This window comes from Apteryx mantelli, chromosome 12 (genome assembly GCF_036417845.1).
Source record: "Apteryx mantelli isolate bAptMan1 chromosome 12, bAptMan1.hap1, whole genome shotgun sequence".
NCBI classification, from domain to species: domain Eukaryota; kingdom Metazoa; phylum Chordata; class Aves; order Apterygiformes; family Apterygidae; genus Apteryx; species Apteryx mantelli.
The window spans coordinates 11620846-11691191 of record NC_089989.1 but is presented as its reverse complement, the minus strand read 5'-3'; the positions used below and the strand labels follow the sequence as shown (position 1 = coordinate 11691191).

Sequence of the window (70346 nt, the reverse complement as noted above, 5' to 3'; positions counted from 1 at the left end):
TTTCACTGCTGACTGTCTTCCACATCTTTGTAATGATGCATCAGACTGGGATGTTTCCCTCTTCTGTGCATGGCTCCGGGTTGGCTTATAAATCTTTATCCCCGTGTGTGTGTGTGTGTGTGTGTTTGATAGCCCTGTCTCTCAATAAAAGGGCAGGCACTCAGAGGAGACTTTTTTTTTCCTCCAGGGTCTTGGCTATTTTTCCCTCAGACACCAGTGCTAGGTTTGCTTTAATTTGAACATCCCTCCAGTGCAGAAGCAATGAATCCTTCATTTTCACAAATGCAAATGCTGGCTACCCATTGCCTCCCTAAGCGATATTCGGCAAGTGTTTCCCCCTCCGCGTTCCTGCCGCCTCCTTGCAATTCTAGTTCAAAAGCACCTCTCAGACTGTAACATCTGTTATCTTTAGCTTTACAGCTCTGAAACATGCGTTGGCTTAATCACATGTTTAGCACTGCTGACTGTGGTACGTGTCCAAATATTAAGTAACTTACTGAGCTGGGGCCTAGCTTTGACTGATGGGATTAGGACTATCAGACTGTTTCTTTCCATTTGGGTCACTGAGAACATTTGGATAGACAATTAAAAGAGAAGCTGCCCTCTGTAACCTGCTGGGGGGAGAAAGAGTAACCACGAAAGCATTGGTTGATGATCTGGCTGAAAAAAGATAAAGTACAAGTCCATTGGAAATGTTTTGCTGGGCCTAAAGATAGTTTAAACAATTTGCAGGGGACCAAAATTGATCCCACGTGGTTGACCACCACTGCCAGAAAATGGAGGGAGCAAGAGAAACTGGAGGAAAGGCTGCAGACTGGGATATACATGTCTGTTGGGAAGACAGTTTCGTTAGTTCAACTGCGTGCAGGCCTGCTCCAACGGTCAAGAGGCTGTTTGTGTAGTGGCTCCTCCCAGGTGGGCCAGTCACAAAAACCCAGCAAAGTTGCCTTGCTGGGCAAGACCCAGCTGTGATTGCCATGTCCTCCCTCCTGGCTGGAGAGCAGCAAGCCTTGTGTAGCTGTGTGGTGTCCAAGCTGTTATTTCATGCTCTGTGCAGGGCAGGCTGCCTGTGGAAAAGCCTTGGGCAAGTATAACCAGAGAGGTCTGATGACATGCTTTCTCTTGGACACCGAGGTCCTGGCTCGGGTCTCAGGTCCTGGCAGGCGGTATCCTGGGGCTGGTGGCAGCAGAGGCTGAAGGCGTGAAGAAGTGCAGGTGTCTCCTGGAGCAGTGCTGCTGGCATCCCGCTGCAGGGCCAGAAGGACCGCTCCAGGGACCACGCTGGCTCTGAGGATGTGGCAGGAGCCTCTGTTTTGTGCTGGTGGTGTGAGCCAGTGCTGGCAGGGCTCTTGGACTCCCTGTGAGGAGGCTCTCCTTTGGGGGATGCTCTGTTGTTGCCTCTGGCTCTTTTCTCCTCGTGATGGTCCATGTGGACTCTCACATCCCTGCTAATACTTGGGGAGAGGCTAGGGTCACGGCTGTACTCTGGGGCACATGCTGGCTCTTTGGGCAGTGCAGCCAGCATGTTGTTTACTCCATACTGCTCCTTCATTCTCTACCTGACTTGTCTTCCCACTGCGGCTCTTTCTCCATGGTACTCTGAGGTTCTCCATCCCCTTGGGACTCACCAGCATCAAGTTCTCTGTTCCTCCTGCAGCTTTTGTCTGGACATTCCCCTTTGTTGAGGAAAGATCTGCCTACTTTCCTCTTTTTCTAGGTTCTAGACCATGCCCACAATCTCCTTTGCTCCTGCACTTGATGTATGGCGTCCTTGGGCCAACGTTTCGGCTTGGGTTTCCAAGCTGCTCCAGGCCAGCCCTGGCTGGAGCGGCCCTGCGCTCGCAGCTTGGCACCGCTCCACTGGTCAGCCTCTCCAGACACGCGAGCCGCTGTCTGTGTCCTAAACCTGGCTCAAACCTGCTTTTTCTGACTGGATCATGTGGGATGAGCAGTATCCTGCTGGGACAGAGGACTGTTTTTGGCACTTTAGCCAGCTCCTGGAAAGCGCTCTTCACCTTCAGTGGTCAACACACCTGCGTGGCACCTCTAGCACTGCTGACTGCGTCCGATCTCTTCCTGACCGTGTTTCCTGTGCACAGTTCACCTGGTGAACAGCCACTCGTCCTCACTCCCCATCTGCATCCAGGGCCAAGAGCCCAAGGGGGCTCCAGGCTGTGTCTGGGTGCCATGACGTGACACCACTTTCCGCTGCTCCACGCTACCCAGCTGGCCACGTCTCCTGCCCTTCGAGAGCCACCACACGTCTGCGCATGCACAGAGGGAAACAAAAGTCTTCACGGTGCCTCTTCATGCCGTAAACACCATGAAATGATTGGCCCAGCTACACAAGGGAGCTGCCTGCGTGTTTTGGCCTGCCCAGGTCGTCTTGAAAGGAAATGCTTGTGCTTGAGTCAGGATCTCATTTGGGAATCAAATGAGCTCCAGAGCTCGGTTTCAGACTCCTCTTGCTCAGGAGTTGGCACGTCGGGCCTGTCCTTCCCCGGCAGGAAAGGGGATGGGCAGCCCAAAGGCGCAAAAAATACCATGGCTGTAACCACCCCCCTCCTCGAAGCTGAGTTTGGGCATCTCCTGTTAGATCACTTTAAATCCAGCCCTGTTGGGCCTTTGTGTCCGATTTAAACAGCATGACCGAATACTTGCCAACGGGGAAGCCTTGTTTGATTGTGGAGGATATAAGATGATTCGAACACAAGAGCTGATAGTTTCAAGTAACTGAAACTTAACCTCGCTGTATAAAGCTTTATTGTCTTGCCACAGAAATCCTCTGTCCGGGAGAGCACAGCTGTGAGGAAAATAAATGCTGCTCTTCTTTTTTCTTTCTTTCTTTCTCATTTTGCTGTTTGTTTGTTTTAGACTCAAGGCCCTCGCGTGGGTTTGGTAAGGGCGAGCGGTGCCCCGCAAGCAGCCGCAGTGGCACGGGGCTCTTGCAGCACTGCGCAGGGAGCTGCTGCTCCCGGGAGGTCGGCGTGTGCAGGACAAGCTCTGCTCCTGGTTAATCCAGGGAATTAAATCCCAAGCAAAGCCATTGACGTTCATGGATTTAGTTGAGTCCAGGCCAAATCCCAGCCCCATTGAAGTTAAATGAGAGTTTTGTCTGTTGAGTTCAGAGGGATCAGGACTGGGTCCTGCTACCAAAGGACCTGAGGGGAGAATTAGCTTTGTGCAAGTGATCCCCTGGATCCCATAAGGCCCCTGGGCTGGCACCCGGGTGTTCAGCACATCTGCCTTGCTAACCTCAGTGGGACCAGCTGCCCTGCCCAAAGCGGGGGAGCACGTGGTCAGGGTCCAGTTTCACGGGGGGTTCAACGTCCGTAGACTGCTTACGGCAGCAGAGGGTGTCCCGCTGTGCGTCCTGCGCCTCCCTGGTGCGGGTGCCTGGCTGGCAGCAAACCCTTGAGCGTGCACCAGCACGGCCTCTCGGCTAGCCGCACCAGCACAAACCAGTGCATGGACAGGCGTGGGACTTTTATCAGGGGCATGAACTCAGCTCAGTTTAAGCCATCTGTGAAAACTCATCCTTCAGGTGCCTTTCTGAATTGGGGCCTTCTTTTGTAAGACCTTTTCTTGAGTTCAAGAGCAAGCAAAATTTCTATTTACATCCATGCAGTGATTAAGATGAGGAGAGAAGTGTTTTGGGAGGTTGGAAGGTGCTGTGGGACCCTGCATTGCCTTTTCTTTTAGTGGTATCAGGAAATGGAAAATCAAGCAAAAATCTTTGTTAAGCTCCTTGCTTTGGAAGTTCAAGCACCTGCAATCAACTCTCTTCCCCTGTCAGCAGAGGACTTTTGGGCCGGGTGTCTGTGCTGGCCTAGATTTGAGTTGTGATTGAGTGATCTCCACCCACTGCTCTAAATTGGGAATTTCTCGTGTGTCAGTTCCAGCCCTCACCAACATGCCGAATATCTTCAAATCCAGGTACCTCGAGCAGTAAGTGCTACTAATTCTTCAACTGTCTTGTTGAAACCATCTCTCAATATAGCAACAGCTCATTACTGCGTGTAACCAGCATGAACACCAGGTTCTGCCAGTATCTATTTTGGACGCTGAGACAAACAGCTCCAGGACAGCTTTATATTTGGGGTGCAAAACCACTGCCACCAATGGCGTTCCACCAGGCTGACGTTCGCCTGCGGCAGCTTTGGTGTAAAATGGGGAAAAGCGCTTGGAGACAAGTTTACCTTACTAGGCGCGTTTTAAATGGGGTAAAAAAAAATATTCAAAAACCCAAAAGTAAACAAAACCCAAAGTCCAACCCAGTGTAACTGGCAGCAGACTCTGGCCTCCACATTTTACATGGTGATGTGATAGCCTTTTAAAACAGATAAGTTTTTGAAATACTGTTTTTAAATTCCTTTTTCTTCATTGGCTTTGGTGTAGAGCAGATCTGCCAGCCATGCCGTCAGCCTGTGAGGAAGAATGTTTGATGATGCTCCAGCCGTGCGTTAAAGGTAAATCTGAAGCTTTTTTTTTTCACTTAAGGCAGGACCCTCACATGTGGGTTGAGGAGCAGGGCTCCAGCATCCCTAGCATCAGAAAATGCCGCCAGGGCCACGCTCGGTGACTCATTTGAGTTGCTGTTTCAGGGTAGCCCTGTTGTCCCCGGTGCACCGGGCGCCTGAGCCAGCTGCAGAAACATCCATCTCTTTTGGCATTTTGTGGTCATCTCCTGCCTTCCCAGGGCCTGAGGACTGCAGGGACCTGGCCCAAATGCCGTGTTGTCTGAGTGATGCAACTGTGTTCCTCTTCAGGCAGTTTCGACTGGGTTTTTGAGTGGAGTGAGGGTGGTGTTTTTTGTTTTTTGCTTTATTTTATTTTTGAAAAAACTTCTGATCTGGTTAAATTCCTCACCCACACAAGTCAGTGGGATTTATAGGCAGGATCTTTGTCCAGCCAGTTTCAGGCACACTCAGAAATCCCCGCAGGGATTTTTTTCTGGCAGGGCTGGGATATTCTTTTCCCGCTTGTAGTTATCCTGCCATTAAAAAAATTCTTTTTGCTAAGTTGTGTTTATTTATTTGGCCAAACACACAGCAGCCCAAGCATGTATGTGTGTATGTGCTCAAATGTCTTCCAAAAGCCACTCCTACCACCCCTGCAAAATAGTTTGAGGATGATACAAGAATGATAAATATCTGGCCAAGGGGAATGTTTTGGAGTGAATGAGCACAGAGGAGTTGTGAATGGAAATGGCGCGCTCAAGTCCTGTAGCTCTACAGCGACGGTGATTTCACTCAGTGCAAGAGAGAAATAGTGAAGGTGACACCCTTGCCTCTCAGGGGAGAGGCAGAGGTCCTCAGTGCCCAGCTCAGGAAAGCCTCTCCCTCAAGAAAGAGGCTTCAATTTATGCTCCATCCAAGCAAGTGCTTTTATGCCGCCCTGGATCGAGATCTGGATTTGTGCTTAATGGTTCATGCTGAAATCAGTGCTTATCTTACTGTTGGCTTCCAAAGGGGAAGCAGTGAATTGTACTCCACTGCGAGAATAAACTGTATTGTTCATCAGCGCATTCGACTTGATCATAGAATATTTGTCTAAGACATTGTAAGAAATTCCACTGCTTAGGGACTGAAATAGCGTCACTTTATCTTTAATGCCACAGAAAGCCTGGGAGGGCATGTGCATACTAAAAGTTGATTCACATGCTAGTAAAGCCCTGCTGGTGGTAAGTACATTTTTAGACAGATGTGATTTTTTTTCTTTGTTCTTGGGATCTAGTAAAGTTTTATTCTTTTTTGCTATTTTTCAGGCATTTTCTGTACAAGCTACTCAAACTTCTCCAAGGCAATTTCCTGGCCAATACTAACAAGTAGGTACTTATTAAAAGGGTTAGAAGAATGAAGGCTGAAATTAAGGGCAGGAATAATCAAATTGTGCATTTTTGGAATTTGATTCTAAACCAAAATCTTTCTGGGGAAATTTCTTTTCAAAACATTATGATGGATGTGTGTTGACTCTTCTGACTCCAACTCCAGCTACAAATCATGTACAGTTTGGGCAAGAACCACGTATCGCTAGATGGGTGTTGAATTTTGGTCAGCAGAGGTTTCCCGGCAGGTGAGAGAATTGCCTTTCAGCCTGAAGCTGGCTTCCTGGGCAGGCAAATCTGACTGTCCCTGCTCCGTGTTCTCCTTGCTGCCTTCCTCGCCCTGCTCTGGTAATGCTCCCGAGGGCTCCCCGGGCTGCTTGCTCCTGCCTAATGATTTTCCACAGGGACTTGGGGTTTCCTCTTTGACGTGTGCCCAGCTCTGCTGAAAGCCTTTCTGACAGTGAGATGTATTAGGCCATAGGATGATCTCCTGCGGGGGATCAGTGTTTCCGTGTAACTCCTCCATTGCTAAATGTGTCTAAAATGAGGCTGGACACTGGCTAATGTGCAAGACAGAAAATTGCCTAGATAGAGATGAGGCTCACGTGACTCTTCCCTTCTCGCCAGTCTCTGGAGATGCCTTATCTCCCAGTGTTGCTGTTAGTGGTACACTCATTTCACAGTTCAATGGTGGAAGCAGGAAGGGACTCCAGGTCCCTGAGTCTAGGGCTCACTTTCTTCTCCTCTCTAAGTGAGACCTATTCCATTTTGCACTGTCAGCCAGTGCCTTGTGCTGGGGCAGAGGCTGGCACTCCTCCTACAGACACATGACACCCAGCCCCACAAGTTTCTGATCTTGGCTGCGAGTGCTTTGCATCCCCCAAGTTAATGCAGTGATCTGTCATTCCTATATTGCCCTGTATATTTTCTCTGATTTATGAGCCTCTTTCTTATTTTCTTAATGCTTGGTTTTTTACTTAAACATATCGCAGTAATAAGAAATAATTTTGAGAGAAGATCCAGTCCTTTTCATTGTCTGCCCTCAGCACAGGGACAGCAATTGTTAGAAAACCCCAAATATTTTCCAGGTGACATGCTCCTCAACGGCTGTTGTTGTGGGCTCTGGGGAAGTGCAGGAGATCTTGTACAGCAGGCAGCTGTAAACTTTGCTGTGCTGCAAGTACCATGAATCTGCCACTTGCTCTCCTTTCCTAGGGCAGTAGAAATTGAGTCTCTGAGCTTTACAGAAGGATTTATGATCCAGCATTTCAGCAGTGACCAGTGATGCCCAGTCAAAGACGTTTGGGCTATGTTGCACTGATGGCCCAAGCCTGCCACCAAATGTACTGCGTATCGGATACCCTAGCTTGTCTCTGGTCCACCTAAAGCTGCGAGGACCAAGTGGCCCCTGCACCTTGCTTCTCTCCAAGCCCTGATCCTTTCTTCAGCACATTTGCAGCTCCTCTCAGGATTGCTGGTATCCCAGGACCCCACCACTCCTTGACCTGAATTTCTAGCACTCTGTGCTTCCATTCTTCTCTCTGCTACCCATAAGTACAGGCAAACTTCAGACAAAGGGACAAGGCAGCCCCAGGCCATTTCTGAAGGAGGTTTCACTTGGCAGAAGGTAGCACAATAGGCAGGGGGTTGTGGTGACAGTGGCAAGATCCCATGTAGGAGTGGGGAAAGACAGCTGATGTGGCTCAGGCTGCCTGAGGAAGATCTCAGTCACTGACTTAAATCCACAAGGACCAGGTTAGTTCTACTCTAGGACAAGTATGATTTCTCTGAAGGACTCCCTGAGATCTTGCCTTCTCAAATCAGGGTTCATCAGTATGTGCCAGGCTCAGATCACAAGATGCTCTAAATCATGTGTCATTTCTGCAAAGCCTTAATCTGCCATCTCAAGCCAGAGGTGCCTGATGAAACTCCTGGTATCTTCCTCGGAGATCGAGAGCAGGGATCTCATGTCTGTTTGCATCTCCCCAGCCAGAGGTAGCTCAGACTGCCAGTGTGACATTGCTCTTCACCCGAACACCTGATGCACAAGCAGACGCACGGAAACTAGGCCAAAATATAGGGTTTAGTTTTATCCACCTTGTCTCTTGAGAAATCTCTTTTTCATTATTTGTTTGGTGACCTGTGTCTGAGCCTAGCTGGGGAAGAGCTGTTTTACAGCACATGGATGGAAAGGAGAGGCTGAATCAGAGAGGTTTGGCAGCAGCCAGGCCGAAGGTGGGGTTTGAGCACCATATAGGCTGCAGGAGCTGCAAAGCCGCAGGCAGGCCACAGGAACCTCCCCAGCTGCTCCCAAGCCCGGCGCGAGCACCCCGCACTTTTCCTCAAGGCAACCTTGCGTCGGCTTCCCTGGTGTCAGGATTTCTTTGCCTATGCTTTGATCCCAGGATGACTTTTTTCTTGTGGGGATCATTGCGTGGAGACAGTCGGACATGGGAATCTGTTCTTTGCACTGAAGGGGTTAAAAGTCTGCTCCCTTCTCAACTCCTTCTAGGCTGACCCTGGAAAATACCTCTCACAGTAGAAACTAAATGCAGGACAGAAACTAGGGCTCCTAGGATACAATAATACAAATAACACAAGTTGTTCCACAAGTGGCGGAAACCAGCAAAGCCCAGTTTCCTGCAGGTTTGTGTCTCCTGGTGAAAGGTACGTGTGGATTCTCTGTCTGATGAAAGCTGAACTCACGCTGCAGCTTTCCCATGGGGCAGCAGTAGGATTTATTCCTTATCCACCACCTAACTCCACAAAATTTAAATTCCATTCCTGTAATAACTTGGACCCCCTGTGCAATATGGATGAAACTGGCCAACTAACTCAAAAGAGGAGGAGTGGGGGAGGAGGGAGGTGCAGAAAGTATAGTTGTGTAAACCTTGTTTTCCTTAGAAAATAAGGTTTTAAAATGAAGGGTGCAGGCAGAGCAACCTCTTGGGAAATTTAACAAGGTTTCCGTTGATTTCTACTCTAAACCAGTGTTTTCCGTAGCCTCAGTTTCACACATCCTCTTTATGACATTGATTGTTTTGACAGCGATTCAAAAGATAGAGGCGCTATGTGTCACTTAAATGTGAAATATGACAAAGCTTTGCGTTGGGGTAGTGTCGGCATCTCAGGTACTTTGGGTCCATCTTTACTCACAGATAAGTATAGGTGAAGTTTTGTTTAGCAGTCTGGGTTTTGGCCTTCAGATTAGAGAAATGTGTCCAATTTCCTGTTTCAGCCTGGACTTGAACATTTTGGTTGTTGATCACCCCGGCAGTTCTTACCTTAGGTATTTTGTGATTGACAGATGCTAACAGGGCCCCACCACCTTGCTCTGTACCGCAGATGGAGTAACCCTGTCAGCTCTATGCAGCACGGGGAAGATGCAACTGTCTGATAACCTGTTTCTGGTGGTCAATTAAAAAAACAGTACCTGGGATTTTTAAGAGTGTAAAGGTGCCCAAATGCCTTTGTTTCCCAAGAAGATCTCAACCACTGGTCTGAAAGATAAGAATGTGATTGTTCATCCTGAGTAATTCCCTATTTTGTCCTTCCCACTGGGAAACTGCTAATCTTCTTACTGCCAAAATGGGAACAGAACCAAAAAGCTGGTTTGGGCTGTTCCCTGCCTCTCACTGGTGGAGGATTATTCTGCATTTTAACACACTTTTTTTCTGAAGGGAACATATCATGCTTGCCTTCTAGAAGAGAAGACGAAGACTGGAAATGACCTGGGGGAAGGAGAGAGCAGTATCCCACTCACCAGTGGCTGCCGGGTCAGAGTCAGTCTGGGGTAAGGGAGCAGTTCTATCCTGCGGCTACCGTGTTTTAGGGAAATGTGCTATCAAGCTGCTCAGCAGATGCAGCAGAGACTGATACATGCTGGAGCTCCAAGGGAGTGAGACCTCCCACAACAAGAGGGTGTTAGCCATATGCCTCTTCTTGACAGCAGTGCCAGCCCATGACACTGTTCAAGGGACAGAGGAGTGAGGGGGACGAGGCTGGTTTTTAATCCCAGTAGAGGCATGCTTGTTCCTTGTAAGGATGTGGTGGTGGCTCTTTTGCAATGTGCTAGTGGAGAGGAGAAGGCAATTGCTGTGTCATCTTCATGAGGGTGGAAGTGGGGTCACTGCTGTCCCCTCACTGAGAGCACTTAGCAATGGTGAGATGCCTTGGCAGAAATTGCTTTCTTATGAGTGAGCGGGAGAAAATGGGGCAGCATCGCTACTGTTTACACTAGTTTGGACTTAAGGAGTGAGAGTAAATCTGGTCCCCAGCTATCTCTGCTGGTCCTGCTGGATGTTGAGGTTGCTTTGCTTTAGTGGGATGCTACATCTGAGCTGTGTGATTTGCCGGAGGCCTGGAGGAGGATGACACAGTCTGAGATGACTAGTTATTGGGAACACAATAGATGTTACTGAGGTGCTTTGGAAGATTAATGGGAGGGGAGGAGAGGGTCTTAAGGTAAACAGAACGAAGCTGGCAGATGACTGCGCCATCTACACGCAACCTTGTCTAAGCCTATTTATATAAATCATGTGAAACCCAAATTAGAATTTCATCCATCTGCTCTGCTGTAAATTGCTCTTCCACTGGCAAAGCAAGCCAAGAAAGCACTCTTAACTCCGTAAGATCTGCCTCAAGCATGAGGAAGACTCATACAAGTCACAGAGCTTGTGGGAGGGCTGAAGTGCTGCACGTTGCCGTGGGCTTTGGCGGAGATTGGTTTCCAAGGGAAGAGCTCTAGGGAGGGTATGTGAGGCAGGGAGCTGCCCTCAAGGCCGTGGCATTGCATGACATCCCGGGACATAGGTGAGAGGAGAAGGGGGCTCTGAAGCCATGGCTCAGCAATTTTGTATATCCCGCTTTCAATCTCCTATAACTGGCCTGGCCTCACAGAGGGGGTGTGAAATGGGCAACTCTTCTGGCTCACAGTTGGATGAATGTTTTTGTAAGATTTTAGGTGTGTGCTGCTAATAGCTGTCCACTTTGCTCTGCCTTTACACAAGATCAGGTGTTGTTTGTCTTTTGGCAGACAGAATAAAAGCGCAAAGCCAGCATGAACTCAACAGTTTGTGCTCAGGCTAAGACACATGAGCTCCGCAGATCCATGTCAAATCTGTGTGTCTGACTGATCTTTGCAATGGCAGAACCACAGCCCAGGCCTCTTGTGTTGCAGTGCATGGACAACAAAGACGTTTGCTTTTTAATGACCCAGGGATCATTTTGGACCAGGATGGTGGCTGACTTATAAAAGCAAGAGCAGGCACACTTTGCTAACCACACTAGCCTGCCTGATTCAGCTATCACCTCTCCCTGAAGATGCTCACCAAAGACTGCGGGATGTGCTTTCACCAAATCCACAGCACAGATCCTCCAGTAGGCAGTAATATCTTCACATAAAAGGCAGGAACAGATGTGGATGTTTAACAAGAAGCCTTGGAGGTTTCTCACTATGTGCAGGAGGACAAGGGCCCACCTCTGCCTCTTGTATGACATGACCAAGTAACGTCTGTGGGTGGCAGGTGAAAAAGCTGGGCAAAACCATCTTTGGCTGGCTGCCAGTCCCAAAGCCAACACCCACACACCAGGGTGAGCTTGTATCTATTTAGCACAGTAAAGAAGGCAGGGAAATGCTCTGTCTTGTGCCTTCCAGTCTTTCTGTGTTTCCTACTTGTTACACCTGCCTGCCTCTAGATTTTTTAGCCTTTCCTTCTCAGGGAGACTGTAACACAGTGATTTACTCTGGAGATGGGCAGTGCTGTGCTTGGGATAGCTCCTCTGGCCCCAGGTGGGTTACACCAAAGGCAAACGTGGCCTAAGCTCTTTGGCTGCCTTCACGCGTGGTCACTAAATTTGCCAGGCATCTGGGAACATACTTATCGTATGAACATCCTACTGATTTCCAGGTTCATGAGTCAAGATTCTTATAAAAACTTAGGCAACTTGTGGCCTAAAATATATCTGTGTGCCCAGGAGACCAGCGATTCTGTGAGGAGGAAGCCAAGTGATTCAGTGAATCGTCTCCTGCCCTGGGAATCAGCACGGGGCTGACCCAATTGCTGAAACAGTGATTTCTAGGAAACACTTCTGTCTTCACACTCGGATGGTCTCTGATTAAGACAGTGACTCACTAAGGCAACTTTTGACCCCTCTAACCAGGAGTGTGGAGTTCTGGTCTGGGCTGTCTTGGAGTTTAGTGCTTTTCCTGACATTAAAAACAAAAACCTTCGGTTTTTTTTCCCCTGCCTTAAACTGAGAATTTCAGTGAACAGTTTGGGGGTAAACAAGCAAAGATGACACTGTGGAGGAACAGTTGGTCAAGTTTGCAAGAGATGGATCCAGATCTAAATATGGAACAGCCTCTCTGGTACACAGCAGAAGGAAGGCAGCATATGTGTCTGAGCAGTTGGATTGCTGCATGCTCTGTTACATTTCCTTAACATCAAGTGTGTCTCTTCCCTTTTTCTTTCCTTTTCAACAAAACAGAAGGAGAGGCTCATGAAAAGTGTTTGCAGGCAGAAATAGGGCAGAGATTACAATGAGGTCATGAAAACCAGCCTCGGTGTGACCCTCTGGCTCAGCTGGCAGGGGAAGGTAGATGCATCTGGGAGAGATGCTGCCCTGTAGGGCCGAGGCAGGGACACAGTGCCCACCTCTGGCAGAGCTCCTTGCAGCTGGTGCAGGAAGCTGGTGCTGCACAGAGCGCAGGGTGAATCTCTCTGGTTCCTTCTCGCTGCAGCACCCAGTGGTGCCCACACAGAGATCTCAGCCTGGCGGAAACACCTTTTCCTGGGGGTGACCTCCGTAACCCCCTCCAGACAGACTGGAGCACTGCCAGGTTTTGGCACCAATGGAGGAGCTGCACTGGGCTATGCATCCTGCAAAGTCAGAGACCTGGGAGAGGGAGGACGTCCCTGGTAACTGTCTGGAGACCCTGCGCACCACCTGCCTTTTGGTTGAACCTCCAAATGCCCCAGGTAAAATGCCTTTTCCAGATGCTCTGAATTGGGCCCTCAAAATGTGTGGTTACTCTCAAGTCCCAGGCCATTTGTTTGTACAGAAAAGCTGTTTGCCTCTAGTGCTTCCTTCTGAGAGGTATATATTCACACCCAGCTAGTTGCTTCAAACAAGTTCTCCGACCCCTTGGTCTTCTGACAAGTCTGCAAAGCAATTGGGGTTTCCTTGGAACATGTTCACCGTTGGAAAGAACTGAACAAGAATTTAATTCTGCCTCTCATTTCTGTGACTGACTACTGAGGAGCCAGAGCCTGGACAGGGCTGTGCTGTGTCAGAAATAACACCCTATCGGTCATGCGTTGCAGTCTCATCGTGTTGTTTCTGCTCTCAGTGAGCCCTGGAGGGAAATCCACAACCCCTTTGACTGCGAGGGTAAAGCTTTCTAGACAGAGGATGCTCTTGTTGGGCTTTTAGGCTCTGAGCGAGAGGCAGGGAACTGGGGAGAGAAAGCCAAGGGAAGGATATTGCACAGCCCTGGATGCAGTGAGGCAGAGCAGGCAGCTGCGGCAGGCTGCCCTCAGGCACACATGTGCATTCACCTGGTCTTGACCTCTTCTGCAGTAGGACTGGCCAGATGTCCTGGGCAAGTCGGGCCGCCTCTCAGGAGGAGATGGAGCAGGAGCAGACAGGTCTCTTCCTTGGGCTGAGGGACATTTTGTCCCACAGGGGAACTTGCAAACTCCTCTTTGTGAAAACAATGATTTTGGTGTGAATTTGGGATTTTTTCTTGTCTAATGTTAGCACTCAACAGCAATGGCTTGTAGCCCCAGGGAGGGAGTTGTTTGACTTTTAGGCTGTTCTCTTCTGTTGAATTCATCTTGCTGGCATGTCTGTAGCAGTGGCAGGACATTAAGAGCTCCTGGATTTGGGAAACAGAGGTTTTACCTTGGACTGGAGTCCCCAGGTGCTAAACCGCTCTAGAGTGGCTTCTTGTTCCATGCTCAATAAGTTTGGAGGTGGTGAGGGGTGGTGAACTGGTGTATTACTTTCAGCAAGTGTTTGGAGATCAGCTACCTGCAAGCACTTCATGGGCTGCTCTGGCAGAGAGTAGAGCAGAAGCCACTCTTCAAAGGCACAGGCTGGTACTTGGGTCTGGGGCAGGATCCTCCAAGTATGGTGTGCCCAGCAGGGAGGGCTGGCAGGCTGCGCTGGTGCCCGGTGGTGATGCCAGTCCAAGCTTGCAGGGTTGTATATAGAGTTTGGAGTTCACTCACTCCAGCAGACTCAGCCAGGAAGGCTGACAAGCGCCTTCCTCCATCCACATCCTCCCTTGCACCACTGCTCTCCCAGCACAGCCCCAGCACCCCGGCCCGTGCTCACAGCTGTCGGTTTTGTGAACACACGGGACTTTGTGGGTGATCACACAAAAGTGCACCATGGGACCGTCCAGGAGGCTGGGGCTCTTATTGTGGGCTGCTATGGGCTTTGCACACTGCCTTTTGCTGGTTTTCCTCACATGTAAAAAGAAGGGGTTGGGATAGGACGGGGAGGGAGATGACACTTCCCTGCACTTGCAAAGAGCTCACAGACCTAGCAGCAAAAGCGATTCTGCAGCGCTGGAGCTATCAGTGCTCCTGGCAGGGCTGACAGAGAGGGAGGGTGCTCTGCACAGGCTGTGTGAAGGGAGGAGCTGGCAGGCTGGGGCTGGTGCGTTCGTAACGTCTGTTTTTATTCTAGAGCCCTTTGGATGTAGGCGAGATGAGTTTGCTGCATCTCTAGGAGCTGCTAGGAGTTGATGCCGCAGTGCAACACTCCTCTTGCGCGTGCTGACGTCTGCAGTGCTCAGCAAGAGAGACAACTCCAAACCTCGCTGGCTGTGTCCCTCTGAGCCCCACATCATTCCTGTGCCACAGACATGGGTCAGTGATGGCCCAGGGTTTAGTGCCTGGTTGTATGTGTTTCCCTTTATAGAGATTAGACTTTCTCATCTTCAGCTGTTAGTGTTCCCATAACTCTGTGTGGGTTTGCTTGGATCCAGGCTCCCAGTCAACAGCGAGACCCAGAGAGGTGGGTGCCCAGCGCCAAAGCTAACAAAACGCGTTGCCTTATACTTAGCTCTCCAATGCACTAATGGATTGGGGCAATCCTAAAATCAGAACAGAGCCCATTTCATTCCAGCTCACACCTCCAGCCTGCTGCCTCTGCCAGAAGTCATCAGGGTGCAGAGAGCAAGCCTGGAAATATGTAAACAGTGGTTTCATCTATATTTAGAAGGAATGGCTGCAGAGCTGTCTTCAGTTCATTCTTTGCTTTAAGTGCATCTAGCACTCTCCTTTCCTGTTAGCTTCAGCTCTTCTGATGGGCGCTATGTCAGGGATCCATAGGTGATTTTTAGGGAGAGGAAAGGATGAGCAGAGGACTAGCCTACCCGAACGCTCTCATTTGGTTTGCTGTCATTGCTGCAGCCATCATAAAGGAGACATGGAAGTCAGGACTAGACTGAGAATCAAGTTAATTTCTAGGACCTCTCTCTACATGTGTGGCCTCCTCGCGCCTTGACATAACAGGACAGTGCCCCACAGAGTTTTGTGCAGGCTGGTGGATAGTACGCTGGTCTGCAATGCAGGAGGTTTAGGGTTTTCCACTGCCCCATCCCTTTCCTTCTCTTTTGCATCCACCCAGCATCTTGTTCACTAGAAGGCTTTCAAGGCATGAGTCTCTTAAGCCACCCAGTTATGGGGTTAGTTAGTCTTCCCTGTTCCCGTGAAAGAAAACAATACTGGTTTGATTGTGAAGCCACACATTGGAGCCTCATGTCCCTGCAGTCTCAGGATGGCCATTTAAACAAATGCTTTCTCATAGCTGTCCAGCAAGATGGTCTGACCTGGCTGAGCAGGGAAGACTTTAACAAAGAAATACTGGGTAGTTAACTTCTCTGACCAATGCCAGCAAAGGAAAGACCATGCGAATGAAGGATGGGGAAGAACAGGTGGTATGGCAGGTCCTGAAGAAGACAGGAGGTGGAGGGTGAAACACATGAGAAAAGGCAAAGGGGTTGCTGCTGTTCAGCATCCTCCCCTGCAAGCTGAGACCCAGATCACCAGGAGTCTGGATGACCTCACCCCATCTCAGCGTTAATGCAAGGAACAGCTCTATCGATCGGACATCTGCACGGCTCTTAGTAAAACTCCCAGTGTCTCTCTTCCCTCAGTCCCCGAGATCGCGTGTAAAATCTGGCCTGGACTCTTCTGTAGCTGTTTCAGCTTCAGTTGATCCAAGGTCCTACTTGGGAGTTGGGGAAGGCTCTCTCTAGCCTGCTGCAGGCATCGCAGCGCTCTCGCGGAGCAGCCTAGCTCCAGGCATAGATTTGCAGCTGGATCTGTGCATTATGCAGAAAGTGGCCCCCACTAAAAAGTCAGCTCTTGCCAGCAAATAACGTATGTTTTTTCACTTGGTTTAATTGTCTCAGTCTCTCTGATCTGCGTTTTAGATCAGAGACTCCAGAATCCTTTAGCACAGGGGAAATAGCTACAGAGACAAAAAAAAGGAAAGAGAAAAAAGGGAAAGTAACTCTGTACAGCATGTTACAGCAATGCTTGGTGCCTGGGGATAACACTTAAAAGTTTGCTTTCAGGTGCCTTTTCTATCCTATGAAGACCTGTGTGAAAATTACTGAGAAATGAAGTGCCCAGCTTGCTTCTGGAGGAGTAATATGCTGTCGCTAGAACCTCAGGCAGACCATTACTTGAATGAAGAGACTGAGCACAGTGCCTGAGCTGCTACATTTACGTCCTTGGAAAACAGGCAGAAACTGATCCTGGTTTGGTTATCCAGTTCGGAGCTAGTTCTTAACGCTGACCATGTGAGTAAAAACAGATTATATAGGAGTTTAAGAGCTTTAATCATATGCAGTGGAGATGGTGAAGTGTTTAGATGTAAAGAAATGTTTCAAGTGCCCTTTGCAAGCCTGGCCTGGCCATGCCTCAGAGTCTCTTTCACTCCCAAACTGTGAGTTCTGAGATAATTTTATTTCCAGGGATAGAAACAGAGGATTATAAAAACAGAATCTTCTGAGATGTGAAACCACTGTTTGTTTCATGGTCTTGCTTAATTCATTTTTATGAACAGGCCTTTAATTCAATTTGACTCAGTCTCATTTCTCCCTCTGCTCCCCCTGTGCAATTCAAGCCCATTTGTGTCTAAGTTACTGGCAACTAGTATATCAAGTTCTAGCCAAACATGTATTAAAATAAAGCTACAATCTGCTGAAAAACAGGTTTTAAGATGGAAACAAATAATTAGAAACATACAAATTAGTGTATGTCTGACAACAGGTTCAGCTCTGCAGAAATTCAAACAAAGCCATAATCGCAGGATGCAAATGATTAAAAACAGAGGCAGTAGCTGAGTGTTAATTTTAGTAGGTCAACAGGAAAAGATTTTGGAAAGGAACAAACTTGGGAAGTTTTTGCTAGGGCTGGACACCCTGAACTGTGAGTTCTAGTAGTAATACTTTGGGGGACTTCTGTAACACAGGGCTTTCCAAAAACTGGGCCCTAAAATCTGCTTATTCAAGCTTTTGTCTGAAATTGTGTGGACTGCTACCTTCCTACCAATCGGAACTGAAAGCTGAGATTCCCACAGGTGCCCTGGCTGGGTGCAAGGGCATTCTGGAAAAATGCAAGCTTTGTCGGAGAGCCGCGGGAGGACTGACACCTCCCAGCTCTCCCTTCCTGCTTCCCAAAGCTCTCTCCCCTTGCAGGGCATGCAGCAGGGCACACGGCAGGGCAGGAAAGCTGCAGAGTACTGTATTTCCCTCCCCAGGGGCTCTTTGGCACCGAACCCGTCTACCACCGGCTACTCTAAACCGTTCTCAGCTCCCGCATCCCTGCCTGCAGAATTTGGGAACGGGAGGGCTGATAAAGCACAGACCTGGCCTTGCCTCCAGATCCATCCCTACCTATCTGGTATCTCCCTGCTGGAGCACCAATCACTTCCGTGGGGAAGATCTGGAAGCATTTTCTCTGTTTTTCTCCCTTTGGTGTTGCATGTTTTTATGCATATAGGCTCAAACGGTCTGGCGTGACCTGGGACTGGGCTGCCTCCCTGGGGCTGTGCAGGGGAGAGCCTGGGGGGCATTACGGCCTCCAGCCTGCACCCTTTGGCCGAATGGTGGAGAGCAGGTCCCTGGGGTTGTTTTCTAACAGCAATTGGGAACAAATTGGTTAAATATTCTTTTTCTAAAACACACAGGCACTTCACTGCTGAAATTGCAGAGTGCCCATTTCTCTTTGTGTGTGTGTGTGTGTGTGTGTGTGTGTGTGTGTGTGTGTGAGCAAGCAAGGCATAATAGCAGCATAGATTGTTCTTATGCACCCATTGTTATGGAAATTGCCTTAGAGACGGTTGCTCTGTCATACATTTTTAGAAGAGCAAGTGAGCTGCACAGCAGGAGAATAGCTATGAGGGGAAGAAAACCACCCTGCAACGCTCCCAACACTGCAGCTTCCTCTAACGTCAAGGTGGAGCGTTACCAAGTCTTTTGGTAGAGATGGGATGTAGGGGTGTTTCTTAGCCTGTTAAGGAAGAGAAAAAGAGTCTCTGGAGGAAAATCCCTTTCTGCGTCAGTCTCCAAGGAAACTCTTTGGGCTGCATGGCTCAGCTTTTGCTGCGCACCCAGAGTTTGGGCAGAGGCTCACGTGTCCCCGACTTGTGCCTGAATCACAGGGGAGTCTTTCTATCTGCCAGGGGTGTTTCACTAGTGCAACTGGTCCTACGGTGGGCAAACTGTGTATTTTTCCTACCTCTAGATAATCACTTTTTCTCAAAGATATTCACAGTTGTGCACTAGAAATGATGTCCTCCAGTGAGCTTGAGAGAAACTAGCCCTATCCATGTTTTAAATGCATATTCTTCTCCATTGAGTCTGAAGGGAGAAGGCTTTTAATGCTCCAAAACCTCCCAAAAAACACAGCAAGCCTGGAAGCTATGGTAGTTACGGTCAAGGTTGAACAGCAGGTGCTGCCAGGTTTCCTGCCACCAGCCTGGTTGCAGAGCCCTAACCAGAGAGGAGTTACGCAGACTTGCCAGGCAGCCCAGGAAGGCAGGCTGTCTCCATAAGCTGCCTAGCGGCAGGGCAGTCGGCCTGGGCTGCAGGAGATGAGGAGAACAAGCAAATCACTACCATGGAGGGCAGGAGCTCTGGGGGGTCCTGGAATAGCTCAGCAATGCCATGGAGTACAAGGGGTCTGATGTGAGGACTTGCAGACAGTGGTTCAGACTGCTTTATGAGAGAGGGGGTGGAAACTGTAGGAACTTGGGCAAGTTTCCGATGGAAACTTCTGCAGTGCTCCAGTTTTCAAAATGCCATGGGTTCTGACAAAGATTCTTCAAAAGGGGCATGTTTCCATGAAACATTTCCACTTCCTTGAATTGGTATTTTCCAAAGAGGAGAAAAAAATGTTCTACTGGAAAACTTCAGCTAGCTGTGACCATTGTGTTACAGACACCCTTTCCCTCCCCTGTAACCATCTTGGTGGTCTTGTTCTGGACTGGCTGCTGTCAAGAAAGAGCATGCAAAGAAAAGTTCCTCTTGGTCTTTTGACCACACCAGCATGTTCCTGCTTTGAAAAGGACCTTTCATCTGAAGGGGGGGAGTTTGGATCAGTGAGGAGTATTAGTACGAGGTGGTGAGGGTGGGAGGTGGCCCACCGCACAGGCAGTTTCACTGTTCTCTTCTCATTTGGGTTGAAATGTGCAGAGCTTCTGTGTCAGTTTTGACTGAAAAATTCAACTATTCTTGATGCAGTTACAAACACAGGGAAGGTTTGCATATCTCTGGCTTTGCCTGTACTCGCCGCTAGCTGCAGCTGCATTGCTGCCTACCTTGAAGCAGGGACAAACCTACATCCCTGTGCCCAGAAGCTCAAAGGGAAGGAGCTGCCTGTAAAAGGGAAAAGCACTGATCTTGTGACCTTTGTTTGCGTAACTCCTGCCCACGGTTCCTTGTGTGACATTTGAGGAATGATGGTAAGTGCTAGGGTATATGGTCATAGGTGTGTTGAGCAAAGTAGATGAACTTTACTCTTGCTGGTAGAGTACCAGACTGAGCTATGGCCTGTCCTTTCTCTTTGTAGAAGTCCAGGTTGGCTTGCATGGTGGTGTCCCATCAGGAACCTTTGCCAGCAGCTCTCTAAGGACAAGAAATTTGCCTCCAGCTCTTTTCTAACCAGATGGTGAGTTTGGTCATGGTTTGGCTATTCTGGGGACAGTTTTGCTGCCCATGGTAGTAATTAAGCCAGAGAAGGATGGAGCATCTGGCTCTTTGGGTTTGTGTGTGTGTAATGTCACTGCCAGAGCCATGGAATGGGGTGAGAGGGACCCCCTTAACGTGTGCTCTGAAGGGGATATCAAATGGGCATTGATAAGTCAGAAGATCACAGAAGGCTGGTACTCTTTTGTCTTTTGCAAGGAGACTTTTTAATACTTGAAGGCTCTTCAGACTTTTAGGGCTGAGTGGTGTTTCATAAAATACTGTGGTGTCATGCTCTAAGGAGGAATCTGAAGCCACTGAATATCTCGTCTTTGCTCTAGCAAATTTTCCAGTTTTGCAGCCAACACAACTGAAAGGATATTTCTCCCTGGACCCGAGAGACTTTTTATCCAAAAGGGTCCCACTAACTCCAAACCCTCAAACCTCAAGGGTCAGAAGCATGAGATTAGCACAACCCACCCCCCACTGAGTTTCTTTTGAAATATGTTTTTCAGGGAGGTGGAGAAGGGTAATTCTTTGTATTTTACATTCTGAGCCTTTTAAGCTCCCTTTACTTCCTTTTACTACCTTATCCACTGCAGTTGCAATGGTTAGAAGCCCCCCCTTTATTTTGTTTGGTTTGATTTAAATGTGAAAGTGGAGCTTTGTGGGCAGCTGACTCAAGCCTTGCCACAGGGCCACAAGAACTGACAACCCCAGGCTATGCTCAGCTATAAAAGTCAGACACCTTAGCTCTGTATCTGGCTGCTTTAGAGACAGATAGCAGGGAAGCACACGTTAATATTTATCCTGGGCTAAAAAAACTAGCAGAATGGAGAAAAATATACAAAGTAGGCCATGAAAACAGAGTTTATAAACATCTGAGATCTGTTCCTAATTAATAGCAGTTCCCATCCCAGAAATCATGCCATTCAGCAAAAGTTAATCATCTTTGCTCATACATACAATACACTTCAAGAGAGAATGAGTCACTCATTGAAATGTCTAATGTTATGAAATCCAGTGTGACTGATGTAATAGATCCAGCTAAGCTCTCCAAACTGGCCAGGAGCACCAACTGCAAAACTCAGCCCACAAATAAGTTCGCCTCATTGAGTTTTGCTTGTTTGTACCAGGGCTGGATTTGGCCTTTAGTTACTAAATCAAACTCCCGAAAGAATTGGGTGGGCCTGTGAATGGGGAAGGTGCAGCAGAGAGGGACAAACGGCCGGCTGGAGGGGTTGGCACGGGTGCACAAGGTGGGCGTCTGGTAGCCCGGTGCTCCTCAGCTCCTGGAATGGAGTACGCCGTCGTGAGCAGCGGGCAGAGGGGTAGATTGGGCCCAGGACTGAGCCGCGTCGCGGTAAGAGCATTGGGAGGCACTTCCTCCCGTGTCTCCGGGCTCGGAGCGTGTCACGGACGCGGGCTCCGTTCTGCCGGCTGCAGGGAATGTGCTCAGGAAAGGGAAGACGCAGCGCAGAGGTGGTGGCCCCAGCCCGGCCCCGGTTGCTCCGGGGCTGAGGAGGGAGGGAAGGGCCCTGAGGCACTTGGCAGGCGTGGGGCAGCCCCACGCAGCCCCGCTGCTGCCGGGAGCTCCGGCACTGGCTGCGAAGCTCTGAAGAATCCCCCAGGATGATTATTTTTATCAGTGATGTGCACTGTCCCAGCACGCCACGCGCTCTGTGCAGTGATTTCAAAGGCTGCAAGTGTCGTGTGATGGCAGATTTGCCGGGGCAGCGTCTGCCCCCAGCGCCTGGAGCACAAATCCCAGGCAGCAGTTCCTGCCGGCACGTCTCAGCCTCCCATCAGCCTCGGAAAAAGCAGAAACTGCCCCGCTCTTTCCTCGGTGCACCTGTAGTCCAGAGCCGACAGAACAACTCCATACAGAGGCCCTAATCCGGTAAATATTTTGCATGTAGATAATTTTTCTTGCCTAAGTAGATCTGTCAGAGTGCATGGGACTATCATTTTAATCACATCAATCTACATATTTAAACATTCACAGACCCAGGGATTTATTTTTCATTTCTTCGTTCAAAGAAGAATGTAGGTTGAATTCAGAGTTAAGATTATGCCTTGATATCAGCTGTTCCCTCTTAAATTAAATATTATTACCTGCAAACATTTTCTTCTAGCACTGGGAGCCGTTTGCTTGGTGTACTTTGTTTAAATGTCACCATATGAATTACTGAAAGTAATTTAAATATTTAAAGACATATACCACAAGTCTAATTTTATTTTGAAATACTGAGCCAGACTTACAGCTGATGCGACAGATAACAGCTCAGCCTGGCATCTATAGTTCCTGTCCCAGTTCTTTAAATTAATAATTTGCATTTCCAACGCCTTTCACCAAACAAGTCTGGGCTCTGAGATCACTTCAGTCAGATTTTCTTCTCTCTGTGAGGCCTCGCAGCCTCTCTAGGATGAGTATGAGTCTAAAGAAATGCAGCTGACACGGTCTAAGCCCTGTAGCATGTTACTTTCTGTAAAACACATGGCAGAGGAGTAACCTGCAGGGTTAGTTTTGGGGCAGAAGTTTCCCATTACTGCCAACTAATGGAGTTCTGCCTTTAAAGCTGCAACACTGCGAGGTGATTACAGTCAGGGTAATTCCTCGCTGGAGCCCAAAATCAAAATAAGATCCCCTTGCCCCAGCAGTAGCAGATTTCACACGTTGCTGGCCAGGAAAAATCAGCAAGTCAAAATCCCTGAGCTAAAGTTACCCCTGGAGTGTAGGGCTGTGGGAATTCCCCTCTAATTTGGGGTTTTATCCCTCTCATGGGACGGAGAAGCAGCCGGCCAGCCTTGTTTTGAGAAGGACGTGGTGTGACAGGACACCCAGCCATGGGCACAGTGAGGCCCCACAAAACTCACAACATGAGGTTGGGTACCTGGGCGGTTACGGTCCAGCAACAAACCGAGAAGGTCGTTGGTTTCCCCCTTGGGTGTGCTGCAGGCCTCTCATGGGCTCCTTGCATCAAGGCCTGGCTCCTCTCCCGTTCTTTCCTCTGCGTTTTCCATCCATTTGGGAAATGGCCCTTTTGCCCCAGAGGGCCCTGGGTTATGCAGGAGCTCCAGCCCTGCCCATGTGGTCTAAACACGCACAGGTCATGGAGCGAAAGCCCAGTAGGAGCACGTAGGGCAAACCCTGGAAGAGGCAACGTCTGAACACGTTAGAGCCCCTAGCAGGAGAGGTACAGGCACATTCATGTCTCCCATTTCCCATGCAGAGATGATTCCTCTCCTGACACAACCTTTTTACCTCTTGCTGCCTTTATGAGTAGCTTTAAAAACGTATCATTTTTGGTAGGCTGGCTGTGTTGTTAAAGGACTGTTCCTCTTCCTCCTCCTCCTTTTCCTACTCAGATGAAAAGCTACAGGTAACGTGGAGTAAGTGAAAGCCTTTCGGTATTGAACGTAGCTCAACTTTTAAACAGAAGGCTGGTTCCTAAAAGCAAAATAGCTGAAGACGTCACTGGGAAAACGCAGTGATGAAACGTTGCTGTTCCTTTGAAATTACCTTACCTGCTATCGTGCTACCTTTTGACTCAACTGGTTCAGTGCGTTCAATGCCAGTTTGCCAATGGTTTTCATTTGACCTGGATATCTGTGTTTTTTGAGGAAATGGTGTTTCCTGTGAGAAATGCTGCCCCCCAGGCCAAAACCTTCACTAGCTTCCCTGAGAAAAGCTCTGGCTGGGTGGAAACTGTTACTGCCCCAGCTCCTGGGAGCAGCCTACCTACCTTAGCCGAGCTCCCACCAGGGCTGATGGCTGTGCCCTTGCGGCCAGCCAGTTTCCGGAGCCAGAGCTAGCCAGCTGAGGAGCCTGCTTGCCACGCGCTGAGCCCTGTGGCGCGCCCAGAGACAGCCTCTGCTTTGATCTCGCTCCTCACTGATTGACTTCTTAGATGGGTCTCTAAGGCGAGGTACAAATTGCTATTTAGTCATACTGCAGGCATCTCCCTGGAGAATTCAGTTTGCCTGATGCCCTCCCTGCCCCTGTCCATCCAGAGATGAGTCTTTCTTCTTACGTAAAGCCAGTGACTCACTCTTCAGGATGTGTTTGCTTATGCGTTGTCTGGTCACCTCTTTCCCTGATTACTGTTTCCTCGCTTTTCAAAGCAGCAGTGAAGAAATGGTGACACACAGGCACAACACACATGTGTGTGATGAAACGGCATGAGCTGGTTGCAGGATCCCGCCTTTCCCCTGTAGTTAGTGTGTCCCCATGACGTGTGTCCCCACCTCCCAGCAGTGTTCAGCACAGTTGTGCACAGGCAGCAGAGGGGAGAAACCCCGCATTTCCTCTGGGACAGAGGGTCTGTGAAGCCATGACAGCTTGTCAGCTGGTCTGCAGGGCCATCCAAGCCACCTTTCCAAACTAATTTGTGCCATGGAGCACATCTTAGTTTATGGTCTTAAAACCAAGCCAAGGGGAAGCTGGAGGTTCACTGTGTGCGTTTCAGATGTGAAGGAGCACGTGTCTCAAAGCCCATCCTTTGCTCATATCCCTGGGCCATCCCACCTATAGCAGCCCTAGGTGAAACAAGGCTATTATTACAGCTGGGAAGGCTTCCCCAAAATTCCCTTTGGCTCTGAACTCTGCTCCACCAAAGTTGGCCCCTCCAAACCACACTAGAGCAAAATCCAGACCCTTGAGAACCCTTCAGGGATGCTGTCAGTGCATACAATAATGCACGCAGTGTCTCAGGCGGGATCTAACAAGTGCCTTTGACAATAACCGCTTGTGTATTGTTCCCTTGCACCAATACCGCCTAGTGTCTTGTCTGCTTTGTTTACTGTAGCTATAGACTGGACTGGTGTTCCAGCAAAGCTTCCAGGGCTCAGCTGTCATAAAACAGATAAATTGCCTGATGCCATACTGCAGGGCTGGGGGGGGAAATATGGGGAAATTGTGGCATCTTCTTCTGCTCCCCCCCCCCCGCCCTGCCTCACACACACAGAGTACAGCAAGGCAAGAAAGAGTTACAGTGATATAGAAGAAAGTTGGATATATGGTGAAGTCTGTGCTGTTGCCTAAAAGGACCAGCTGCCCGTCTGGATCAGGTGCTGGGGCTGGGTGCACAAGAAGCAGAAGGGGCAGCCAGGGCATCTTCACTGTGACTCAGCAGCGGGGCAGGCACAGCAAGATTGGTTCTTAGCACTCAGGGGACAAGGGCTTCTTCTTCAGGCCATCCTCATGCTTCCTTCCCTGTGCCAGGCAGTCCAGCTGTTGTCTTGGCCTGCCTCTTACCCCCTTGCCTTGTTAGGAGAGGCTGTTATGTGATTGGCTTCTTGCTAGGATGTTACCTCCATCTGGCTCTGGCCTGCCAATATGGATAAAACCAGCTTAGGTTATTCCGTATGGATGTACCTGAAAGCAGGTCTGACTAGCAGTATGCATTGGAGAAGGGTACTGGAGAAGGATATGAAGGTCCTGATCTTCAGTCTTGACTGCAGTGACTGTGAGATGATGGAGTTCAGGATGCTCAGAGGAGGGAACAAAGCAAAAAGCAGGATCATAGCCCTGGACTTCAGGAGAGCAGACTTTGGCCTGTTCAGGGAGCTGCTTGGAAGAATCCTATGACATACAGTTCTGGCGAGAAGTGAGGTTCAGGTGAGCTAGTTGATTTTCAAGGATCACCTCCTCCAAGCTCAAAATGGTCCATCTCCACGAGCAGGAAGTGAAGCTAGGGCAGCAGAAGGAGTTCTGCATGGATGGACAAGGAGCTCCTGACAAGATTCAAATATTAAAAAGGAAGCATACAAGAAGTGGAAGCAGGGTCAGGTTACTCATAAGTAATAAAAAGACACTGTCCAAGCATGCAGAAATGGTGTTAATAAAGCCAAAGCCTATCTGGTGTTAAATCTGGCAGTGGACATGAAGGTCAACAAAAGAAAGGCTTTTACAGGTGTATCAGCAGCAAAAGGAAGCCTAGGAAAAATGTGGGCCCACTTCTGGAAGGGAACAGACAACCTGGTGACAAAGAACATGGAAAAGGCTAAGGTACTCAGTGCCTTCTTTGCCTCGGTCTTTACTGGTAAGACTTGCCTTCAGGAATCCCAGGTCCCTGGAATTCATGGGAAAATCTGCAGCAAGGAAGACTTGCCTCAGTAGAGGAGGATCAGGTTAGGGAACATTGGACATACAGTTTGGACGTACACAAGTCCATGGAACCTGATGAGATGCATCTGTGAGTGCTGAGGGAGCTGACTTGTCACTGTGAGGCCATTCTCTCTATCTTTGAAAGGTTATGGCAATCAGAGATGGGGCATCCTGAGGTCAGCATCACCTCAAACCCTGTGGAGGTGATGGAGCAAATAATCCTAGAAACCATTTTCAACCATATTATGGACAAGAAGGTGACTGGGAGTAGTCAGCCTGGATTTACAAAGGGAAAATCATGCCTGACCACCTTGATAGCCTTCTACAATGAAATGACTAGCTTGATGGACAAGGGGAGAGCAGTGGATGTTGTCTACCTTGACTTTAGAAAGGCTTTTGACACTGTCTCCTGTAACATGCTCATTGACAAACTGATGAAGTATGGACTAGATAAGTACACAGTGAGGTGGACTGAAAACAGATTGAACTACCGGGCTCACAGGATTGTGACCAGTGGCCCAAAGTCCAGCTGGAGACCAGTCGCTAGTGGTGTACCCCAGGGTTCAATAATGGCCTGGATGATGGAAGAGAGTACACTCCCCAGCAAGTATGTAGCTGATATAAAACTTGGAGAAGTGGCTGATACGCCAGAGGGCTGTGCTGCCATTCAGAGGCACCTCAACAGGCTGGAGAAATGGGCATCCAGGAACCTCATGAAGTTCTGCTAAGGGAAATGCCAAGTCCTGCACCTAGGGAGGAATAGCGCCATGCATCAGTACAAGATGGGACCCAACAGACTGGAAAGCAGCTTTTCAGAAAAGGACCACGGGGTCCTGTTGGGCACGTTGACCATGAACCAGCAATGTACCCTTGCAGCAAAGAAGGCCAACTGTACCTGGGCTGCATTAGGAAGAGCATTGCCAGCAGGCCAAGGGAGGCGATCCTTCCCCTCTACTCAGCCCTGGTGAGGCCACATCTGGAGCTGGGCTCCCCAATATGAGAAACATACTGGAGTGAGTCCAGGAAAAAGCCATAGAGGGACTGAAGCATCTATTATGTAAGGAGAGGTTGAGAGAGCTGGGATTGTTTATCCTGTAGAAGCAAAGGCTCAGGGAGGACCTTTTCAGTGTGTATAAATACCTGATGGGAGGCAGTAAAGAAGACAGAGCCAGCCTCTTTTCAGGGGTGCCCAGTGAAAGGATAAGAGGCAATGGGCACAAACTGAAATACAGGAAATGCCATTTAAACATAAGAAAAGATCTTTTTCACTGTGAGGATGATTGAACACTGGAACAGGTTGCCCAGAGAGGTCGTGGAGTCTCCATGCTTGGAGATACCCCAACTGTACATGGTCTTGAGCGATCTGCTCTGGTTGACCCTGCTTTGAGCCAGACAGTTGGGCTAGACAATCTCCAGAGGTTTCTGCTAACCTCCATGATTCTGGTACAGATGGAAGAAGGCTTTGATTCCTCCTTTGTCACTGAGCAGTGACATGGTTGTAGCATCCCTGTAGAGAAGAAATCCTTGCTACGTAGAGGTGGAAACACCGGGCTGCCACACAGCCTCCTTTGAGAGGGAGGGCTGCATGGAAAGGAGAGGGGACATGGAAGTGTAGGACCTGCTGAGGAAATGGTAATGCACCTGCCAAACCAGCACAAATCCCTGGTGGTGAATTGCTGCCACTGGTGTAAACTGGACTTGCACCCTGTGGGTGTTTAGGTATTTATTGCCAACACTCGGGTCCAGGAAAGTGCTGTGTGAAGGCGGTGAGTGGCTTTAGCCCTGTTCTGAAGATGGGGAAATGGGATGCACAAAGAGGGAAGGGCCCTGCCCAGGATCACACAATTAGGACAGTGGTGAGTCAGGAAGAGAGTCCAGCTGCTGAGACCTGGTCCAGTTCCCTCTCTGCTGAGTCACATTGCTTGCAGGTCATATATGTGTATCCAAAAGATGCAAGTGCACCTGAGAGTGCCAAACAGGCTGGACTAGTGGCTGGTAGGGATTGCTGAATGTGTTCGCAAAAACAAATGAGGATTTTTTTGAGTAAATTAAAAAGAAAAAAGCAAAAAATAAGTTGTCACCAGAAACATTTTGTCTTCAAAATAAACAGAATTTTGTTTCCTGGAAACTAAACTTTTGGGGAAAAACAGTAGGGTTCAGCTGGGCATTGGCATTAATAGCACTGGGAGGAAGTCATGTTCCAATATTCTGAAAGGGGAACCAGCCCCAGCTCTCAAAATGCTTCACAGAAATGGGTTCTGGGTTTTGTTCAGTTTTATTTTTATCGCAAGGAGGAGTTACAGAACTAGAGGAATTATTGCAAGAAACAAAATCAGGAACCAGAGCATCTTTATGGATGCCTGACAAAACTTCTGAATGAAAAAGAGGTATCGCCACAGCACAGGCAGAGAGCCTTTGATGGAGGGCAGGAGGCTGTGTTGCCAGTGCTTGGGACTGAATGTGGGCTTTGGTTTCTCCCCGGCAGGCAGCCCGAGTCGGAAGACCGGAGCAGTCCACAGAAGCCCCTGCCTTGGGCAGAGGCAGGGTCCCACCAGCTGCAGGCTCCTGCTGCATTTCTGCCTGCGTTGCAGAGCCAGGGGCCTTGGCTAGTCAACACCTGACAATCTCCCCTTTGGGAGAGGTGGCAGTGCCTAATCTTAGAGGGAGTTTGGGACCCCTGCCTCCAGGGAGACAGTGTCCTGATCTGGTAGGAGCTGCGCCTCCACTTTGTGATCCCAGTCTGGGCATGATTCCCCCAAGAAACCCAGGTAGACGCAATGGCCAAGCTATGGACTGAAAGTTATGGATTAGCAGGGGAAAATGTATGAATTCTCTGCCATAAATAGCAGCAGCCACCAAAATACATCCAAACCAGAAAGCCTAGCTGAATGAAAATCAGAGATTTGGGGGGATGTGCATTGGCTGGAACACCTGTCATTTGTGTTGTAATAAAAGGATATGAACAATAATTGACTCTAAAGCCACACATGGTGAGAAGCTGCAGCCCAGTGAAACCTCCTTCCCCAGTATCTCTAGATCAGAGAATAGTTTAATTGGTGCTGTGAACAGTTTGGGTTTTTGTTGATAGGTAGAAATGCGGTGCACTGTCATGTTGCTGAGTCCGATTCTGATCTTGTCACGGTGTAAATCCAAAAACTCTGCTGAAGTCACTAGGACTGCCTTGAATCTGCCCCAGCAGAGCTCAGCTGAGCTATATCATCATTTCAGCAGTGGGGAGATGTCCAAACAGGGTTTGCACTTCAGAGAAGCAGGTCCAGCATCTCAGATCCAGACATCTCACAGGACAGGGCTTAGGTGCTACAACTGCCCAGCTCTGGGCAGGGAGATACGCCTATCCCAGTATTGGGTTGCCCTGCTTGAACTCAGACTCAGCAGTCTACTGAAAAGAAGGGAGACGGCAAATGCTGGTTAGCCAAAGCCTAGCTAAGTAGTTGTGTTTTCCCTCGGCTCTTCTCACCTCCTGCTCCTTCCTCTACTTTAGGGGCAGGCTTAGCACCAGAGGGGTCTGCGAAGCACCTTCCCCAGGTGGTGATTCTCTCCTCCTGCTGTCCACCTTTCCTAAAGCGGTCTCTCAAATCCCAGCTTTTCCCGTCTGGCTGCTCTCCCCTCCCCTGCAAGCCAGCATCCCAGCAGCAGCCTGGGAGAGGTGAGCGAGGGGGCACCAGGTGCTTCCCAGGGGCAGGAAACTCCCAGTTGCAGCAGGGAGCTGGGTTAGCGCAACAGCGCCGGGAGCCGGGGGCCTTGCAGGCGGGGAATGCGACGTTCGCCCTCCCTGCCAGGCTCCTTGCTCATTTACAGAAGTTGCTGGTGGGTGGTGAAGCTGCTTTCGCAATTGTTTCCTGTGAAAAGCCTGCACCAGGAAGCTCACCACTTAGCCTCTTTGAAAAAGAAATGTTTCTCTGCAGGAAATTGCTTCTTGAAAACAGCCCAGCTGCCTGGGAGAAGCTGATGAGGAACTGATGTGTGCATGGTGGGGGGGGGGGGCTGGCCAAGGATGCTGAAACTGCAGATCCAGCTTAGAGCGGGGAGGGCAAGAGAGACGAACAGACCAGATCTGAGGCTCTCAGATGCACCAGCAGGTCCTGCATTAGCTTTCTTGGGTCATGCCTGCCTGCCTGCCTGCCTGCCTGTTTTCTGAGGAGGAAGGGCTTTTTTTGACAGGTAAAAGGACAAATTATTAGAAATGGGATATGTAAGTATATATTAAACTACAGGCTGTGCATCTGTCTCCAATGCATGGCTGAGACAGGCTTGAGAGTGTATGTTACTGGCTTTCTATGTCCCATGAATATCCTGTCCTGCTCCATCATTACAGTGACAGCCTCTCAAGTGTTTAATGCCACAGGGACCATCAGAGCTGCTTTCTGCTCTAATCCTCCACAAGGGAGGATTTCATATGGGTGAATGGATCAACAGCACATGGTTTTACGTATCTGCTCATTTTAACCGTATTGGTAAAGAGGTAAGTATTCCTCAGTTCATACCCTGGAAGGAGCCTGGAGTCCAGGGAGCCTACTAATGGCTCAGAGTGGGAGAAGTAGGGAAGCAGTTGTTGTTCATTGATGTTTTCCTTGTTTAATTAGATCAGAGGCTGCTCTCACTTGCTGGTGGAGACCTCTGGGGGTTCTTGGTCCCTTTTTCCACACAAGGACCCTTTCTCTCCTGTTTCATAGAAAGCGTGGGGATTTCCTGAGTTTTCATTCAACCAGCTCGCCCAGCCACAGCATTGAGATAAGAGCTGGGCCAATATTTGCCATGTAAAATAGTTTTTGGCTCTGCATATTGGGGTTTTTTTGCACAGAGGCAGACACACACCCTTTTCTGTAAAAATGCAGAAGTTTCCTCAAAGCCTGAAGACAGAGCTAGACTCAGGGTTGCCCAGTGAGAGAATGAGAGGCAACTGAAATACAGAAAATTCCATTTAAACATGAGAAAAAAACTTTTTCACTATGAGGTTGGTCAAACAGTGGAACAGGTTGCCCAAAGGTGTTGTGGAGTTTCCATTCTTGGAGATATTCAAAACCTGACTGACCACAGCAACCTGCTCTGGCTGACCCTGCTTTAAGCCAGGGGGTAGGACTAGACAATCTAGGGGTCCCTTCCAACCTCAACTATTCTGTGATTCTGTGACCACTAAGAGATGATCACAGAAAAACAAAAATGGGGTTCTTGAAGCTTTGGTTTTTGCTGCAGAGATATTTGAAATGAAGCTAATGTCTCTGGCCATGTCCCCCAAAGCCTGCAGCACTCTCCACAAAGCTTTGCTCCTCTGCAGTTGCCACAGAGCTGCTAGGTCTACCTGGAGGCACCTGCATGGAGGAAAAGATGAAAACTAGCCCAGGGGAAAGGCTAACATTGGGTTAGCTCGCGTTGACACGAAGTCGGGAGAACTGCCCTGAGCTGTGCAATCTGGTCCTTCAGAGGGCTGGAATCTGTGCATGTATTTTCTTTCCCTGCAGGTGTTGTGGGGCTTCCTTAGCTGTGAATGTGCTTTCCAGGTCTGGCTAGGGACAAAAATGATGACAAGGAAAGAGGTTTGGTGGAGTGACAGGAATTGAGGTCCATGGAGGTAGAGTATAATCTAGAAGGTGCTTGCCTGTGCTCAGCATCCTTTCAGGATGGAGCCCACAGGAGACTGCCTGTAGTGAGGCTGCGTTAGGAAGGGGGGACCTGTGCAGATTTGCAAGTTAGATACCTGCACTGTCAGAGCTGTTGCAGTGTGAGGATGGCTTGTTACAAAAAGGAGAGCACGGTCCTTTAGATCCTCCCTCTGAGCATTTGTGGGTGAAGTGCTTCACCAGGCCAAAGTCATCTGACATTTTTCTTGGGGGCGGGTGAAGCTAATGAATCAAGATTAGGCAGTGCGGAGGCTGGGGAGCTAGATTTCTGCTGAATATATATGAAGACAAATGTAAATTCTAAACTTTCTAGGGAGTATTTTTACCCTGGCTCAATGTTAATGTTGATAAAAATAGTCACAAATTAGTGCAGGAGTAGAAAGCAAATTTGGGCTTTTTTTTTTCCTACTGTTAAAACCAAGCATCTAGTTCTCTACCAGGAGTTAACCTCTTACGTGCGTTAATGGAACATGAGGTAAACCATCAACAAATGCCCTTCTGTGACAGAATATCTCTTACCTCAATTAAATAATTAGGAGGGAAAGCTGGAGTTAAATTAAAAGCCTTTTTTAAAAAAAAAAAAAAAAAAAGAGTGACTCCATCTGAGAAATTCAGCACTGCAAGGTGGATGTTAACATCAAATCAGCCCACCTGCCTGGTTCCCAAATACCCAAATGCTTGCAGAGGTGACTGAGAGACACTGTCTACTCTACAGACAGGAAAACGGTGGTATAGAGAGTTGTGATTTCACTCAGTGTCACAGAGCAAACCGGAAGTCAGTCTGGGAGCCCAGGTCATTTGAGTGAATTGCCAGCTGAAATACCACTTGCAAAGTATTGCTTCAGGCTGCCAGTCCATCATTAAGCTGTCAGAAAGGAACATCCTCTGTAGGTAGTGATGGCTTTTTGACCACAGGCACCTAGGACAGCTGAAGACTCCTACTAGAAGGTGCTTAATAGCTCTATGGACCAATATCTGGGCCATGAATCATACCTGGTCCATGTTATTAGATATTGCAAACAGCTGACTGAGCAATGAGAAGATAAATCCTAGGAAGGTTTAGCTGCTGGAGCCTACAGTTGTTGGGGAAGAGCTGTTTTGGCAGCTGAGAGTGGAAGGAGAAGCCTTTTGGGGGGTCAATACTGCTGAGAAAGTGCATGTTAAAAGCAAAGACAAGCTTTTCAGACGTTCATTTTTGAGAAAAAAATGTTGTTAACTGCTGACCATCTCTAATTGCAAATACCTTTGCTCTGCTCTTCAGATCCTCAGGAACCGTAGCCCTCACATAAGTTTTAACCAGCCCTGTGAGTCTCCTCATAGTACCTTGGGTGCTGGGCTCTCCATTGCTTGCTGTTGTTTTCCTTTGTTATTTTTTCCTGGCAGGTACCGCTGGGGCACCTGCTTCCCTCTTATTGAGACTTCAACTGCTCCCTGTGCTTGAATTTGTGATGTTATGTCCTTGGGAGCAGTGCCCACTGCAGGGGTGAAGTCAGCTACTGGAAGGTGTTTCAGGTAAGCATCTGCTAATCATGCTATTAGCTCTTATCCTGCCATAACTCATGGTTATGGTCTTTGTTTCTAAAGCATGAGACAAAGACCAGGATGAAAGACATCAAAGTCTAACAGAAGGGAAAAGTGTGGATTGATGCCTTCACTAGGTAACTCACCAAATACACTGAAGTCCTCCAGACAGATGACATGAGAGGAGGGAAGGATAATGAGAGGAAAAATGAAAAACAAGAGAGATGAGGATTATCACGTCCCCTGGAATCACTGTACCCATTAGACTTTGCAACCAGTGTGCTCAGCCCTGCGTGTGGGCCTTCCAGATCTGGTGAGAAGTTTTGAGTGGAGCCAGAGGCTCAGCTGTCTTTCCAGCCTGCGGGGTCAACAGTCGGAGAGTGTGGAAGGTGAGAGTTGGCACAGGAGGAAACAGGGTAGCCGGTGATAGTGTCTGGATCAGCATCACAAAAGAGGAGGGAATAGATGAGGACACCAGCAATCTGAAACCAAGCCAGCCTGGGACACCCTGATGATGCTTGGGCAGGTGACAAGATGCTGTTTTTTTCTGAGGAAGCAAAAACACGAAGCATCCTGGGACTGGTCAGGGGAGGGGAGAATATATGTAGCACCGGGACAGGGGTGGTGGTTTACAGCCCATGAGGGCAAGACATGGCTGCGGGCATGGGAAAGATGCCAGTCACCTTTCTGGGCATCAGGTAAAAAGGATGCTGGAGAGGAATCTTTCTTCAGCAGGACAGCAACCAGATGTATCTAGACATGCATATTAGAAACACAAGGCCAGCTGTGGCAGTCCAGCATGGAGAAGATAGTGATCCACTTGTAGGGCAGCGATCGCTTTGTGCTGTCCCTTCCCCTTGTGCACTTGGGAGTCTTTGGAGCTGAGCTGGAAACTGCTCATTTCGGGACACAGGCTGATCTTCTAGCTGTCATCAAAGCCACATACGTGATGAGACAAAGAACACCTGAACACCTGAGCCACTGCCAGCCCGGCCGTCCTGGAGGAGATGCTGGCCCACAGTGTCCTGGCAGGGCTGCCCCTGGTCGCAGCCTTCGTGCCCGTGATCTGCCACGTCTCGTACTCTTCCCGGGGGGAAGAAATCCGTGTGCGCTGGGGCCGCGGGGCCGGGAGGAGTGAGGAGCGGGGCCGGCAGGAGCGGGACGGGAGGAGCAGGAAGCGGGGCCGGCAGGAGCGAGGAGCGGGGAGTGGGGAGCGGGACGGGAGGAGCGGGGCCGACAGGGAGCAGGACGCGGGACGCGAGGGAGCGGGGCCGGCAGGAGCGAGGAGCGGGGAGTGGGGAGCGGGACGGGAGGAGCGGGGCCGGCAGGGAGCGGGACGGGAGGAGCGGGACGCGGGGAGCGGGGAGCGGGACGGGAGGAGCGGGACGCGGGGAGCGGGGAGCGGGGCCGGCGCGGCGGGCGGCGCTGCGCCGTGGCACGACGGGCTCAAGGGGGCAGCACGGCGCCGGCTCCCTTTCCTCTGCACGGCGCAGGCCGGGACTGCTGCGAGCAGCTTCCAGGCGGGATGTCGCTAGGGATTCACCGGGCTCCGCAGGGCCGGCGGACGGGAGAAGCGAGGGGATCTCTGCCTCTCCCCTCCCGATCCCCTTGGGCTCCTGGCTGGGCGGGCAGCCGGTGCCTCGCCAGCGTTAGGTTGCTGTGCTCTGCCTCCCCCCTTGGCAGGGCGAAATCTGCCCTTGCCTCCGCGGCTGATGTGCCTGGAGCCTGTCCCACCCTGAAACTTGTGTGGTCGCTGATGTGACCGCAAAACGGAGGTGAACCGTTTCTCTTCTGGTTTTGCAGCACCGCATGCCGGTGGTTGCATCTGCCTCCCTCGCACAGCCGAAGAGGGCTCGAGGAGTCCCTGTGATATTTCTGGGCACTGAGTGGTTGCAGTACACCAAGCTCTTGAGACCCACATGTACTTTCTTTGCACAACCCACTGCTGTTTCATTTGTGAATTGAAGGTGCTTTGATAAACATGCTGAAAGGTCAGCTATTTTCACTGTGGCTTGCATAAGAACCTCAACATCCTTTGCTGCAAGAGCAGCGTTAGTAACTTCCTACTACAACACTGAATCACAATAGCTTCCCACAATAACCCACAGTAAAAATAAACTGGGTAAAGGGAAGTGGACAACTTCAGTTGTTCCTCTTTCTCGGGCACACTTGAGTCACAAAAAAGCTATGTAGAACAAGACCTTTATTTTGCTGATACCAGTGAAATCCATGAACAGTTCTGATCATGGTCCCTGAAATCCCTTAGTGTTTTGCACTGGGGCACTTATGTGCTTAAAGTTAAGAATGTGTTCAAATGCTGTGTTGATTCTGCATTTTCATTAGAATCTGCACTTATGAATAGGCTAAAAGGAGAGCGACCTCAATGTATCTGAGTGCTATTTTTGTACTGAAGACGAAGGAAAATCCTTTCTGTAAAAAATGCGCTGCTTGGGAAGTTGTATGTGTCAAGGATAGATAAAAGACCACGGGGGAGAGAGTGGCTCTGTTAAGGCTTCAGTAGTATGTCTTGGCTTTGAGAAAAACAGGTCTCAGCTGGGTGAGAAGTGGCGCTGAATACAGTCCGGTTTATATATTTTTTGCCTTGACACAGACATTCACTTAAACTGTATTTTAAATAGCACAGTTTTAAACAAAATTATGTTTGAGACTCTGGGGGAAGGAGGTGTTAAAGAACAATATCTTTCCTGTTACACTTGATACAGCCCAGATCTTGAAATCCAGTCAGCTGGGCAAAATCCCCATAGAGAGCTGGTCAGGTCTCTGCGCCTGGGGATCTGTCTCGTGAGACAGACCCTGACTCTTCTTCGTAACCACATTTGCTGAGAGAGTGTAGAGTAAGAGGCTAAGGAGAGCAGAAGTCAGGGCCAGAGAGGAACGTCTCATCCGTCCCAGGCGGGGGAGCAGGAGCTGTTCCTCCTCCCACTGATGGCAGTAGGAATTTGGAGATCAGAGGATCCCAGGATAGTGCAGGTGGGAAGGGACCTCGGGAGGGCTCTGGTCCAGCCTCCTGCTCAACGCAGGCCAGAGCCGGTTACTTGGGGCTCTAGCGAGTCGCATCCTGGAAACCTCCAAGGATGGAGATTGCACAGACTCTCTGGGCAACCTGTCGCCGGGACTGTCCTCATAGTGCAAATGGACTGTAATAGAAGCAGCCCATACAGAAATACATTTTAATGTCATCCTTCTCCTTAGAAATAGAAGGGTGAAACCTATTTTGTAATAGGAAAATGTTATGTTAGGTACTGAAAAACACTTAGGTGCTGAGAAATCCTGGGATCAGAGGACTGATTCGTGTGAAAAGGCACCGAAAAGATCGAAAGAAAGCGAAACAATGCTGCCAATTAAGTTCTTGTCTTGAAATTTCGGTATTGCAGCGTGAAGGTTTTGTATTTATAGTAACGGATACCGATAAGGGAGCTACTCTAAAAATAAACGAGGATGTACAGATAAAATCTTCTATTTTGAAGCTTAATCTGAAACGAGAGGGAACTTGAAGGCTTAACGAGCCTCAGCCGCACTTTATTTTGGAACTTGGTATCGCTTTAAAGAGTAAAGCAGGGCCGCACTGAGGCCGTTCAAAGCCCGAGCGGGAGCCTCGGCGCTGGCCCGCGGGCCGAGCCGCTCAAGCGCCTTCTCCTTGGCGCGGCCCCGCCGCCGCCGCCGCCGCCTTCCCGCGCTTTCCCCCGCCGCGCGGGCAAGGCCCCGCCCCCGCTCCTCATTGGCGGGGGCGGGGGCGGGGCGCGGGGCTGTGACGCGACGCGGCGCGGGGCGGGCGCGCGGCGCGGCGCGGCGGGCCGGGCCGGACGGGACGGGGCGGGCCGGACGGGACGGGGCGGGGCGCCGCTGGGCCGGCCCCGCCTCCCGAGGCATGACACGCCGAGCCGGCGGCGAAGCCCCGCTTTAATTGAGGCCGCCGGGATGGGGCGCAGCGCGTAGGGCAGAGCGGGGCCGCCGCGCTCCGGGCCGCAGGCAGCGCGCACCGACGGCCGTGCGGAGCGGAGCCGAGCCAGGGGCCGCGGCGGCGCGTGCGGGCAGCGCAGCGGGGCGCAGCGGAGCGGGGCCGCGGCCGGGCGCCGCCGCGTGGGTGGCCGATCGCCCGGGCGCTGGCGGCCGCCCCTCCCGAGCCCCATGAAAACGCAGGTCTGGGGCAGCTCCCCGCGGGCGCCCATGGCTGCGGCGATGCCGTGCAAGAGCGCCGAGTGGCTGCAGGAGGAGCTGGAGTCGGGCGGCGGCCGCTCGCTGCTGCTGCTCGACTGCCGCCCCCACGAGCTCTTCGAGAGCTCGCACATCGAGACGGCCATCAACCTGGCCATCCCCGGGCTCATGCTGCGCCGCCTCAAGAAGGGCAACCTGCCCATCCGCTCCATCATCCCCAACCACGAGGACAAGGAGCGCTTCGTCAAGCGCTGCAAGGCCGACACCGTGCTGCTCTACGACGAGGCCACCGCCGACTGGCAGGACGGCGGCGCCGCCACCTCCGTCCTGGGGCTGCTGCTCCAGAAGCTGCGCGACGACGGCTGCAAAGCCTACTACCTGAAAGGTGAAGGGACCCCCCCCCGGCCCGCAGCCCCCTTCCTGCGGCCCCCCGCGGGCCCGACCCCCGCCAGGCCCCCCGCACCGCCGCGGCGTCCAGCCCCGCCGCCCGGAGGCGGCTCGGTTTGCCTCTGCTTCCCCCACCTTTCCCCGCTGGGTTCTTTTATTTTTTTTTCCTTCCTCCCCTTCATCCTGCTTTAATCCCCTGCACAAAATGGTCGCAGGCTGGGAAGCGGGCGAGAGCGCCCTGCTTCCTGCGGCTCTTCCCTGGAAGCGGCAGGGAGCCTCCCTGCAACTGGTGTGGGAGGCAGGAACCCCCCCCCCCGGGCCAGCGGCGGGGGGCCTCGGCCGGGGGCCTTCCTCCCCGGCGGCCCTGGCTGAGGATGACCAGCAGATTCCTCCTCGTCGCCTCGCCATCGGGCGCCCCCGGCCGCCCCTTCCCCGGGGGGAGCAGCAGCCCCCCGGGGTTCCCCCCCCCCCCCAAAGGCCTGTCCCGGGCTGACCCCGGCGGGCGCCCGCGGCCCTGCGCGCCCCGTGGCCGGGCGGGGCCCCCGCGCCGAGCGCGACCCCCCCCCGCAGCGGAGGGGGCTCGGCGGGGCCGGACGGGCCCCGCAGGATTTTCGCTCCCATCGCCAGAAAGAGCGAGCGAGCGCTCGGGGGGGGGGGGCGGTTCCCCCCCCCCCCCCGGCGGCGGCAGCACCAGCACCAGCACCGCGGCCGGGTCCCTCGGCGGGGCTCCGTCCCGGCGGACTCGGGCTCGGCTGGCCCCGCTGGCGGCGGTCGCTGGGTGGCAGGGTTGAGGCAGGAATAGCGGGAGACACGCGTGGGGGAGGGAGCGGCCGGGAAAGTTGCCACTTGCAGCCCTTTTTTTTTTTTTTTTTTAAAAAAAAAAAAAAAGGAAAAAAAGAAAGAAAGAAAAAGGAGGGGGGGGGACACAAACCACTGCTGCCCCTCGGTACCCTCTTTTGGTAGCCCGGGGAGAGCCCCCGGGCCGGGGTGGCGGCGCCGGGGGCAGGCAGGTACGTGGGGAGCAGCCTGTGGGGCAGCCAGGCCCAGCGCGGGGCCGGTGCCCCCCCCCCGCGCTGCCCCCCTGCCCGGCGCGGAGCCCCCTGCCCGCCCCAGCCCCCTTCGCCCGCTTTGTCCCTGCGCCCCTCTCCCCGCCGCCCTGGTCCCTAACAGGAAGGAGCGGCTTTGAAGTTACTCTTAAGCTCTCCCTAATGGGCAGGGGAGGAGTTAAGCCCCTTTCTCTCCCCTTTTCCTGGAGCCTCGGTGGGAAATGTTTCCAATTAAAATTCCAAAATGGCTCCTCGGTGTTGTCTGGCGGCGCGGGGGGGAGGCGGACGAGCCTCCTCCTCGTGAATGGAGGTGGCAGGAGCTGTCTGTCCTGCTCAGTGACCCTGCCGCAACCACCAAACCCGCGAACAAAGTTTCCAGGAGGCCTTTCTAATTAAACCATTTGTCAGTGTCAGATAACGATGGCTAAACTCCGGTTTAATATTGGCTGCAAAGGAGGTAGAGCCATGGGGTTTTTCCTTTTTCTTGGCTTTCCTTCCCAAACTGTTGAGCTGAGGAGTTGGAAAAAAGGAGCTGGAAGTAGGCACAGGGGGTCCTGTCCCTCCTCAGTGTGATGTGGTTTGGATGAAGAATGATCCTGCGATGCTGCTCTGTCATGAAGTGTGCTTATAATGATAAAATAGATATGAAGATTGCTCTCTTAGGCAAAACTTATGGCCTTTTCCCTGTTTGAAGGTGAATGATTTTATGGGGTTTTAGTGACTGGGTTGGGTATTTAGTTGTTCTTCTTTTTATCTTCGTGGAGACAGATGCTCTTGTGCTTTTCTTTCTTTTTTTTTTCTTTTTCTTTTGCTTATGTGGCATAATAGCTCTTGCCTAAACTGTCCCAGCCTTGTATCTTTGAGAACCTGAATGAGGCAACGTTGAGTATCTCTTGCCATTGATTTTTATTTTTGCATGTTTGTTTCTTTTGATGTGATTGAGATTTGGCCCATATTTATCACAAGCAGTATCAAACTTTGCAAGAAGTTCCCTTTATTTTCCTCTTTGCTCAATAGCAATCTGCCCTGTGGAAGTAGAGGGAGTGGGGAGATGTCTTTCAAGGGGACATCTTTTGAGAAGCTGAATGTATACCAGCTTTCTGCTGGCAAACACTTACTTAGTAGCATGCACATATGTTCAGGTAGAACGATTTTTTTTTTAAAAAAGAGGCTCCATTTTAAAACATCTTTCTTTCTGCCTCTCTCCCTCCCTCTCTCCTTTTCCCCTTCCCAGGTGGCTTTAACAAGTTTCAGACTGAATATTCTGAGCATTGTGAGACCAACCTTGACAGCTCCTCACCCAGCAACTCTCCACCTGCATCTGTCCTTGGCCTGGGAGGGCTGCGGATAAGCTCTGACTGTTCAGATGGTGAATCTGACAGGGAACCCAGCAGTGCCACGGAGTCGGACGGAAGCCCAATTCCCAACAATCAGCCTGCCTTTCCAGTCCAGATCCTACCTTACCTATACCTGGGCTGTGCCAAAGATTCTACCAACTTGGACGTCCTGGGCAAATACGGCATTAAGTACATCCTGAATGTGACTCCCAACCTGCCAAACATGTTTGAGCATGACGGAGAGTTCAAGTACAAGCAGATCCCCATCTCGGATCACTGGAGTCAGAACCTCTCGCAGTTCTTTCCTGAGGCCATTGCTTTCATTGGTAGGTAGTTGGCAGAACATCCCTTTTCCTACTCATTGCTTGGGAATGCAGCAAGCTACTTCCCAGAGCTGTTGCTGGTCACTAGCCTGACCTCTCTGTGGCATGGTCTCGGTGTTGTCCCTGAAGTCCTGTGTCATGCTTCTGAGGTGACAGCTTTGGTGCACATCAGCCTGGCTCATTCAGAGAGCCTGTCTGGAATCCTCCCCTTCCAAAATTCAGCCCTTCTTACAGCATCTCAGTCTAGTTACCTGAAAATGGTGACTGTGGCAAGCTGGACCCGGGCCCCACTGTATCTTGCCCTTTTATGGGGATTTTCACTTGTGTGAAACAGCTGAACCAAGGCAGTGGAGAACTTTGGATGCCTGCTTTACGCAGAGAAATGAGTGTTGATGGGAATTGTTACTGTGACTGGTGCCAGCAGTTCCTTAGCCCCAACTGTGGTAAAATCTGGGGGGGGGGGGGTTCTTTTCCTGAGGGAATTTGCTAGTCTAGTTATGATCCTGCTGTAAGTCACCCTAGCATAACCAACTCCTTGTATGGATACTTCTTCTAAGGTAAGTATCAACACAATGAGTTAGTGATTATAATTACATTGTAGAGCTAAGCTGGAAAAATTGCTGTGCAGACAACCCTTGAGACAGTTTTGAATGGCTTTGGAGGGAGCAGGAGGGCAAATCTTTTTTTCCCAGGCTATCATTAACTTTGAAATTTGCCTCTTATTCTGTGAGAAGGGTCTGTCAGGCTGAATAAAAGTGGTCATTGCCAGCATGACCTGTGCTGTCTGCTGGTGATCGTCATTAGCCTAATCAATTCTGATTTATGGGGGGTGAATGGCACAGGTAGTTATTATCACTCTAACTACTAAAAGCCCTATGGCTTTGTATCTGGCTAAAAAGGCATTGACCTAGGTAAAGGAGAACGGACCCTTTGCCTTCAGACTGAAATCTCTGCGACAGATTTTGAGGCTTCTTTGTTGCCCACGGTTTCACACCCAGCTGCGTTCGCTCACTTGCCATTTTTTAAGGCCTGTAATGGTCCTTGTCTGCTTTTCAGCCCTCAAAGAACCCAGTCCCCACATGCTCTCTTTTCTCCCCTCTTCTGTCCTCTGATAATATGGTTCTTGTCAGAAGCTTCTGCTTTAGCGTGGCAGCAGGGACCCGTCTAACGTCCTGTCTGTGCTCACAGAACAGAGTGTGTTATTAAACGTCACGGGTGAGGTATGGGGTCCCTGCTGGCATGTGGCATTTGGGATCTCTCTGCTCTGGTCAGACAATGTGTCTCTGAACACCGTGCTTGTGCTTTCCATTTAATGACAGGAAATGGAGGATTACCTCACTCTAAAACCAAACACCAAAAAATGTGGTGTAGGTCAGATGAAAGACAAAAATATCTCAGAAAAACGTTGAACGGGGAGAGACTGGGGGGAGGGCTGTGTAAGCTGACGGGTAATTGTCCGTTGTACTGGAAATTCTTGCCTGGGATTGAAGGCTGGGACAGAAAACCTGTTGTGGCTTGGGTCTGAATTTCTTTTCCTTTTGCCTGTACCTTCTTTGCCCTTCCCCACATTCATGGTGCCAGTGTCTCTTACCCCTGCCTTTGCCTGAGGTTCCTCTTTCTCCTACCACCTTCTCCCTCCCCAGCAAGCTCTCAGTCAAATGACTGACTTGAAATGGGTCTGCCCAGACATAAGCAGCATCGTGTGCTTGTATGTATTCAGCACTCTCAGCAGCGTGTCCCTCTTTCAACACTAAGATGTCAATTCATAAAGGGATCACGCTGTTCCGGCTGTGAGAAAGACAATGAATATGTGTGTGCTTTTCAATCAGTGGCAAGGGAGGGGAAATTTCGTAGTTGTTCTCTTGCAATTTTTTTGGTACAGCCTACATTCCTCTTCTCTGCTACCATTCATCTTGAGATTCTCCTTCAACACAAATGTTTGTTTGTAGTGAAGTGTGTTTCTTTAGATTCTACAGAACAATTTCACAATAAGGGAAGTTCCTGCACTTCAGGCTCTGCTTAAATTGGGCACCACTAGATTCAGATAGCTTCTTAGTGAAAAGACAGGAAAAGCTAAAGAGGACAGCCTGCATGGTGCTGGGTTGTACCCTCATGTGGAGCGTGCAGCCTTCGCTGGTTAATTAGCATTGCAGTGGGTGTGATGAGGCCAGCCACCAGGATTGCCATAGAGCTGTTGTCTCCAGCTCTGCCTGCCTTTTGCAAGTGACCCTTGTCTGTGAATAGAGTAACAGCACTTCATAGGCAGGGATGTGTCGCCAGGCTTGATTCATACTTTTCAAGCATGTGAAGCATGAGGTGCTTGGCCTTTCTGTGCAGGATGGGGATGCACAGCTTCACTGGCACAGTGGGAATCTCTTGGGACCCCTTTAGGGAGGGACATGATGTTGAAGGACATGAGATGGTGTCACTGGGAGCAGTGGATCCAGCTCTGGCAGTCGTCCTGGTGCTATAAACTTGCAGCTGCCACCTGGCCCTGCTCCAAAGCCATGCGTTTTTGGTATGGAATAATAGACTCCCCCTTCCCCTTGTCTTCTTTCAGATGAGGCCCGTTCCAAGAAGTGTGGGATCCTTGTTCACTGCCTCGCTGGCATCAGCCGGTCTGTAACAGTAACTGTCGCCTACTTGATGCAAAAACTCAACTTGTCCCTGAATGACGCCTATGACTTTGTGAAAAGGAAAAAATCCAACATCTCCCCAAACTTTAACTTCATGGGCCAGCTACTGGACTTTGAGAGGACTCTGGGACTCAACAGCCCGTGCGACAACCGCTCCCCCAGTGAACAGCTGTACTTCACCACCCCCACCAACCACAACCTGTTTCAGCTGAACACTCTGGAGTCCACATGAAGGGGATTTAGCATGGTCGGGAACTCGAGCATCGAATCGCTTCTCTTGAGCATTTCAACTATTACAAAAATATCTGTCTTGCCAGGCAGCTCTGAAAGAACTAGCTTCTCTGAGCAGAGGTGTCTGATTGCTGCTTTAAGAAGGCTAATGCCATTCATTAGTATCCTGATTCTGATCAAAGCGGAGAGGTAGTCTTTTTACAAGGGGTTATTTAATACGGGCGATGTTACAGCGTTCTGAACGCAGCTGTTACCGGCAATAACCGCTTTCCTAGGTGCATTGGGACTGTCAGAGTACGCACACATGTGAAGAGCTACCGGGGGTTAGCTTGCTGTGGAAAGTGAGGAGATTTATGCACTTGGAAACCTTGAACAAAAGGTGTTGGCCCAAGACTGTTTTAAAACCCAAGTTTACTTTTTTTGATTTTAAAAAAAGAAAAGATAAATCTTACTCGAGCTTTGGGTTCAAACTCTTTTTAAATATGTAAGTTCCTGACTGTTTGTACAGACGAGGTTGCAAAACCAGTATTTTATTCTGTTTCTTGTTTGATCATTTATTATTTTTTTTAATCAAATGTTTATATTGACCAAATGCATTTTGCACACTTTGTGAAGCCTTGGTATGTCCTGGCATATTACTGGGTACTCCAGAGAGAGATACATGCTGCTGCTGTTGTTGTTAGCATCTGGTAGGAAGCTTTGTTATGTGTGAAGGCCAGTTGGGCTTAAACGCAACCCCTTCACCACGCCTGCACTCACAATCACAAACTCTGCACTGATTCAGCCAAGGTGACTAAGCCACAAGCTTTTTTTTTAATGCCACCCCTGCCAAAAACACTGTTTGCTGTTGCCAGAGGTAAAACTCTTGTAGCCTCCAGAGTTGGTAGAAGCATGTCTGAGCCGAGCACTCATTCTCTGCTGCCTGTTGACTGACTTAATGTCATCCAGCTGGCCTGAAATCATTCCAGCTTCCGAAGTAAAGAAAGTATTTGTGATGTTGGCGTTTCTCTTGCACACTTGATTCTTTCCCATGTGTGTGCATGTGGGGTGGGGGATGGAGGGGGGGGAACACAGCGAGAGCCTGGAGCAGAGCGAGGATTGTGTAGTGGGACAGGACTGAATCACCACGCACGGAGCGTGTGAGGGGAGTGAAGAGATGTGGAAATAACGACAAGAGCGTTGTAACAGAATTTTTATATACATATATATATAAATATATATATATTAACTGGCAAAACCTGAAATGATTGGAGCTTTCAACAGAGGTTCTAATTTTTTTTTTTCTTTTTCCTCTTTCGAATAACTTTATGCCGTGCCTTCTATTCTGAGAAGACTTGTTTATATTTCTGGCTAGTGTTTGGCAAACACCTTGTACCAAGCTGGGAGGGGGAGGAAGTGGTAATTTATGGGAGGAGGGCAGAACGGATTTGGAGATTTCTTTATTGGCTGCAATGTAGTCCCTCCTTTCTCCCCCCTCCCTGTCCACTTTAACTCTCATGTAACTGAAAAAAAAAAGCCACGGATTTTTTCTAAATATCCATTTTTTGTACTTTTTTCAAAAAAAAAAGAAAAATAATAAAAAAAACTCCTTCTGGAGGAATGTTTGACGCTGTCACATCCTGAAACTGTTCTTTTTGTTAAAGTTATTACCAGAATGTTGGAATGAGCTTTTTTCTGGTTTTCTGGTTTCGTTTTTGTTCATTGTTGGGTTTTCTTGTTTGCAACAATGTTTGGATCGTGGGTCATTGGAAGGGAGAATGGGTGCAAGTATGGTTGCGAGTGAGCAAATTGAGAATATCCTAATTGCATCTTACCTCATGGAGGAGTTTTATTTTTCAGGGATTTTTTGACAGTGCATCTGTATTGCATTACAGCTAAGCTGGTTTGTAAAGGCTTCCTGTGCTGTTAGTGGTCTTTCTTCTTTAAAGGAAAAAAAGATGCATCTTCTGGTTAGTACAAATGAGAGCTTGTTAGTGAGGAGTGGTTCTGCTTTCTGAGTTATGAAGGAAAATTAGTGACCCTACATATACTGATCCAATATTGGGACTTTGTTTATATTGCAAATAAATATTATTTTTTCTTTAAAAATGATGTTTGTGTCAGATGCTTGTCTAGCCTCTGTCCATATAAGGGCATGCTGTTTTCTTACCCCCACCCCCCTTTTTTTATGGTCGATTAGTGTTCTTCTGTGACCATGAGCAGCATTTGCTGGGCAGTGTTCAAGTGTGGTGTTTGGTTTCATGCACAGTTTAATTTTTAAGACCTGTGGTAAAACGGAGAGGGGGAGATGGGGGTGAGAAGGATTGGGGTATTGGGTAAACCAGGGAACAGAGAACACATCAAGGATGGGGACCAGCTTTGATGCCCAGCCATGCCTCAGCACCAAAAATAGATAAACTAAAGATATTTTTGTTCACTATTTAAGTGTGGCCTTCTGAGGCATGGCGAGGCCTTGCCACCACTGTTATAATGGCAGGTTTCCTTTCAGTGGGAAAGCGGCAGGCTGTGGCCCCGCAAGGCCCCCGCTGACTCCTCCTGCAGCCCGTGGAGAGCAGGAGGCCCTCGAGCCAACGTGCGGAGCCAGCAGCCTCCGCGTGGCACGCCGGCCTGGCCGCGAGGGCCGTGCTGCCTCCTCTGCGCTCCCCAGGCCCGTCCTCAGGCACGAGCGGTTTGAGAGAAACCCAGACGGGCTCATGGGGCTATTTTGGGGTAAGACCTGGCTTTGAGTGCCCGGGTGCACCTCTGCTGATGGAGGGACCCACGTCCCCTCTGATCCCAGGCGTGCAGGACTGAGCTGGCCCGGCCAGTTCTCAGGGCACTTGTTGTCACCTGGCTTCTGGTGCAAACAGGCTGTTAAAAAGGTCAGTTAGGAAAGGTTATTAACCATGGGCAGTGTGCATCACACCCTTGTGTCCTCTGGAAAGAGGGAGGCAAGTAGGGTGGCTCTGGCTGGTGCTAGAAGCAACACCTGGTGTGGAGTCCACTGTCCCAACTGGAAAAAAAAAACAAGACTAAGTATGTTCTGGGGTTTTCTTGGTGGCTGTGGTCTCCCCCTCCCCCCCCCCCCCCAGCACTCCTTGTTCTAATCCAAATGGCAAGAAATTAAGTGACTATCTTCTTTCAAATTTTTGACTGATTCCTCTAAGGGTGTGTGTATGCATGTGTGTTTTTGTTTTTTCTAATCCCACAGCCTGGGCACAAAGGATTGCTAATTTTATTCTAGAAAGAGCTCAGATTGAAAGGTGCTGCATCCATCACAGAGCAGGACAGCTAGTCAAAGACTGAAGCCGGAGACAAGTGAGTGTGTGTGAGCGAGGATTTGTTTGTTTACTCCTGAACTGCATGATGGGAATCTATATATTGATTTAGAGGCCTGTTTGTGGCTCAACAAATAAAAATCTACCTGGTACACTGGGAAAAGAAGTCCTTTAGGTTTTCTCCTTTAATTACATGGTAGAGTAGCTCTTGAGGAAGATATGCAACTGTGCTGGCATCTGGCTGTGCACTGAAGGGGTGCAGAACAGCTTGTCAGGTGTATAGCTATATTTGCTTCCATCTGACTTCGTCTTACGACTTTCTGCTAAAGTGTGGAATAGGATATTAGCAGTTAGCATTAGCTCTGTGAGCTAGTTTGCATGGTAGCTGAGTTGTGGCTGTCTGAAACGGCACAGATGTCATTTGTAATGGCCTAGGTAGAAGAACTGGTATTCAGCCAGCCGCTATGTTGTTCCTCAGCAGGCAGCTCTCATGTGGTAGCTAATCATGGGAGATGCAAGTCTACTGTGAATATCCCTGCCATTGCTGCATTCAAAAGTCCCACTGCCAGAGGCAGGAGATGGCTTGTCTGAAAAGTGTCCAGAAAGTGCTCTTTCCTCCAGGACCCAAAAGGAGCTTCTTTCAAGCATCCCAGACTTGACAGAAGAGAGCGACCTGCCTACTGGGCTTGGCTGGGTCCTCAGCCATCAGTGCTTTAAGAATGTCTTGCACTGTGCTTCTTGGCTTGGAGTTTCTTTAGAGACCTCATGTCCCAGCAGATTAATTCAGTGAGGAGACAAGAACTGACATCAGGAAAGGGGCAGTGCTGGAGAGATCATATAGAGAGAGAAGAGAGAGAGCGGGGTCTGTCTATGCTCCCTTGCAGCAGTGGGCACAAGCACTAGCTAAGTGTAGGAGCACAGGCTGAGTGAGAAAGCTGGTTATGTTCAGACCGGGGGAATTTGGCAAGGAGATACTGCTTCCCACATGCAGCAGGGAGAAGCTCCTTGGTTAACCCATTGATTCCAGACAAGCCACTTGTAAGATGCTCTGTGGTGCTCTGTTCTACAAAACCAGGGAATTCCCTGTTTGGGCTGACAGATCTGCTACCACTGGGTTTTCACTTGTGATGCCACAAGCCCTCAGGTAACAAAAGTGGGAACTTTTCTTTTTTTTTTTCCATGGTTGACTTTGTCTTATCTCTCTAATTTCAGCAGCTGGAGGAACCATAGCTTGTTGCTTTCAAAGGGTTTCTGCCTCAGTTTCAAGTCACAGCAAGAGCACAAAATTCTTAACACAGGCAGAGTTAAACCTCTGCAATTCCCTGCTGGAAAGTCCATGTAACTGCTTTTGAATGCTTCCAGCAACTCATTGTATAGTACAGGCACATCTTCCCTCCATCCATCCTTCTGGCTGGTTGAGAGAGCTCAGCCAGTTACCCCAGCCAGAGAGGAAAGAGGAAGGAAAGCAAGGGCATGACTGAGCATGAAGGTGATTGTTCAGTGCCTTGTGAAATGGAAGAGCAAAGAACAGGTCCGAGGGCAGTGCAGTGTTAAGATTACTTTTGGTAATACAAAATGACAGAGCATGGTTGGCCTAGGCCTTGTTGTCAGGAATAAAATGGGATGCCTTCCTCAGGAAGCCACTGGTTATTGTCGCTTTCTTTGCCCTTTTTGTGTTTTAACTGGGTCCCTCCAGCTCATGGTATCTGTAGCTCTGGTCCTGGCAACTGAGCCTCAACTCAAAGCTGGGGATGGGCCAGTGACATGTGCCCCAAACAGCTGCAGAAGTGAGATGTGAAGGAAGGCTGTCAGTGTCGGGATGAGCAAGCAGGACACAAGCCCAGGGGAAGGGGCTTTGGGGTTGCCTATAGTTTTTTCCCCTCTCTTCTGTCTAATTTTGCCCCTCTTCTAGGCCCTTATTTCTTGGTGTGGCATCAAACACGCTTTGAGCATGATGCAAGTCAACCTTTGCAGCTCTGAACTTGCCTTCTGTTGCGTCACCCAGAGACACCCATGGAAAGCAGAGTCTTCACGCCATCATTTGAATTTGGGCACTCATATCTCCAGGGTAACCAGGTTATTTGTGGGTTGTTGTTATTTTCTTTTTTTATCCTTTATGTGAGCAAATCAGGCTATTTGCAGTGTTGTGAAGGCATTTAAATAGTTCAGCTAATCAACACATTCCTGTATTTATAGTCAACTGGCACAGGCTGCAATAGTCATGTTCTGGGCTGCTCGAAAAGTGTGTGAAAGTGGGGTTTCTTCCTGGTCTCAGGCCATTTGCTCTTGTGCATCTGCAGATCTTTCTCTCTTAATCCTACATGAGCTCTGACTAAATGCAACATGGGGTGAGAACACAGGTGAGGTAAATGTCCACCAGGCAGGGAGGGCAGCTCAGGAGAGTCAGGGCAGGAGCAGATCCAGCCTCCACATCCCATTTGTCTTTCTCAGGAGTTTCTCAGTGCAAGCTGCAAAGCTCCCCTCTTTGATGGCTCCCTCTTTCGACTTTCTGGCCGTGTTACTGATCTTCCCACCACTGCAGGCTGTCTGCTTGTGGCTGCTCTCACTTTCTAGCCTGTCCATAGGAGCTCTCCATGCCACTTCCGATGGGGAAGCCTTTGCTGGAAGAGGAGCACAGATGGCATGGAGTGAGATCAGCTGGGGTCAGCCTGCGGGTGGCAATGGCCACAGACAGTGCCGTGAGGCCCTGCCTCTGGGAGAGGCATCAGCGAAGGTCAGGAGGGGATGTTGCCTGGCAAATTCAGCAACAGGAGGTCTCCTGCTGAGGCTTTTCACAGCGGCTGAGATCATTGCGGTGGGAGGAAAGTGGGGTATGGACCAGAAGGTGGAGCTTTGCTTGGAAAAGACACAGAAACTGAGGGACCTTTACTGAAAGCTGCCAGAAAAGGGCTTGGGTCACCCAGGAGCACTGCTCTGGAAGACGGGCCGAAGCGAGGCCAGCTAGAGCGGCCACCAGGTGATTACTGGACCCCGCTGCCACGTGAGGTGCGAGATTTGGGTGGGAAACACCAGCATGGGCGCGAGCGTCAGCGCTGCACTCGAGCAAGGGCTGCGTGCGCCGCTGCGGGCTCCGTCCCGCGTGGTGACAGCCGGGCAGGGCGCGAGCCTGGGAAACGGGGCAGCTCTGCGAGGCCTCGGCGGAAGCGCTTGCGGCCACGTTGCGCACAGCGCTGAAGTTTAGGAACGGCCATAAAAAACGGCACCGGCCGTTGCGGCTGCAGCAGCCCCGCGAGCAGCTCGTGTGGCGCCGCCTCAACCCCGCGAGGAGCCGGCGGGCGGGGCCGGGGCCGGGCGCGACAGCTCCCCCCTGCGGCGGGCGGCGGCCATTTTGTTGCCCTCCTCGCCGCGGCGCTCCGGCCTGGCATGGCGGCCGCCTGCTGCCGCCCCGCTGCGGCGAGCCAGCGCCCCCCACCTGCGCCGGAGAGGCTTGGTGCGCGAAGAGGTTCCTCGGTAAGTGCAGTTTCCCTTTTCTAGCCTGACCTTGGCTCTGCTCGCACACTTTTTCCCCTCCCAAATGCCCAAAGAGCTGCTGCAACACCACCTGGTGTGCTTTGCCTCCTCTGCTTGCTCCGCAGGGGCGTCCAGGCTGCTGCCAAGGCCGTGTGGCCCGTCGCAGCTTTGCTCTGGAGAAGCAGCCAGCGCTGCCTTGGCAGTGCAGCCGCAGCTCCCACCCGGGATTGGCCTCCATGGGAGAAGAGCGCCGGCCTGGAAGACCCGCGGTGCTGGCTGTGGAGCTGCTCCGAAAGTGCAGCTGGATCATGCAGGGGAGGTGGGGGAGGAAGGGTGGCCTCGGGGGTGGAAGGCCCTCCGCGGCCGGCGGCAGCTGAATCCACTTGTGTCTGTGATGGCAATGGCTGGGCCTCAGCAGCCACATGAGCTGTCAGCAATGAGGAGCTGCTCGCAAAGGACCCGCGAGCTTCTGATGCCTCCAGGCTCTTCCCTGACATCTCCGTGTTCCCCTGCTAAGCCGTATCTCAGAGCGTGTTTTCGTGTTGGGAGCTGGGTCAGGAAGGAAGTTGCGGTTCAGCTTTGATGGCACAGTCAAGGGTTGGGGATTAATTATGGGTTGAGAATTAATCGTGTAGCAGGTGTAGACACTCGGGCTGGCTGTACAGCCCCAGACTGCTGATGCCCAACCTCTGTGGGCTGTGCAGACCCACATTCACTGGGGTTGCGTGGACTCCCCCTCTCTGCCTGGTGCTAAACGAGCCTGTCAGTGGTCTTTCTGGCCTTTCTTTCTCCATTCTGCTCAGGTTGTTTGTGCTCAAAACTGAACTTGTGCTTTTTTTTTGCATTACCCTTGTTTGATTTCTCTGGCTTCTCCACTGCTTTCTGTTACCTCAGATAGTTGATAATTGATGTACTCTCACTGGGCAGCTGCTCCTGAGAAGATGTGCTCCTTCTGAAGGAGACTGGAATTCTGGCTTTATCTCAGAAACACTGGGGAATGTAGGAAACGGAGACCCGTCCTGCTGTGCGCAGATCAGGGAAATATGTTTTAGTTCTTTGCTGCTCAATGGCATATGGTATTCAAGAGCACACAGGGCCTTAAGAAGTAGCTGGTGAGGAGACCAGGTAGGAGTGGGGGAAGAAGAATCCAGACAGATTTATTTATTTTTCTGCTTTCTTTCCCTGGAGAAACATCTGGCTTATGTAAAGCCATTTGCTGGGTTTCTCACTGCTTTATTTTGGTAGCTCTGAAAATCTCTGCATTCAGGCACTCTGCTCTTCTCATCTCCCATCACTGCCTCAAGGGCAGATTCTTTGTGATTTGGGGTTTTGCTTTTATGAAGTTTACTCTGTTTCTGGTCTGTGTTCTCTCTCTCTCTCTCTCTCTCTCTCTCTCTCTCTTTTTTCTTGTAAGGACTGGCTCTAGTTTGCTTGTGGTTTTGCCTTGTTTTCTTCTGCAAGGCGAACTATTGTGATAAAACCTGCACAAAGTGAGAGGGAGCAGACTGTTGCATTGCCGAGACCCTGGTCACTGATAAGGCATTGGTGAAAATGCAATGCTAGAGAGAAGCTGAGCACTGAATTTTGGTTGCAGATGTGGCACCTTGGAAACTGCATGTTTTTGTATGGGGGATTTTGTATGGAAGTATGTATGGGGAACGGAGGAGTTCTGACTTTGGATCTGGGGTAAGAACCCCACTTCCTGTCCCAGACATTTCTCTGAATTAGAGCAGTTATTTTACTGTGCAGACCTGGCAGCAAAGTATTCAGTGCTTGGCAGGAGATTTACAGCCCTGCGCCAGTGATACAGTTTGGATCTCACTTTAAATTTGCCATTGCCTCTCCCTGGATGGCTGACTCTCTGCTGCTTGGACTAGTCATTAGAAAATCTTTGGGGACTTTGGATTGGGCCCTCTGAGAGCCAAGGCAGGATCCTTTCAGAGCTGTGCAGAGCACTGTTTAGCCCTCTGGACATGAGGTTGAGGCGCCTCTGGATGCTGAGTCTGGAAGAAAGCTGCCCTAGCCTCCAACAGAATGAGTGCTCCTCAGTGTCAGCTTCCCTCTTCCTGTCATCTCTGACGTTCGTCACCCTCCACGTGTTTCACTCGTGCCCCGCTGGCTTTAGGCTCTATTCCCATTCGGTCTGTTGCCTTTGAATGATCCTGTGTTAGAGGTTCAAACAGGTTCCTACATGTCTTGGCCCTGTATCCTTTTGGCAGAAAGCTAGAGAGATGTTTGGGAAGCTGTTTTTTTTAACATGAAGCTTCACTATTCATTCCCCAAATAGCTTTCCCTCTCATTGGATAACTTCTTCCTGCCAGGACAGTCCAAGCCTGTTCTGACAGGCAGCTTATCTGCCTCGCAGCTCTGACTGCTTCCTCTGTCTCTCCTTTGTGTGGGAGGTGTTTTGTCTTTCCAAACTTCTGCTGACTTCAGTGGGCACTTGCTTGTGCCCAAACATGCACTGATAGTGCAGTTCAGTGCTGAAATTCCCTGCTGATTTTTGTTTATGTCCTTGCAGCATGTTTTTCTTTGCAAAGGGAAGTACCCAAGTGGTTTGGGGAGGGGCAAGAGGGTTGTTATTGAAAGTTAGTGAAGCAGCAGTTCTCTGCTGGCCCTGGCTGCCTCCATCCAGCAAGTTCCACAGCAGAGCATGGCAAAGGCACTGGTGTTGAGGAGTGTCAGCCCAATAAGGGTCCCAGTAAATGGCTGAACTGGCTTCATCTGAAAAAGTCCAGAGCAGCCAGCTTGCTCCTTTCCTGTGTTGCCAGCTGCTCAGGCTGTTTTAGAGAGATTCCCAGTCTAGTTTTAAATCTGGTAAAAGTGGAAAGAAGTGTGTATGTTTGTGTGTGGAGCAAGATTTACAATTGTCTTTTTTTTTTTTTTTTTTAATAAAACAAATCTAGTCATGTTGGAAGTGCTGTCTCCCAGGGTACAGTTCCTGAGATAGAATCAGTGCCACCACTGAGATACAGCTTCCATCAACATAATGGAACTGCCACTGCCTATCACAGGAAAGCCCCATCTTGTAGCCTTGGCTATGTCCCTACTCTTCTTAGGGTAGCTACATCAGTCTGGGACCTGCTGCCTCATCCCCCAGATTGAACTTGCTGGGCCCCTCTCAGGTGGGAGAAAAGTGTGATCCTCTCTGGAGAGGTATGTCCGTATTGTGGATAGCGCTTCTGTGTCATTCATGACACATGAGGAAAGCTCTTGCTGCTGCCATCGCTGTTGCCAACCTTTGGTTAACAAGGTCAGCCACCCCCTGAGACAGGCAGAAACACTCAGTGCATCAAGCAGAGATCACTGAGGCTTGGAGATGGGCTGGGGTGCAGCTGCTCCCGTGGAAAGTGGTGGCCAACCAACACTAGCCACTGGGGCCCACCATTTTCCAGGGGAGGCATCTGCACCACCACTTGGCCTTGGCGAGGGAATTAGTGGTGAGTTGTACACAGGAGCATTTCCTCTGTCTCAGTGTCCCTTGTGGAAGTAGGTTTGGTTTTGTCTACCAAGTTCTTCACTTTTCTTCCAGAAATGTGGGATACTTCCTATCAGCCATGCAATGCCACCATGTGTCTGATGTTACTGCTTGTGCAGTGGAGGCCCAGGGATGTTTGTAGGTCAGAGATGAGAGATACTCAGCAGGACTCATGAGTGCTATTATTTAATTGCATTCCAACAGCAGCGAAAGCAGTAGCAAGAGTAATAAATTATAATCTACATTATGAAGCTGACAAGTGCCACCCACTCATTACCTGTCTTTAACCACTTTCATTACTACCCAGGCCTTGTGGGAACTAATCTTGCTTCCCAATGTCCAACTTGTTCACTTAATATCATTATCTAAAGCAATCAGCCACTCCCTGTGAAAGAAGAGGAAGGTGCTTTTCCTAGGGATTGTTCTCTGGGCACTGAAATGTGGGCAGCTCTGGGGTGGAGGAGGCTAAAGGAACACCTCACAAAAGTATGGTGTGGTTGGGAGGTGAAGACTGAAGTCTGGAGTTGAAACCCCAGGGACAATTTGGAGGGGTGGTGGCAAGATGAAAGATTGCCACTGGGGGAAAATGCGGAGCCCTGTTCCTAGGATTGAGGAACAGTATCCAGCAAAGGGATGTTAGGATGACCCACCTTTTTTCTTTCCAGATGGTTTCCAGGGTTTGGGAGCAAGCTGGGTTGCTGAGTAATGACGGTTGTCTTTGTGGCTGCTCCAAGCCCAGGGCACTGCAGGAGGAAGTCCTGTTAGTGTTTCTGTGGGGACCTGTTCGGGGTCCCCCTAGCAAAATCTTTTGAGCTCCAGTATTTTCTTGGAGTGATCTGGCATGTCTTGAGTTTAGCAGAGTCAAGGGTGCTCTGCCAGAGGAGTGGAGCCTCCTTGGTGCCTGGCAGACATGCTGCTGTCATTGCACTGTGTTACTCTTTACTAAAGCAATGAATAGGTGCTATGACTGTGATATACCCGGGGTGCAGCTATTCTCCTTTCCTTACTAACACGGAAGAGCACAACTCGGAGCCTCCCTGGAGGAGATTATTGAGGCCTGCAAGATGAAGAGTAGGGCTGAGAGAGCATATGGGAAATGGATCTTTTGCAAGGTGCTCCATGGATGGCTAGCCCCTGGTGAGCCAGAGGTCCTGTTGCGCTCTCAGGGTTTCTCATGAGGCCCTTTAATGGCTAAATAATAAACTGAAAGATGGGAAAGGAAGACTTAGGGGGAAATGGCCAGCTTTCCCAATGGTGAATGGTCATCAGTCAAATGCAACAAAGGCCTTTTGAGTGCCAGAGCTGCTGACTGTTCAGAGTAGCAAAAACCGAAAGCAGCAGTGAATAGCTGCAGAAAGCCCTTGTAATGTGGAGTGGTGGGGTGGTAGCATATGACGCTGAGAAATGCAAAGTAATCCAGATGGGAGAGGGAGCCATCTTAATCTGAGATGCAGCGCAGTGGGCTCAAAATGAGATAGTGTCACTCAGGAAAGAGATCAGAGAAGTGCAATCACCTGGGCTGTGGGAATGAGGCTCAGTGGTCCAAAAAGCCAGCCAACTCTTAGGAAAAGAATTGAGAACAAACCTTAATGTCATCATGGCACTGCACACATCTGTGGTGAACAAAAGAGTTTATATTGGCTTGGGGGAGACTGGACTAAATAATGCAAGGAAAATGCATTGAGAGCTCTTAAACACTAATACACAATCCCTGGCTGAGAAAGTCTGAGTGGTGCAAATAGCTGGAGCCTGGGAGAGCATTTGTGGTGAAACTTAGCTGCATGCCTGACCTGTTTTTATATTCTTCCGTAGGTGCTACTATCACCTATCACTGAATATAGGACACGGGACAGGATGGAGCTTTGGTCTGACTAGGGTTAGTGGCTCTGATTCCCCTGCTCTTCCAGGAAAATACTGACCTAGAGTAAACCATGTGAAGAAGGGAGCCCTTCTTGTGGCGCACTGTGATTGTGTATGTGTAAGGAGGTTTTATGGAGACTGGAGATATTGCTCTTTCTTTCTCAGTTTAGTGAAGAGAGCTGCCAAAGTGCATGGCTGGAGCAGAAAAACTCCTAAGGTTATTGTACATCTGCTCTCAAAGGGACATTGCAGTAGCTGGGAAGCAGCAATGTACATCTGCCTGAAGGCAATGTGTGCTGAGCGTAGGACAGCCAAAGCGAGGAGAGGGGCTTTTCATCAGCAGAAATGCCCTGAAGATTTTGTTCTCCATTAGCCTCAGTCACTCATAAATGAGCAGTTTCCTTTGGTGATGGAAGGCATTGCACTGATCAATAAACCTGCTCCTCCTTGTGAAGAATGCTGTAGGCAAGAAACCAATTCCAAAAACATTCTCTTTCACCTACCTGTCCTTTTCCATCACTTCTTAAGCACCTTGCTTCTGGTTAAGGAGAACTGGACAACACAGGGATGTAGCTGGATGTGCCTGGGGGACTCATCCTGCCCTCAGAGACCCCGTGTGCTACTTTAACCCATGCCACAGTGGGGTGAGACACTGTGTGGGAGCATAAGTGAGAGACAGGTTCCTAATGTCTCTGTTGATCAAATGGCCCACTGAATCTTCTGATCTGCTGTGAAGATATATTATAACAAGGACTCTCTCTTAATCCTCATTATCCTCTGTTGGCGCTTTCCTGCCCACATACACTAGATATTCCCTATCAACAGGGAGTAACCTCTGTGGAAGATAGGATCAGATTCCCAGGAACCAGAGCCTGTAGTAAGAGAGAAGGAAGAATGAGGAAACTGTCCTAATTTGAGGCTAATCTTATAAACACAGGGCTGGATACAGACAATAGCAAGAGAAATGCCAAGAGAAATGCTTTAGGATTTAGTGAGGGAAAGAGCATCTTTTACCAGGAGTAGCCTTAATTGTAACTTGTGATGTGGTAAAGCTGCTGTTTGATCTCAGCTTCGGTGGAGGGAAGAGACAGATTCTGCCTTGTGTCTCCAGAGGAGGTGCAGCCTGAGAAAAGGTTGCTTTAAAAGCCATTTTCCATGTCACTCAGAAATACTAATTTAAGCTGTAGTGCATGGATGTAGTGCTTTCTTTCTCATTTTTGATTTAGATAAAACTCTAAATAAAGAGGAGAAAAGGGCTGTGTGATTTTTTTCCTGAAGCGCATGTGGTAATATACCCACCCCAGGCATGTTTTTAATGTTGTGAGGACATTGCTGCAAATGAAGAAAACCACTTTTTTTTTTTTTTAGCCTAATAATTGAGTTGGTGGGGGAGATATTTCTTTCACATACCTTTAACTTGTAGCTGGAGCCTGTACCAACCAGAGACTTGGCCTGTCCCTCATGCTCAGCTTTCATGTGGGCTGGCTGGAGTGTGCTGAGGCTGTTTGTGGTGGGAAATTCTCTCCAGACAGTTGCTTTCATGGACCTTCTTAAACAGCCTGTTAGAATGAAGGGTTGCCTACTACCTGTCCCTGTCTTATATGCATAATGGCAGCCATGCAGACCCCATGACGCCTCCATTTGCCTTCCATTTGCAAGCAGGATGAGAGCATGTGCATGTTGGTGAGAACTGAACTGCATGCGTAGGGCTGCGTGGGGGTCCTTACCACATAGCTGTGTGGAGCTGATATTCCAGCATGATCCCATAACCATATAAATGAGTACAATGCAACAAGGTGTGGACACTGGTTACTCATCCCCACCCTGAAGGTGATGTTGCAAGTTCCTGGAAAATGCCGTCATGTCCTTGCGGGTTTGGACTTGTTTGGCTTTTTACCATTCTCTTGCTCACAGGTGCCTGGTGGTGTTGATATTTGCTGTTTTATTGATTGCCCAGGTCTGGGCTGATTGTGGCTTCTTCCTTCAGAAGGCTTACAGGCCTTGTCTTGGACCAAGTTTATGAAGCTAGGGTGATATACAAAATCTCTGCTGCTTCTTAGAAGCTTTCTGTCCTTTTTAGGTAGTCCGACTTGGACAGGAGATCTCACCAGGCTTGGCCTAAGAGTAATACAGCAGTTCCCTGTCCCAGGCTTCTTGTGTGGGTTGGGACAAGGCCCTTAAGTGTATCTGCATCTTAGTTTTCACTTTCTATCATTTCTGGCCCCCTGTCAAGATAGTTGTTTTTGCCTTAAAAAAAAGTCATACTATGTGGACTTCTATTCCTGCTTTGTCCAGGAGGTTTTCTCTGCTATTTTCTCACCACTGTTGCCGGTTATGTGATCTAAGGTCGTCTACTGTGTTATAAGCCTTGTAGTGCACAGTTCAGCTCTCATGGCTTTTTTTTTTTTCTTTAAAATGGCTGATGCATTTGGGCTGTGTTTAAGACGAGCTCTTTCAGAGGGCAGGGCTGTCTTAGAGGACATGTACAGTGGTGTAGGCACACCAGATCCTCCTTTGTGCTAAGTTTATATTGATAAAAGGTTGATAAGCAGTGCTGATGGGTGGTTGATGCAGCTGGATCGTGAACAGAATGCTTGTAATTGCTTCTGCTATCTTCTGGGATGTGCTTCCAGCAAGTCATGACATCTGCTAACATGCTTGTGACATCTATTAACCTTGTGATTTTATAAGTGGAGCTTTAATGCTGCCTGGTTGCTGGTCAGGTCTGGAAACATTGATTCTGGTGCTCCACGGTCTCTGCTAAAATGCTGTGCTGCCCACCAGCAGCCTCTTCACTGAGCTCACTGGATTTCCCTGCCTTTGCTGTGTTCTCCTTGGCAGATGCTACATTCCTTTGTACAGGTTAAAGCCAATCTTTGTCTGTTAGATTTCTCCCTGACCCTGCTGTAGCCTGGATGTTTCAATATTGATCCATTGCTAGCCAGGTGCTGCAGTGCTGCTATTTCCCTCTTTACAGATGGCAGATGCCCTGTGGTTAAGGAGTTGTGAGGCTACAGGGGACAGCATTCCTGCAAAGCACTGCATGGCATGGTGAGGCACTTGGGTTTGGGAAGGTGGAAGGGCTGGACAGAGATTTAGGCTTGCTAGGGAAAGAAGGCGGATGGGAGATCACTTGGTGTGTGTGTGCTGTTAGGATCTCATCTGCTGCAAGAAGGGGAGTCCCTGCACTGCAGGCTGGCTGCTCTGGCAAAGCATGGAGCCAGCCAGAGGGTGCTCAGCCAGACTGCCAGGGACGGGGGAAAGGATGTCCTGTGCAGGCTGTGAGCAGGCTGTGGGCGGAGCCGCTAGCAGAAAGTTGGTGGCAGAGCAGGCGTTGAGCTCTGAACTTCTTACAAGCCAGCTTTTACCAGAACCTCATTGCCCAGCCTACTTCTCCAAGGCCTTCTCTAAGCATAGGTACAAGGCATTATGCCAAATACTTAACTGCTTCCACACAGGACTTGTACCTCGATGTAACTAGACAGGGTTACCTTATCAGCACTGTTCTATCTGCTTGGCTGTAAAGCTAGAGTCCTGCTCAGTGGCCATCCTCACCTGGGAAGGTGTCCCCTGGAGAAGTGGAGGCACCAGCATCCTGCTGTTTAGGAAGCCCCGGAGAAGAGAAAGCCATAGCCTGCCAGTCAGAAGGAGGTGCAGAGCATGCAGGAGGATCCTTGCACCCCTGGGAGGGGACTGGTGTTTCAGCCAGCAGGGTGGGGTGGGCACTCCATGCCAAACTTTCGCTTGTCTGAGTGATACTGTGCTCCTCTTCTTTCTCCTCGGGGCATCGTTCATTCATTAAACTTGCTACCAGGGCAGCTTTGATGGAAGTAATGAATTTCCTGGAAGCAGTGACCTATCCTGAGTGAGGATCCAGACCTGGCCTTTGAGTGAATTGCCATACTTGAAAGAGGTGGGTAGGGAAGGCAGGAACTTTTGTAGTGTGCTCAGTTACCAGTTACCCGGATAAGAATATGAAGCAAAAAACAGTGCCAAAGAGCAAAAGGCCAGTTTTAGTTGCCTGCAGTCAGATATTCCGGAACAGAGCAAAGCTCTGAAGGAGGAGCACAGCCTACCTCTAGTCTGTTTGTCTTCCTATTTCCCTGCTCTGAACAAAACTTTGGGTGCCTGGCTCCAAAATACGGAGTGAGAACCAGTTCAGGGTAGATGCCATCTTTCTCCTTCCATGTTCTTGCACTGCCCCAGTCATCAAGGACATGATCCTAGCCAGCACCTCTGTGGCATGGCTGTTGTGTGAAATAACAAGCTGGCAAGTCCTGCCTCCTTATTTATTTTTTGGTGAAGGTTTTTATCATGTTTCCTGCAGACATGAACCGAGAGGAATGGGTGGTTCTGCTGTTGACGTGCCTCTCTGATAAAGCCGAATGGCTTTTAGCTAACTTTATGACTCTTGAGTTGCTGTCAGGGCTCACTGTATCCCCTTTTGCTGCTTTGTGTGACTGTTTCTACTGCACCTGCTAGAGGACAGGTGTCCACTGTGCAAGGGATTTTAAGCAGTCACTTAGCCTGTTTCCTTTTCAGATTTATGACCCTTCTTATGTATTTTTTTTTTCTTTGCCCCAGAAACCTCTCCTTTACCCCCCCGAAACAGAGAATATTTGTATGAGTCTGTAATTTGTTAATTGAAGCTCTTGCTTGCTTGCTTGCTTGTTTGTTTTTATGCAAAGGAAAAAAAAAAGCCAAGTATGACTGCAATACAATGGTGTACAAAGTGTTAATAGGAAAACACGCAAAAAAACCTTCATTTCGGAGACATATTCCTTTAAGAGCCCCAAACCTTCTATCACTGCAGGCATGGAAGGTCTGCAAACCAAGTATCAATTGGTGTGATGTACCAGAAAAGGAAATGTTTAACTTTTTTGTTTATGTCCAGTAGATCTTGATGAAGCTTGCAGCAAAAAAACCTAGAAGGGATTCAAAGGGAAACAGCACATAGGGCTTCCAGCTGTATGTGTAGCCCTTTTTAAGAGCTTCATGAGAATGTTAAGGTTTCATTTTCAGCAGTGTCCATGGAATGTGTCTGCAATTTGGAAACCATTTCATAACTCTCAAATTTAAAATAGAAAATTAAATCTGGCCTAGGGTTTAAAAACTGACTAAAGAAGTTCCTCCAGAACAATGTTGAAATATCCAATAAACAGTGCCTAGAAAACCAGTTTCCATCAGGATTTGGAATCCAAATTTTATAGCCATTTTAGGTGATCTGGGGTTTGGAAGTCACCTACCTGTGAATTAGAAAGAGTGCCATGTGATTTAGGCAACCTAAGGAATTGTTCATGGATTATCTGTTAGCTGAAATATGTTTGCATAAGCCATGCACGATTCCTTAGGAAGGATTAGGGCAAAGGAGGAAAAACCTGTCACTATGAGCTGTTCTGACCACTCCTCTCTTCTGTTAACTGCCAGACATGATTTTATGTTTAATTATTTGCATTACATTGCTAGCCCTGTGCTAGGTGCTGTACAGACCACTAAGTCAGTCACCCTTAAGTCAGTGGAGTGGAAGAATGAAGGACTCACTTAAAGACATGAGCCAAACTATGTGTGTGCATTGGCTGTGGAAGGAGTGGAGGGCTTCTATTCTCTGAGCTCATTAGCTTGGGAAAGTACCTGAGACTAGGCAAACACACACGGGTTCTAGTGGAAATGAGTCCCTTCCCTCTAAGGCATATGTGCTAAAGTGTTTGAAGTAGTCAATGATGGGAAGCTGGCAGAATGTCCCGTATCCCATCCCCTCGGAATAGAACAGATATTCAAATTGTTCATTTAGCCTGTTATTTCAAAAAGCAAAAGTACTTCTTCAAAATCATTGCATTCCTGCACTGGTTAGAATTCCTTTTCTTCCCTCTATACTGTGCATCTCAGTAGGACGTTACTGGGAGAGATCCCTTCGGAGGTCCAGTTCATACTTCCTGCAGGGCCTACCTCTGGCCGGGCACTGGAACAGGCGGTCAGGAAAGCATCAGGTCAGTTATGTGGAGATCTTAGGCAAAGCAGAATGTATCAAAGTCTTTGATGTCCTGAGCATACAACTTGAAGTGTCTCTACTAAAGATGCCTGGTAATTACAAGCAGATTCTTCCCTTCCAGTCGCTGTGGTGAGGGGTGGCTACTGGCTATCACCCTAATGCGCTTCCTACCTCCTCACAGCCTGTGTGTACTTGCATATTTCCGCTTGCTCTTTTCTCATGTTCTCTTTTCTATGCTTCCCTTTACATTGTTGATAAACTGTCTGTATTGAGCCATGTTAAGAGCTGAATGTTGGGTTTCTGAGGGTCTGGCAGGGTTTCTTACGGAGTACCCCGATGCACAGGAACTATTAAATTGTAGTTTTGTGGTCTAACATTTGTGCAGCATTGTCTGCTGGTTCTGTCTCGGCAGGAGAGTGCTCTCATCAGATGGCAGCTGGTGTGGTAGGGATAAACCTGGAAAAAGTGGTTCTGCGTACTGGTAGTAAACCTCTGAGCAAAGGAGGCTGAAAAGGGGAATGTGCAGTGTGGGTGGAAGAGAAGGGACATCCTGACACACAGAGTCCAACGCTGCTATGTGCCTGTCACCCACCAAGTCTGGTTTGAGAGGGTAAAGAGGAAAATCTTTTCTTCTCTTGCCTCTGTTGGTATCTCTGCCCTTCTTCCTCTTGTAGAGCACTTTGCATGTGTGGTGTCAGCATGAACAGAGTGGAGGCAGGACAGCAGGTGCCTGGATTACTTGCTCTTTCTCAATCCTGTGGCCAGACTTGCTGAGCCCATTTCTGTCGCCTGAATCATGCCTGCCTTAACCTGGTGGAAGTGAGGTCAGGAACTGGAGCTGGTATGTGTCCTCCCATTCCCACAGTTACCCATGTCCTGAGAAACCAGGGTGCTGGCTCACATTCCACTGCTCTGTTAGGAGACGTTTTCCTTTTACACCTGTCCAGAGTGACTGAATCTGTACTGGAAAATGCTGTGCCTCTAGAGGAGGAAATATGGGCCCTGCTTCTGTGAGATGCTGCAGGGTGGCCAAACATCCTCAGCAGATAGAGATCATGTAATTCAGGTGGACCACTAAACTTCTAGGCAGCAATTAGGACTTATGCAGTAACTCTGAGTCAGCTAATGCATCTGGGTGCTGCCTTGGTGTATTTCCGATGGCAAATCCTTCCTTTGTAGGCCTGCTGTTCCTACATTCTCCCCTGACATCCAGAGTGCTCCACCTGGAAACCTGATCAAAAGCCTGTGGTGATGTCAAAGGGAAACTTCCCATTGAATTCCCTGTGTTTCCCTTGCTCCTCTAGACCTGCAGACAATCCCAGGCAGTTTCTTTGATGCCCTTTTCCCCAAGTGGATGAAATAATTATGACTTCTGTGCAGCAGGCTAATAGTCTAAAGACTTTAGTCAGGCCTGTTAGCAGCAACTCTGTTTTAATGAAAAATGTTCTGGTAAATCCTTCTGAGTTGCAACCCTGATTACTCTGCAGCCTGATGTGCAGCAATTGCGAAGCTAATAGGATCACCTGAATCTAGTTAATGAATTCTCTGTTATGGCTTTGCTGTGACTCACAAGATGGGTAGTGTTTCTTCTGGTCTCCCCTGCCCTGCTCCATTCTCTGGAGAATATTTATGCTCTGTGTTGCTAAAGGTAAGGGGAGGGGGTATCTATACTTTGAATGAATTAACTTAAATATATGTGTATCCTTCCTCTCGTTATTTCAAGGGAGTGTATGGATCAAGAGCCTGTGCTTTTTCCTTTAGACTCAAAGTGAGTTCATTCAAGAAGTCACCAACAGCTGTTGCTACCTGATCGCTCTTTACAGGCTTCCCTGCTGGTTTTGGTGAGAAATCTCTGTAGTTCAGTTCTCTGCCTCCCCAGTAGTAGTTTGCATCTGTGTTGGAGAACAGAGCTAGGAGAAACACATTTCCTCCCCAGCTAGCATTTTAAGGTAGTCTGTCCTGTATTAGGACAGGGAAAAAAGCTTTAATCTGAAAGTAATTTGTTTTTGTTGGAACACTTTTCTTTCAGTTGCAACCCTATATATGAAAACTGCTGATGCTTACTGCCCTCCCCACAATGCTTTCAAAGGAAAAAGGCGTATTAACCCCACCCCACTTTCTTCCATTTTGACAAGGTTGTAAGCTGGTGGTCTGGGTTTGGGAGGCTCAGTACCGTTCAGGGGAGTAGGACTCTGGGTGAGCAGCAGGGACCAAATGATGCTTTTGGTTTTAAGGTGCCTTTTCCTCTTATGGGTAGAGGATCTGGGTGAGGTTTATGGCTTGTTAGCAGATTGTTGTGTTTAAGGTTGACATTGTTTCCTCCACCTCTGTCAGGGATGAACAAACATTTGGTATGAAAGTGGCCTTTCAAAACATCCCTCTGTGTTGACTTCTTGTCCTAAATGTACTATGTTTCTTTATGAGCTTTAAGCGTACATAGACTAGGGAAATACATAGATTTATAGGATTAACTCTCTGCTTAGGCACACTATAAAATGCACCTCTGACTCTGCACCTTATAACTACTGTAATAGCAAGGAAGTCTCCCTGATGAGTTTAGAGCAAAGTAAACATCCAGAGGATGTAATGAAGAGATTTGGGTAGGTAGGACATAGCAACACACTAGAGGAAAGACCTGTTACATTTCTGTAGCTGTGCGTTTCCCGTAGCTCCCGCACAGTCCTTTCCAGGAGATAATGCAGTGAACCATTTGTCTTAACTGCTCATGAATCTGGGCTAGTGTAAAAGAGCGGATGTGAGGCCTGGGACTGGTTAACCCGTAATGCTGGAGGGTGCTGCTCAAGATGGGAGAATGCATGGAACAAACCTTTCCCTTTCCCCACTGCTTACACCACAGTGCATTTCATACATGGCTCAGACTGAAATACTCAAACTCACTTGTGAGGGTGCTAGTACAGAACATAGGGCTGGGGGTTTTCAGAAGCTTAAGTAAATCTCTGTCCAGGAACTTGAAGGCTTTGCATAAGAGGGGAAAAATGCTAAACGACTGAAGTGTTGCAGTAGAGAGAGATGAATGAAGTTGTGAAGGAACTGTACAAATATTTGTGTCATGCTAATAACAGATTTCAGGCCAGTCTGTTAGAGCTGAGGGGAGGGAATGGCACTTTTCTTTTTTTTTTTTTTTAGTGTAGTCTGAAGAAAAAAAGTTAAAAAAGGTTTGGTGACATTTGGAAAGAGGAACAAAACCAAACCCAGCAAACCTGCTTGTAAGTGATAAGACAAGGAGGGGGAGAGCAGCAGAGATGGTGCTGAAGGGTTTATACTGACTTCCTGGACATTCAAAGTGCAGTATCATTTCTGTGGCTGCTCCTGCCTCGCTGGAAAATGCAAAGAACCTTTAGTGAGTGCATGGGCTGAAACGTGGGAGGAAGGAAGTGCTCTCTGTTTCTCTGGGATTTTTAAATGTTACAGTATCAGTCTTCTGCATTTCTAACTCTCCCCTAAAAGTTCAGGGCCTGCTTTTTGAAGGCTCCTGTCATTTATAGTTTTTATAGACATTTATCATCTGCTCTCTCTGAGTTTGGTTACCGGGAATGGATTAGGAATGTAGGGGCTGTAGCATGGATAGATACTGGTTTTAATCTGTTTTCTTCTTATGGAAGAAATGAGTAATATGTTCTGGGGCTAAAGCTAGCTTGACTCTGACCTCTGGCTCTGAGATGTCAGATGCCTTCACAGTAACATTAGCTAGGTGGCATGGGGGAGAAGGGGAACGCTTGTATTTGTTCACCGCCTCCCAGAAAGTTGGCTGGGTTTTCTAATGGCAGGTGGGAGGAAGTCACTTCTCACCTCCTGCTCAGACAGAGCAGAGGTCAGCTATCTCACTTCTGTTTTTCTTAATTTTGCTGATAAATATTTTTGATATTGTGGAAGCTAAGCATAGGAAGATCAAAACTCAGCATTTGTCAGTTTTCTGGAGGAGTGGGAACTGCCTGCTTCCCACATCTTGTCTATGGGATTGCTTCACATGGCTGCTCTGTGTTGGGCAGTGCCTTGTGCTTCCCTAGGAGATGCTCCAGGCCATTGGGAGGTCTCCCTGCAAGTGCTGGTCATGAAGGAGCATGACTGTCTGCTGGAACTGTGGACAAGGAGAGATGGAGTTTATTCTTGGCTCCATCGCAGGTTTGGAGTCCGACTTTGGCCACCTCGCTTCCATGCCTTGCTGTAACAGTCAGGTGAAGCTGCAGGGAGGAGATCTTGGCAAAGCAGCATGTGCTGTACACTGTCATTCCCTATCGGAAGCAGACTCTATCCTGACTTTGTGGTACGGTGGCAGACCAGATACCACCAAACACCAGCTTTCCCAGTTTGCTAGAGCTAAAAGCAGTGCTACTTGGTTGAGCTGACTCTTGCTCCCAGCGGGGCTGGAGGGGAGCTGTAGCAATGAAGCTGCTGTCTCCCTCTCTCTGAACCTACTGTACTTAGTGGGAGTTTTCTGCATGCTCTTGAGAGGGACAAAGGTTGAACACCCTTACTCTAACCCATGGGGAAAGTATTTTGAGAGGCTTTCATCTTTGGAAAACGCATTGGGTTTTCTGGTGATGAAAGAGCTATTATTTACCTATCAACAACATAATCCCCTTCCCTCCTACAGATTGCAGGCAAGCTCCTGGGGCAAATGGCACTGTAATTAAGAACAAATATTTACTGTGAAGGACTAGCTGAGGCCTGGCTGGGCAAGCAGCCATAAGCTTTGTCTGAACTTGCCTTCTGTTCCCCTTTGAAAGCAGGGAGTCAAAGTCTTTTGTTGGAGGAGTGTTTGTGAAGCACAAGATGGTGGGTTGGGCCTCTGAAGCAGCCAGGAGCCATCAGGCTATTTGTTCCAAACGTAGGAAATCCCCCACAAGCAGGGTTAGTTATATCTAGAGGCAGTTCACTTTTTTTTTTTTTTAATTTTTATTTTTATTATGGATTGCTCTTAGGTAGTTCTGCAACCGAGGGTGGGTGCAGAGACAGACCTGCACTCAGGGACTGCAGCTGGCACTGTGCTACAAGCAAGTCTGTGAAAGTATTTGGCTGCCTTAAAATCACAAATTAATTTAGACTTTGTTTGCATCTACTTTCCATTATGATTTCTGTGGCAATTCAAGAGTATGCTTCCTGGGACTCCAGCCCTGGTGTTTAGATGCAAGGGAACTTGACTGCTGGAGAAAGTATGTCCTTATGAAATAGCCAGGACTGTTTCACAGCTCAAGCTCACAGCCTACTCTCCTGCCCTCTGCCACTGTGATCAACAGTGAGGAGGGGTGACGGTGATCTTGCTCATCTTGTGGCGAGGCTCAGCAAGCTGAAGTTTAATAAATAAGTCAATTGTGAGTAACAGAAACAATTGCAAGGATGTGGTGTGTGGTTCAACCAGCTATCACTGGTGTGGTAATGCAACAAGGCATGTGATTAGACTGGGAAATTGCTGTAGCATACCAAGATGTATAGTACGAGTCCCACAGAACAAGTAAACCTGGGAAAAACGTACACAGACACACAGTTTGTAAAAGGATTGAACAAAGTGTCTGAACAGTACCAACACTGGTTCAGCTTCCAGGGCATTGAGAAAGCCATGGAAGTAACTGGCAGGTGCCCTACAGCACACTGATGTGTGCACTATAAAACTCGAGTTTACAATTTGTCAGAGTCTTTGAGGAATATGTGACACACTGGTCTGATTTAAGAGGCGCTTTTTTTTTTGTCCCTCCTCTTGGTAGGGGTGGCCTTCTCAGTGGTGTAGCAGCTGAAAACAGGGCTCATGGATGCCTGTGTTCACAGGCCGAGCCCACCTGCCTGGATTTCTGATCAGTGAGAGCTGCTTTATTAAAAAGATGTCCAGTTTGGGTATTTAAAATAATCTCCTTTGCTCCCAAAGAGAAATTTCCTCTGGGGCTTTGCTCTGAACAACGTGTCTTCTTTCACTTGGGATCTCGAACAAAAGACAGGGAGAAGGCAGGGCCACGTTGCGTAGCGTGCAGGGATTGAGGGGGTCTGGGAGGGCTTGGCAGAAATGAAGAAGAGAAAAAGCTCATGGTAGTGGCCTAGAAAGTCACAGAAAAGGGAAAAAATGAGCTAAAGAGGCTCTGGCAGACTGGAGGCTAGTGCTCCTTGAAAAGGCAAGAAAAGACTCAGCAACCAAAACACTGCCTCGTGCTGTGGCTTTATCAGTGCCCACCTCCTGCTTTGGCCTATTCGCTGTGCGGGGAGCCAAGGAAGAAGCAGACTGTGCAGCCGCTCCAGCTCTTGCACTGCAATCTGTGTTAATGCTAGCAAACTCCAACTAAACCTGCAGCTCAAATGGTAGAAAGCTTGCTCACTGTTTTTTGTGTTAAACCCACGCCATCCCATTTTGTGAGTCGGTGTGGTTTTTGGCTTCAGTGGCCAAAAAATGCCAGAAAAGCCACCAGATCCTTGTTTTGGCTTCAGAATCTACTCCAGTGTGTGTGTCTTTTGCATATGGGCTGCAGGAGGGAAGCCTTGTTTTCTGCTCCTGACCTTCTTTGCCAGAGAGTCTGACATCTAGCCTCCCTTTGCCAATCCTGCAAGGTTTTTGCTTGATGTTTAGAAGGAGGGTGTAAGTAAAGCTGCCTGGATGATAGGCCGTGCCTTCTTTAGGGGAATGATTCCTGCCTTGTTTTGTTGATTCCTGCTACTGCTCCTGTTTCATGGTCACATTTGCCCCTTGGCAGGTTGAGGGCTGCATGTATTTGACTTATGCCAGTGAGAACTGTGTCCTGAAAAGAAGGTGAGGTTGGCTAAGAGCATGGCAGCAAGAAATTCCTCAGATGAGGTCTTGTTTGGCTTGGCCAGTGTAGGATCCTGAAGCCAGATGGGCTACTAGACAGAGGTTGTGCACCTGAGCAATGGCCTTGTAGTAGAGAGTGGGAACCCAAAATAGGGACAAGTAGTTGATGAGGGAAGAAAGCAGTGATCCAGAGAGAAGTGACTTTCCAGAATTCACAGAGCAATCAAGATCAAACATCTGAGCCTGGCTCCTCCCCCTCCACTTTACACAAATGCAGTTTCATGACCCAAGAGGACTGAAAATATCATCATGGCACTGAAGAGATGACTATGCCCAGCTTAATGATTGAAGTTTAATGACAGAAACAAACTACACAGTCTTTCTAGCATGTGCCTTTTTTAAAAGGATCCTTGCTCTCCTGGCATGGGCTCTTTGAGCGCATTGGGTCATGCACAGTCCAGATTTAATGTGTATTAGCAGACACAGCTCCTGCTACATCTGTGCCCCTGGCTGCTATGATGTTGCAGCTAGCTGGCTACAGCCAGGAGATCTCTTGGCCTTTCTGCCTTCCTACTGCTTTTATGAGGGAGAGAACTTACTGGTCACTGTTAGGATGGCTGGATATAACAGATACTTGGATGATTGAAAAGACTCATAGCTCTGCACTTCACCAAACAGTCCTGTGATTTGCCAGCTCTAAGCCTGTTGTATCCTAGTTCCTCTCTCAAGTTCTCAGAGCAGACCCTAGTTTTATTTGTTGCTGTCTGTGTGCTGTGGGACTGTATCTCCTTGGAATTTCTGTGTCTGCTTGAATTTTCTTTGTTACTCTACATTCATGAGTTCTTGCTGGTCCTTCTTCCTGCCTGAGCAATCTGGCCATGTACCCTGGTTCCTTGGGTTTGGGGGAGCTGATATGGGTTACTTGGATGGGACCTCATCCAGGACAGGATTCTGCAGACTTCTTAGAGTCTATGGACTAGCATGGGTCCCATCCCCAGCTGAATCCATCTCATGCAGTTAAAATGTCACTTGGGATAAACAAAAGCTTGCCATCCCTGCCTGTCATACTGTTTCCCAGAGTGCTTACCATGTGTTTCTACCAGTTCACTTGCTCAAAATCTGCATTTTCTGCTGGATGTGAGCTGCCCCGGATTTCCAGCCAGATACTGGCTACGGCCAGGAAGAGTCGGTGCAGCATGCCTAGCTAGGGCCAGGCAGACAGGCCGACTGGCTGCTGAGAGGTCACAGACAGCCTCCAAATTTGAGCTGTTTGATGTCTTTGTTCAGACTGCTTGGGACACTGCCTGATATGAAGTCCCTTCTCAAGTGAGTTTGCGCCTTGGTAATAAAGACAATAATTGATTCTTGGAGGCTTGGTTTGCATGCAGCCATGTTCTCCCAAAGAAGCTGCTTTTCTCTGGGTTTGGGGTTGTCTTTCGTGTGAGGGCTGTTGGCATCGAGTTCTGAATAATTCTTCTGGAGACTGTCATGGTCTGGTGTGTGGAAGTGTTAAGTATCTGCTGCGCCTCTTGTTGACTTCAGCTGAACTCCTGACAGCATGAGCTGAACTCTGTGGAAAGTCATGAGGAGGAGATGGTGCAAGGTGGCTGCCAAACCTCCCTGCTCTGCCACGGTTGTGGCCTTGGAGGGTGGCCCCTCTGCTGAGGGTGGATGGCTCAGATGTGCTCTCCTGTTCAGAGCTATTGAATCCCAGAGACCTCCTGCTTCCTGGTGAGCTCCATCCCATGCAGGAAGCAGTAACCAGGACTAGAGAGGCCACTGTTTTAAATTGCGTTTAGAGCTTCCCATCAAAGGCAAGTCTGTTTGGGTCTGTGTATACTGGAGAATTCCCCCATTTCTTTAAATTTGCTATTTTAAAGAGGTGGATGCTGAAATGCCTTATGTCTCCACTCTCCCCTGTTAGTTTAGAGACAAGTTTAACACTCCTTATTTGAAAAGGACCTAAGGGAAGAACTCCAGATATTCTCTGCCCTTATAAAGAGTCTTTAACACCTCAGCACAGGGACTACCAATTGTGCGGGTACCCATTGCTTGTGACAGTTATCAAACAAACAGACTAGTTGTTTCATAAGACT

The 70346-nt window shown here is 49.2% G+C and overlaps 1 protein-coding gene across 1 annotated transcript; it reads left to right on the top strand.

Moving 5' to 3' along the window:
• The first annotated feature begins 37480 nt into the window (after positions 1-37480).
• DUSP7 (dual specificity phosphatase 7) lies at positions 37481-45526 on the top strand. Its single transcript, XM_013945736.2, has 3 exons — positions 37481-37869; positions 40152-40580; positions 43138-45526. Exons 1-3 carry the CDS (start codon positions 37497-37499, stop codon positions 43443-43445), a joined length of 1110 nt encoding a protein of 369 aa, XP_013801190.2. The 5' UTR covers positions 37481-37496; the 3' UTR covers positions 43446-45526.
• Positions 45527-70346: the final 24820 nt, after the last annotated feature.

Excerpts from the sequence above, each read along its gene's own strand:
- DUSP7 (XM_013945736.2), top strand. The coding sequence starts at position 37,497 with ATGGCTGCGGCGATGCCGTGCAAGAGCGCCGAGTGGCTGCAGGAGGAG. Across the intron at positions 37,870-40,151 it reads CAAAGCCTACTACCTGAAAG|GTGGCTTTAACAAGTTTCAG; the intron begins GTGAAGGGACCC and ends TCCCCTTCCCAG. Across the intron at positions 40,581-43,137 it reads TGAGGCCATTGCTTTCATTG|ATGAGGCCCGTTCCAAGAAG; the intron begins GTAGGTAGTTGG and ends GTCTTCTTTCAG.